General features: G+C 44.4%; 1 long non-coding RNA gene across 1 annotated transcript; it reads right to left on the reverse strand.

Moving 5' to 3' along the window:
* Positions 1 to 1689: 1689 nt before the first annotated feature.
* On the reverse strand, positions 1690 to 60185 carry LOC137164094 (uncharacterized). Its single transcript, XR_010922936.1, has 3 exons — positions 59693 to 60185; positions 22272 to 22473; positions 1690 to 1786 (listed from the first exon to the last, which is right to left on the reverse strand). It is a non-coding gene; the product is annotated as an uncharacterized lncRNA (long non-coding RNA).
* Positions 60186 to 72089: the final 11904 nt, after the last annotated feature.

The following is a 72089-nucleotide window of genomic DNA, read 5'->3' on the forward strand; positions in this document are numbered from 1 at the left end:
GGACTCGTGGAGAGTCCTTTCATTTAAGCAGCTCTGTCTGTGAGAGAGCGAATTTATGAGAGGAGATGTTGATTTTTCTAGCTCTTAAAACAAATTGTGCTGCGAACACTTGCTGGGGCAGCAGAGTGTTTTTCTAACTGAGCATGTAAAAACATCTGAAATAATATCTATCCAGCTGAACTTTCACCTATGGATTGATCAGATCGGGAAGGTCACTGAATCCAAAGTCACTCTGATTTAAAGCCTTTGTGTTAACTTTCTCTTTCCAAAGCCTTGTGCCAAATCACAGCTTAACCCCCTCATGTTGGCTTGGTTCTAGAGAGGTACCACCCGTTGGCTGACTTTGCATATCCTGGTTCAGGCTGGGTTTTTCAAAGGTTAGGAGATAAAGAAAGGGTTTGTGGTATAAAAGGATGAGTTTGAACTGATACTGGACCTTCTTTCTGATCCACAAATGGACAGAACCTTCTGTTTGGGTGGGGTGGGGGAAGGAGGTTGGAAAAACTTTGGCTGCGTAGGGTCCCATAAAACTGAGGGGTGACTCCTGGTATGTTTAGTGTGTGTTAAAGTTGTTCGTTGTCTTTTATATCTTCTCTGTAATGCCGTGACCTTAAGAATAAATGTGCTTGCTTAGAAAGAGCTGTGAGGTAACTTGTAGTTGTTGGAAAGACCCTGTTCATCGCCCTTGGAGAGAAAGCAAAGCACAGGGGTTAGCCAGGAGGCAGACTGGCTTGCTTGGGATGTCACAGTGTAAATCAGGGAGCTGTGAAGCCTCAAAACCCCCTGCTCAGAAGGGTGCGGACAAAGTTCCCTGCCCTGAGACCTGACTGGAAACTCCTGGAGTGGGCCACAGAAAGGGGAATACAGGTGCAGTGATGCTGAAACTGAGACAGAGATAAAGCGAAGAAAGATGCTTCTAAGTTTCAGATACCTTCTCCTCTAGTAAATGGTGCTACAGCAGGTGTCACCAGGGTGATGACATTGTTACACATAGTCTTCCAAGTTCTCTTTTTTGGCAGGCAAGCCAGTTTAGTTTTGGGTTGTGTAGAGGCAGCTTTGGGTGGGGAACGGAGCTGTGCAAGCTATAGGAGAGCATGCTCCCTGTCCTGGGCTCTGATTAGAGTCCATTCGTGAGGTCAGGGTGACTCCCTGGAAACCGGACATTGGATCTTGGTTGGTATTCCTGGAAGGAGGATTGCTCTGCCCTTTGTGCTGTGTGACCAGCTTATTCCAGGAATGGTGTATACATGGAAATAAAACAAATTGCACTTAAAATATGCCCAGACACTCTCACTAACTCCTCTACTGTAGGAGCTGATCTGCAAGGCCCTGACACCCCTGGTGTCAGAATAGGACGATGGTGTCAGAATAGGACGATGGTGTCAGAAGAACAGGCAACAATACATTGCCCACCTGCCAAATTTTCCAAAAAGCACCTCTGTCCTGTCTCCCATGCTGTCCCTTATGCATGGGAAGAGCTCATGATAGAAATCCACACTCCATCACTTTAGCCTCCTTTCACTCTTTCCTTCAAACTCACCTCTGCCATGATGTCTACAAAACATGGCAATGACCAGGCAGTTGGTGTGCTGCAACTGCTGTTTATTATGCCACTCTAACTGTCTCGCTGTTACCTTGTGGTCCCCATATCTGCTATCTCTCATCTTAGACTTGGGCTCTATGCTTTTATTTTATTTCATTTTATTTGAGCAGATGCTGTGTTTTCATCATATATAGCACCGTGTACAGTGGGGCCTTCATTCTTGATTTAGATCTCCAGGTGCTTCTGCAGTACAGACAATAAATAACATTAACTAGCAATTTTAAGCTACATTCATATTCCGAAAGCAAAATAAACAATTCCTTTGTCAGAATTTTAATATTACATTAGTGACTGCCATTATAAAGCCAACATCTGCCCAATGTCATCACAAAGTTATAATTGAGACAGCAATTTTCTCCTGCACTTGAAATCAGAAATAACTGATATGTATCTTACCACTGTCTGGCACTTAACCTGTTTGGGAAGGATGGAGCAGGTGAAAGAGGCTGAGGGCCGGAAGGGTCGTGACACTGTAATCTAAAGACACCATTACCTGGTTCTGTGTTATTGATAACTCAGGATCTTAAATGCATGTGGATCAATGTACTAACAAAGCCCAGGCGGTGCTGTCAGATACTGACCAGTGAATCAAACTGGAGTACAGAATGAATATCTTAAGTACCTTTCTACAATACAGTATATGGAAATCTCATGCAGCCGGTAATAAATTTAATGGCCCCAACGGTCCCTTATGACCTCAAAATCTATAAATTGTGGGCAAAATGTTGACACTTTTAAGGGCAGGAAGATAAAGCCTTTACTAGTATAGTGCCAACTTTTTGTCCATGTGTCCCATCGTGGAACTGGAGCTCAATGATGGGACAGCATAACACATTATCTTGGAACTGAGAGATAAGGGCATCTCATGGAATGATTTAGATATGTTGCCTTCGTTGTAAACCATGGGCCAGACCCTCAGTTGGTATTAATCAGTGCTGTTGTGTGTTCTTCAACTGAGAATCTGGCCCTATCTTTCCATATTACTTAGCATTTCTTAACGGCTGATGACATGCTCTCTGCTACAGAGGGAGAAGGTGCAGAGCTCTTGAAGAGCTGATTATCTAAAAAAGAAATAAAAAGCCAAGATACACTGGGAGATTCCGGGGGTGTTCAGTGATGTTTGTTAAGGCTTCCTGCTTTGACACTGGTGTCAAGTAAAAAGTGGGTCGTTAGTCTTTTTAATGAGGAAAGGGTGAGAATGGCACTTCATTCTAAGCATATGGGCAGCAACAGGCATGAAGGTGGGAGTTGGAAAGGATGGGGACTTGGAAGCTGTTTCCATCACCCAGTTTTGAGATGCAGCCAAAATCTTTCCTGTGCAAAAGGAGTGTGTGGCTGTTTCCCACAACTGAGCTAATCGGCTTGTGAACTTTCCATTGCTAGGCCACTCTAGGAGGAAATCCCCTTTGAGACTCGTCAGTAAATGAGATTTGAGGTGTAGGTCAGGAATTCTGCCGTGCCCCCGATAGGCAAGGATGAAAAGTTGAAATGGGCTGAGATGGGCCCGAGTAATCCAGGAAGTGAGTTAAATGATTTGATCAACAGGCAAGGAAGATAATTCTAGCAGCTGCATTTTGGATGGCATGATGGAGACGAATATGGATATCGGTGGGAATTCATGACAAATGCTGGGTAGGAACCAGAGTAACTCTAGAGAGGGATTGCCTGCCAGTGGCCTTGGCCAAACCATTTCTTCCAGGGACCACGAAGGCCAGAAGCCTGAGAAGCCAAAAGGCATTAGATACCAAACATGGATTGAAATCAAAGTGCAGATTACTGTAGATGCTGTAAATTTATAAAAAATGTAGGTGGAGGAGAAAAGAATGGGTCTGAAGAGCAGACCATCAGGCATCAGCATTGCCCACTCTAATTAATAATGTAAGCCCTCTGATAATTGGTGGGTTTTCTTCAAGCCCCAGCTCCTGGACTCCTGTGACTCCATGAGCATGTCAGCTTTCATATTTTTTAAAAAAAGTCTCTAGCCCTCATGGTCACAGAGAAAAGCTTACAAATGCAACCCTGGTGCACCCTAAAGGCTCCAAAAGCAGAAGGCAAATAAAAAGAAACCAAAATGGGGGTGGTGGTGATCTCATTTTTAAGCCACTCATTTTGGAGGTGCGGAGAAGAATCTGGTTGGTATTGGCAAAATCGAGACAGATTTTTACCTCAACCAAGGAAGATGCCAAACCACACTTAAACTCGGGAGACTTTTTAAGAATCTGGCTCAAAAGTTTGTTTTGCAAAGGGACTGCTGGGTTCGATTCGTACAGCCATTACATTTCAACAGAAATAAAGGTGTGTTTGATTTCCAGTTCCTCTCTCTCGCTTTCAGTTTAAATCAAACCTCGTTAGCGTCTGAATTATTTTTGTCCTATCTTCTATCATGCAGTCTAACTCTTTATTACCCCAAAGGACTGAAACATGAATTCACTCATGTTACCAATACAGTATTTGTGTTTAAACATTATGCTGCCCTTTAATAAGACAGACAGAGCTGAGTTTCACAATGGCAAGCTTTCAGAAGATATGGGACGGATAGGTACGCTAATGCCAAAGGAGGAAAGTGAGAATTCAGATTCCTCTTAAAGGAGTTAAAGCACTTGCTTTAAAACTCATCCAGAGAATGTGGCCTTTCACTAATATAAGCAGTTTCAAAGAATGGCTGTTGCACAGAGGCAGTGACTGGAAAATCTGTACAAGAATTGTTGTTATAGTGGATTTCCCATGGGGATTTATTTTAATCTAGGGAAGCCATTAAAGACATTGGTCTGACTAGAGGATCTTAACCTTTTTTTTTTTTTCCTTTCTTTCTCCAGACACATACATCAAACTCTATTGGCTGTCACGTTATCTCCAGAGCTTGCTAAAAGTCTGTGGCAGCATTAAAAAGAAAACATTTGATATAGTCTTGTGAACTGTTAAGCATTATCAGTAGCAAGGCATTAATAACTCCATAATCCAGAGCAGATAATTATTCCCCGACTAGTAATGCAACCAGCTGCTTCATATATATAGCAAGTCTGATGTGTGTGCATTTGGGGAGGGTAAGCTCTTAAGAAACGCAAATATAGAATTTCAAAGCCAATAAAAGGTACATGTGGTGGTTGTAGTTAAATTTACATAAGATGTTATGAGATATTTTTGTTAATGTATTGCACCTTGAAAGAGACAGATTCCCAGCCTATCTGCTGAGAGAGGGAATGGGAAACATTGTTAGCAGTCAATTTGAGTGGTCACATTGTATATTCTGTCTCACATGGACACCTACATTTGTTCATTCGGTGTTTCTTGGGCTGTTTTTTAATTGTTTGAAATGAATTAATTACTTGTGCAAAGAAACTTCTGCCCTTGGGATAGATTCCTCCTCACATCACAAGCCAGGAGCTGGTCATCTCATGCAGGACTCCCTTCCCTCACTTACCCTGCTGACCGCTTTGCCAATGCCCCTTTAAAATGTACATGGGAAAAGAGCTCAATCCAATTCTATTGAAGCCAAGGGACTCTTTCCAGTGACAGCAGCGGGTGCTGGATCAGCTCACAAGAGAAGTGTATCTGTAGGTACTGTGTTTGCATTCATTTTAAGCTGGGATAACACATCACCTAGGCCATCAGTAGGAAAGGAATAGATAATAAGACAGAAAATATCGTATTGCCTCTTTCTAAATCCATGTTAAATCCACGTTTTGAATACTGCATGCAGATCTGATCGCCCCTTCTCAAAAAAGATACACTGCAATTGGAAAAGGTATAGAGAAGAGCAACAAAAATGATTACAGGTATGGAATACCTTCCATATGAGGAGAGATTAATAAAACTGGACTTTTCAGCTTGGAAAAGAGACAACTAAGGGGGGATATGATAGAGGTATATAAAATCATGACTGGTGTGGAGAAAGTAAATAAGGAAGTGTGATTTACTCCTTCTCATAACACAAGAACTAGGGTCACCAAATGAAATGACTAGGCAGCAGGTTTAAAATGAAGAAAAGGAAGTATTTCTTCATACAATGCACAGTTAACCTGTGGAACTCTTTGCCAAAGGATGTTGTGAAGGCCAAGACTATACCAGGATTTTAAAGAGACCTAGATAAGTAAGTGGAGGATAGGTCCATCAATGGCTATTAACCAGGATGGGCAGGAATGCAAAATCATGATCTGAAGTGTCCCTAGCCTCTGTTTTCAGAAGCTGGGAATGGGCAACAGGGGATGACTCACTTGACGATTGCCTGTTCTGTACATTCCCTCTGAAGCACATGGCAATGGCCACTGTCAGAAGACAAGATATTGGGTTAAATGGACCATTGGTATAACCCAGTATGGCCATTCTTATGTTCTTATCATAGTTTAACCTGCTCCCAGCAAGTGATGTGAAGCTGCTGCTAGTTATGTTTGCACATTAGAGAGAAAATAAAAAAACCAAAAGGGGGCTGGAGAGTACGCCAGACATTCCTGAAGGTGGAAGAGCAACCGCAAGCTCTGATTACTCCCCGTTATTCCCAGAAGAATTCTTCATGCTTACACTGGCTTCACAGACTGAGGTCTGGGGACAGATCTGCATATGTTACAATCTGTCACTACATTCAGACTGAAAACCCAAGCATCCAAAAGTGCAAAACTTCCAGAAATGAACCTTCCAGCCACAGCTGGACTCAGCCCTCTTGCACATCCTGTGCACGGTAAAACCTGGATTAAATAATGCAGTATGTTTAACAAAGAAAACTAGACTGAAAAATGCCTCCCCTCCCTCCCTGCACACACACGCCAAAGCGGAGCTAGCCTAGTGAAACAAACCACATCTTTTGGAACCTCCTTGCAGCTGAGTGTTTGAATGTTCCGCTTTACCATTTATTAGTGCTACTTTTTTGCATTTGCTTTCTCTAGGAGTTTTTTCAGAGAATAAGCAAAGCTTTGCTAAATTTCGACGTAGCCGTTAATTCACCGGGCTTTTGAAAAGAGCCGAAGCAAGTTAGGGTCCCCAATCCCTTGGAAATGAAATGGGATTTGTCAGCCTAACTGCCCAAAGAGCCTCTGCAATTCCCAGCCTAAGGCAGCTTTCACTGAAGCCCCATTGAATGAAACATGCTTAATTCTGGAGATCTTCACTGGGGTATCCTTAAACTGATGGCCTGGTGGGGATATTTTTTTGTCCCTTCCCATAGGTACTTAGCAGCCCCATCTCTTCAGTGGGAGAAACAGATGGTCAGCATAGCTAAAAAATAGACCACGAGTCTTCTCCAGTGAGGGAGAACAGACTAATTAAAGAGGGTGCCAAGCCAGGCTGTTAATTCCACCTCCCTGCATGACTTCACTCGGGTTTTCCACTGAGACGGGGAAGAGATTCACACCAAATTCCACTGAGATCCGCAGGAGATCCAAGGGAGCACCTGAATTGGTACACTCCGGTTGGCCATAGTCCATTGCTGGCCACTCAAGGTATGTCTATACTGCAATTAAAAACTTGTGGCTGGCCCATGCCAGATGACTCAGGCTTGGGCTAAAGGGCTGTTTAGTTGAAGTGTAGAATTCCGGGTTGGGGCTGGAGCCCAGGTTCTAGGACCCTGTGAGGTGGGAACATTCCAGAGCTCAGGCTGAGGCTGCAGCCCACCCCTAGATGTCTACATTGCAATTAAACAGCCCCACAAGTCCGCGTCAGCTGGCATGGGCCAGCCTGGGTATCTGATTGCTTTGACAACTGGACTGGACTGGGGCTCAGAAAAGCAGGGTTCAATTCCTCCCTCTGTCACAGCCTCCCTTGTGTGGATGTGGACAATTCATTTAATCTCTTTCTCATTTCCCCTTGTCTGTAACTGGATAATCACACACCCTTTGTCCATCCTGTCTATGTAGCTATAAGCTCTTTGGAGCAGGCACTATCTCTTGTGCATTTATATGGTGCCTATCACCTGGTGACCAGTCTCTGTGGGTACGTCTACACTGTATGGTAAACTCCGGTTCAACTTCAGGTTTGAGCCCAAACTTTCCTACCCTCCACACACTCAGCTATCTGACTCAGGTCAGGTCCACCTGGGAGAGAAGGGGGAGTCTGAGCCAGAGTCCTGCTGAGCCTCGGGACCACACCCCATCCTTTTGCAGCGAGGCTGCAGCAAACCCAAGCCAGAAGGTCGGTGGAGTGTGAGACCTGGGGCCGGCAATTGTAAACCTTGGCTTACAATGCAGTGTGCTGTAACTAACTGCATCCTAGCCTAATGGGGTGGGAGTGATGGAGTCAGGTGTCAGTCAAACAAAAAGCTGGGCCTCACAAAGGCTTAAAAGAACGTGGTCAGGGCTGTGCATGGAGGAGAGCACTTAAGTTGGGTTGCAGCTGGGAAGCCAAGCCACAGGAGTGGACCCACCAGGGCTGGTCCCTATTTCCCCTTACAGGATATGTCTACATTGCATTGTAAACCCAGCTCGGTGCTGGTGGACTCGTGTTTCCAAGCCTGCTTGCTCAAGTGTCCACACTGCATGGTAAGCCAAGGTTTACAATTGCCGGGCCCAGGTCTCACAGGCTCGGGGGACTGAAGAAGATCCCAAAAGGGGTGAGAAGTTCAAGCCTGGAGAAGGGGAAAAGATGCTTCAGGAGTGCGTAGTTCTAAGTTACACTGGGAGGCTGTGGGGAGAAGAACCAGGACCTGCTACTCTGCAAAAGAAGCGTGTGATTCTTTTAAGCGCTTTTTGATTTGGAAGAATGTTGCTGCTGGCCAAGAGAGAATCGTGGCAAGGGGATTTTGAAAAGGCCAGCCTGGAGAAGCCAACTTGGAGCCTGACCCACTACACCTGGATGTGGATACCCCAGAAGGGGACTGGACTTTACCTGTGACCTGCCCAGAGGGCTGGGTCGGCCAGAAAAGGATCACTGCAGAGCCAGGTTGCCTGACAAAAGTGAGGCACTAGTGGAAAGAGTCCCTGCAATGCTTTGCTCTGACCTGCTGGGGTGTTCTGATGGTGAGTGCACCCCATGAACAAGCTCCAGTCCAGGTAGTAGCCTGAAGATGCTACCGTAATACAAGTAATAACTAATAACATTAGGGCTTGTCTACACAGTCAATTAGTGTGTGGCAAGCCGGGGTGTGAATGTACAGCACAATAACTGCGTGTGTGGACCCTGCTGCCACACACTAAAAATTCCCTGGTGCACTTGGAGCACTACTGTTTGAAACAGGCACTCAGGCTCCTAAATCTCCTAGAAAGTCAATGAGACAAATTCCCAGGTGCCTGGCACTCTTGAAAATGAAAATGAGGCTCCTAAGTCACCTAGACACTTGTAAATTTTACTCTAGGCCTTCAAAACTGCTGTAACGACACACACAGTCACCCCAAACTCTCAGTTCCATACACCATGATATTCTGCAAACACCAATGTTTTTTCACACTTGCGGGGTATAAAACAAATCAATTTGGAGTTTAGTCTTAGATGCTTCTGAGAGTACAAAAGTTCCTTTCAAATCTTGGTGAGAAAAGCCTTTTTTTTTTTTTTTAATCCTGCTCCCATAATTCATAATCTGCTCAGGGCTAAAACCAAGCTTGGAAAATTTCAGGCCAAAAAATTTCTTCAGAGAAAGTTACGAGAATAGACTGGGGATTAGGATTCAACCTTAACAACATTTGCTATTGCAACCACTAAAATCTTTGCAGATGGGCCACATCCCAAATTAACTTTCCCCAGACATCAGTCAAGCTTAGCAGAACTGTGTGTGTACCAGCTAACATCTTGCCACATTATCCCATCTAGCGCAGCAGCATTTTGGCACCCAGTGCAAATAAATAACTTCTAAATGGGCTGCCACCCATCCGATTTAGCTCTTTGTTCTCATTCCCAACCATGTGTGAAATTAATAACTTAGCTGTTAGGCGGTTTACAGAGCTTTTCTACTTCTAATAGATGGTCTCTGTCTTGCTGCATAACCATAAATTGAGTTGCCTAATGACATGGTAAATTGTCTGCTATGGTGGCAATGCTGCTGGGTTGGGGCCCTTGATTCAAGAGCGAAATAGGAATGCTGCAATTCTATTGGATTAAACCAGAGATCTATCTAGGGCCTGAAACAAAGCCCACTGATATCAATGGAAAGGTTCCCGTTGACGTCAGAGGCTTCGTAACAGAGCTCTGGTCTTCTATCCTTTCTCTAAGAGTTGTTTCAGAGGATGGGGCAATAAATGGGGGAAGGATGGACCAGGGGTTAGGGTGCTCCCCTGGGACTTAGAGCAGGTTTTAATTCCCTACTCTGCCTGGTATTTCCTGTGTGAGTGTGGGCAAGTCAGTTAGCCTCTCCGTGCCTCAGTTCCCCACCTATAAAATGGCGATAAACTATCGAGGTTGCTCAGTACACCAAAACCCAGGGGTGCTAGTAGCATGCCTGGCCCAGAGGCAAGCACTTTAGATGCTTCAGCAGGTAGGCCTTGCAGTCACTAGCCTTTGTGGATCCCCCTAACCCCTCAGACACAGGGCTAGGCAGGAAAGGTTGGTACAGAGGCTTCAACAGTTACCATGCAAAGGGAGCAATAGCAGTTCTTGTCTAGGCCACTGGGCCAGTCCAATGGAGAGTCAAGGCTCTTCAGACCTGGTACCTGCCGCGTCCTCTCCAGTCCAGTCTCCATTCAAACAAATAGAAGCTTGTGGGTTTCTAGGCCAGGCTGAGTTAATGACTCTCATTGGGTCCCCTCTACCCATAAGTCCTGCACCCAGCTATAGTGACCGGCACTTGCAGTCTGTTGCACACACAGTTCTGTGTCCAGTTCCTGGGATTCCACCCTGCATCTGGGTTCTCCACAGATGGGGTCACCATCAGAAGACAGGATCCTGAGCCAGGTAGACCATTGGTCTGATCCAGTACAGTTGTTCTTATGTTCTAACTAAATGCCTATTCATCAAAGTCAGAATACCCACTACTCTCTCGCCAGGCAATGGTTGACTTCAGCATCTATTTGTTTTGTGTTTTTTGCCTGTTTTCCTGCCTTGTTTTTGGACCATTGTTGTAAAAGTGTAAATCCTACATGAAAAATTCCCTTTTACAAATTAGAAAGCTCTAACGATTACTAAACTGGTGTGAAAGATTGACTTAACTGAGAAGTATATTTTTGATTTACTAAAAAACCTCTGATTAAACTGATGTATAGATTTTTCCAAGATTAGTGACTCTACAGTGTATTGCATTCCAAGGCACGAAAACCATTTTGATTGTATTGACAACATACATAAGTGTAAAACGAAGTGAAATGCCATTAGTGTGACCTCTGACTAATATACAAGCCTCTTCTTTGGTTATTTAGAAGCATAAGTGAATGGTCACCATTCGACATGGAAATATAGATACAGCATTTCCTTTATCATAACTATTTATATTACATTAGTATCTACAGGCCCCAACAGTTATCAGAGACCCATTGTGCTAGGCACTGTACAAATACTAACACTGTGTGTACACTGTAATCAGAGGTGTGACCTCAGCATTATAGACATACCAAGTTCACTTCGATCTAGTTCACTCCAACAGCAGCAGCGGTGAAGCTAGAGCAGTAGAGATGGCCGCACAGGCTAGCTGCTCAAATACACACCCAGGATTCCAGAAGGGCTCGTACAGCTTCGTGGCTATTGTTATTTGAGCTAGCCTAGATCAAAGTCTACACATGCGGCAGTCACACCTCCAACTGCAGTGTAAGATGCTAAGAGACTTTTTCTGCCCTGGAGACCTTACATCTAAGGAGACAAAAGGTGTCGGAGGCACCGGTCAGGGGGCCTGGAGCTGGCAAGCACTGCCCAGAAAAACGGAGAGGGGCAGTTTGGTGAGGGGCTGCGTTAGCCAAGCTGACTAAGCTGAGTGAAGTGCTGACTCTGCCCACGTCAGAGGTTGATGCCAGCAGAGCTTCTTGGGAGTCTTGGTCAGAACATCAAGCTATGCTCACTAGAGGAGGGGGTGTAAGGATGAATCTCCCCTGGTGCACCTGTAGTTAAAGCTGCACACCCAAGCTGCTGAATTAGTGTTTGGGAGGCAGTAGTGGATAAAGCACAGGAGTGAGACTGAGAAGCCAGGAGTTCTATTCCAGGCTCTGCTATTGACCTTGTCAGAGTCATTTCACTTCTGTCTTCTCTCTCCCATCCTTGGTCCCTATAAACTGCCTGCTCTTTCAGGCAAGAGCTGTCTCTCAGAATGAGTATGTGCAGCAGCTAGCACCATGGAATCGTGACCCCAGTGGGAGTCTCTAGGCGCTACTGCAATATAAATCATAACCATCACTTCTCACTGAACCTCTGCCAGTGAAATAAAGCACTTGCACACCCCGCTGACTGGAGCACGTGACAATGGACCCGTTTGTCTTAGAACTTCCTGCATCCGTATCATCGCCTTATTTATTTTATCTTTTCACCAAAGCCTATGCTGAAACATAGAAGAACAAAAAACAGTATCAAGGAGAAAGGAATAACACACAAGGAGAATAAAACATGGATACAAATAAAAAGGTGGAAAATAAGCCGTTCTCCAGAGGCAGGGAAAGGCATTGTATAGTGAAGGGTCACAGGAATAGCTGCAGTAATTACATTTTTACATTGCTTTAGGTTGTATTTATGCTGTCAAAACTGTTTTGTCACACTGGATTTTTTTTAATGCATTTCAGATTTTGCTAATCTCTGGAAAAACTATATATCAGTCTAATCAGAGAATCGGGGGGCTCTTTGCTGAATCAAAAATATACTGCTCCATTAAGTCAATCTTTCATGCTGGCTTACGAGTCTTCGGAGATTTTCAATTTGTTAAAGGACTTTCTATTTTTTGTGTAATAGTTAAGCTTTTCCTAACGATAGGTCTTAAAACAATAAAAGAAAATAGGCAGACTCTAAATGCAATGGTTCCTATTAAAAAGTCAGTGTTTGCCGAGCATTCCCACACACTGATATCTACAATCCCAAACTTGTTGGTTTTCCCTCCCCCGCATATTGAGAATAGGAACTAACATAGAAATTGCCATACTGGATTAGCATCTTGACTATGGCAACCTCTGTCCCTCCATTGTCTCCCTCTTTGCCACATTCAACACAGGTTCCTTGTCCTCACTTATAAGATTCTTCATGGCCTATTCTCAACCCTAGCTAGCATCTCTCATAGGCAATGGACATCAACTTCCATCTTCAATCGGCCACTGATATCATACCAGCCTCCATCACCCACTTGGGAAATGTTCAAACAAGCCCTTTTGTGCATTTTCCCATGCTGCCCCTCACACTTAAGCGGCGCTCCCCATCAACTTCTGTGAAACTCCATTAGCCTCCTTCAAATCCCTCCTTAAAACTCTCCTTTGCCATGAGGCCTACAGAAAACTTGACAACTGCACCCTGGCTTCCAAACTGTTGTAGCCCCTCTGAACTGTAAGGAAAGGGAAACATAGCCAGCTCACACTAGAGCGAGGAGGCTTCGTGGAGTCAAGATCCCATGAAAGCTGGATGCAGGGAGTGACTATCAGTCTAGGGAAGCCAGAGACTTGTACCTGGCTTGGCTCAGCCCTAGCTCCACTGAAGCTACTCTTGCTCCTACTATTTATACTCATGCCAGCTCAATGAGAGCTAGTGTGAGAACATGCACGTGAGCAGGGCAGTCACAGCCCTAGCTCACAGAGTAGACAGTTTTAGCCTGTCAGTTCTCTGGGGCAGGGTCGGTTGTGTTATGTGTTTAAATAGTGCCTGGCATGATAGACAGCCCTAGATCAGGCCCTAACACAAGAATTTAAAAAATACAATACCTAGAGCTTGCATAGCACTTGGCATGTGTGCATCTCAAAGCACTGCACAAAGGCAGTTGGTATCATTAGCTCCACTTTACAGATGTGGAAACTGAGGCAGGGAGAAGAAAAGGAACTTGCCCAAGGCCTCCCAGCAGACCAGTCGTAGAACCAGGCATATAACCCGTGTTCGAAATCCCTGTTCAGAGAATTATCCACTAAGCAGCACTGCCTGTTCATATGCAGAAACTGGAAAACCCTCTGGCCAACCTGAGTGTGAATATTGTTAAACTTATAATACAGGTGCCAAAATAACTGAGTAACAGACTCTGAAAGGACTATTACTATATGATTTTGGAGTGGTATAACTTGTGTGCTTAATAACTAATTTAGAACCTGTCTTTCTCCAAGATACTTTTGATTGTAGTGCTCATGTACAGAAGTCTGCAGGGTATAATTATTGTAGTGATGCTGGTACAATATTTTCTGTGTTTGCACTTACAAGGAACAAATCTCTGTAATTTGTGTTTTCCTTAGAGCACATTACTCAAACTACAAACTGCCTGGTAATTTACATAGAGTTACAAGATTATTAGCCCCACCACACAAAAAAAAAAAAAAAAAGGGGGGGGGGGAGGGGGGAAGGCCACTTCATAAATGTCTGGGGCAGCTGCACTTAGGGGGGCAGACCCTTAGTTAATATAAATTGTCATGTACCCTAGCTGAGACGCTGCCCTATGGAGAAGCCTTAACTTGGCTAGTATGGAAGCCGAATTCTGTAAAGAGCTACAGACCAGCTCTGCCTGTTAACATGGAAGGCATTGGGTCTCTTTAGTGGGCTCTCTCTAATAGAGAGATCCTAGATGCCGTCCTCGGCAGAGCACTGTATGTTACTCAGGCCTTGCTGAGGCAAACTCCAACTTAGTTTACCGGAGACCTGAGAGCCTGATTGCTGCTCAGGGTGTGTAATGAGTGCAGATTTACTTCACAGAAGTGTAGTGCTCAACTACCATAACATTAGCCACTTAACATTGGATTTAGGAGCCTGGCCAGGTTGTTGTCTTTGAAATTCTTGGCCCAAAGTTTGAAAATTCTTCCCTTGGGTTCTTCCAAACAAAAATGACAACCAGCGAAGGACCTAGTAACCATGGAAAAGTAGCTTACAGCCCAACCCAGAGCCCAGTAAAGTCTATGGAAAGACTCCCACTAATCACAGGGGATTTTGGATCAAGCGTTAAAGCATAAATGAAACAAGAATTGCTGCTACTAAGGATACAGCCCATGTGCTAAAGCAGTAAGGAGAGAGGGCAATTCACAAGCGCTCTCACAACGGATGGAATATTTGTAGCCTCTGGCTCCCTTCTTGGGAACCAAAAGCAATTGAAAGCAAGATGATTAAAGTCCACCTAGTGGATTTACAGGGCTTTGTGCTGATATGAGACTATTTAGTCACGAGAGGCAGACTTTTGACATGATTCAGTTGACTGCCCATGGCATTTGACATACACGTAAGGAGTCTAAGTGGTTACTGCTATTAGCAAAGACTTGAAAAAAAGACACTTGTCACATTAGGTCGGTTATCTCTTAACTTCATCCTGTGAAATGTCACCAGTACCTCTAGGCCTTCTCATTTCTTATCAGTCTGTCAGATACATGGAGTTATTGTTCTAAAGTGCCATGGGTAAAAGGGAAAAAGAGAGAGAAGCCATTTTGTAGATAACAGTGAAGGAGGATTAGTCTTAGTAAAGAATAAATATATGGAATACATGGCTCTAGATCTCCCATTGTTTCCTCTCTGCATCACAAAATCAGAGGCTGAGACATTAAAAATAATACAGCTCATAGATGATGTTCAATGTATATAGCTGGAATTTTTCATTTACCACAGTTCTCCGCTGTGGCAAAGTACTTGTCTGGTGACTGTGCAAACTGGCAGCTGAAGATTTCTGCAGCATCTGGGGCAGTCTCTGTGCCAGCCCTAGTGCAGGAGGTCTGCTAGGGGTTTACTATGCTGCAGTGATCTTTATGTATGCAATGGCCTTTAGAGGGGAATTATAATTTAGCATAAGTTAGAGCAGTCCAAAAGCTTCTCTGATTTGTACCAGGATGCAAAGTGGCCACTGACAGTTCCCGAAAGTTAGGGGAGCACAAAAGTTGGCCTTTGTCCTGCCTTCCCTCTGGTGAGTTGAATGTAGCTCTGGCATGCCTGAGGATCTGGGCCAGTGAGTGTATTGTGGATATAAAATGCTACCAGGCCAGAATGGTGGCATTCTGCATTTAATTGCACAGATGTAAATGACTGCACAAGGGAATGGAGAATCAAACCCAAAGGCTACAGTGGAGTTACTCCTGCTATACACCAGGCTCAATTCTTTAAGCCTGTAAGAAATCTCCCTCAGCTCAATGAGACTTCATATGCTTTATGGCTGGATCAGGGCCGGAGCGCTCACCACCTTGCAGATCTGAACCTCACATGAGGAAAGAATCAGACCCTACCTGTGTCCCCCTTAACCATCATTATTTACTATGACATTGCTGCTGCTTTTTATTCAGTGGGTTTAACTCTTCCCTGTTTAAATAGTTACAGGCAGGTTCTGGCCAGAACTATGCCTCTGAAGGGGCCTTCGGAAAGGGGGGAAAAAAACTTGAATGAAAAAATAACAGTCCCTGGCTCTCCTGCCTCATTTAAGTCAAAGTGGAAAATCAGCCCCCCCTGAATTCCTGACGGCACCATGGAACGGCAGCATCTCTGAAACCCAAGGGCAGGAGGTGAATTTTGAAAAAAAGCGACAAGCACAGAAAAAGGAGAGCAAATTTCTTGGTCGGACAAGTTAATGTTTGACAGCTTGAATTTATGTGAACATTAACAAGGCTGATAATTCAGGGTCTTGCTGCTTTTGGTAACATTCCAGGAGTAATATTTTCACAAAGACTAACTATTTTTGGACAATTTCTCCAAAGTATTCAAAACAAACATGCTTTCCCCTTAAGCTCCGGCAGGCATGCCTGCTTGTTTCAGTTCTCTTTTTAATAGTAACAATGTATGTCCATTAGAGCCAAGGTAAACTGAAACCCTACCCTCTCCTGGACAGCCTCCCTTCCCTGAGAGTATCCCAAGCTACCAAAGGCGTAACTAAGAGATAATGGGCCTCACTCTCTTCTCGCTAGCACTGGTTTTACACTGGCGTATCTCCATGGATACTAATGGAATTACTCCCAGTTGCCAACAGTTTGAGGCTAGGTCTACTGAAAAAGTAGGTAGCCAACAATGTAAAATCCAAGTGAAGACAAGGCACAGGTAGTTTTTGACCTAAATGAGGTCAATCCTAAGACCCCCACCTGACGTTTAAAGAAATTCAAACATGTTCAAGTACGAAAATTCCCAGTTAGGGCCGCCAAATACCCTCATGCCATTCAGTAACTGTTCCATTTAATCTGGGACCACAAATGCAAATTGTGCGTTTCCATCCCTTAATGTCTTTGGATGTCTTTTTCAATTTAATCTGAATTTCCTGGCCCTGTAGTGTTTGTTAAGGGTATAAAGCATTATCCCCCAAAGTTACTGATGTACTCTCAGCAATAATGCCACCCTAATGTACCTTTTTAGCTGGGAAAGAATCAAAGATGTTGGCAGTAACCCAGATAAGGAACGTATTTTAGAGGGATGAAGCAACTTGCTCAAGCAGGTCTATCTCAAAACCAGGACTGGAATGCAGATCTCCTGAATCCTAGGACAATGCTCTACTCACTAGAACACAGAGCCTCCCCGAAACATAAAGAGCAAAATAAGTGTTATTCCTTATCACAGCGTCTTGCATCTTAAAACATAAAGCACTTAAATCCCCTCCGGGAACTTGGTTGTAACACATAGCCTTCATGTTTTTAGACACTGAGGGAACAGACTGTTGGCCTGAAAACACATGGTGATCTGTTTAATCATCTGAACCTACACATGCAGGTTGAGTAAACGATTTATGCTGAAAAAAATTATCTGATTATGCTGTAGATCTAAAAATTTATAAATGCCAATTAAAAAGCTGCTATTGAAGCTTTAAGGAGACTTATCAGTAATTACCGGCAATACTCTGAATAGTTTATGGCCCACAAATGTACCCCCACTGCAATCATACTTAGAATTTCATCTTCAAAGTGTGTTACAGCCATTAACTAATAAATCCTCCAGCTCTTCTATCACATATGTTTGCTGACACATTATATAAAAATTGAATACACTGTTCCTACATGGAAAATGTTTTAAAAATTACATTTGCTAAAACATCTAGTGTTTAGACCTTATTATAATTAGTAATCTACTGAAAGTCTATATTTAGCGCTCCTTACTAAGGAAAATCTCCTGACCTATAGTCAAGTCCTGGATGACACTCCTAAGGGTAAGTTTTGAAAAGTCTAGCTTTATAGTAGTCGCTATCAACTGTTTTGGTCCCAGTCCAGCAAAGCCCTTAAGTCAATGGAGCTACTCACGTACTTAAAATTAAGCATGTGCTCAAGTGCTTTGCTGGATCAGGGCCTCATGGCCCACTGAGAGCCACGGCAGTTTCATCAGTGACTCCAACCATGAAAGGATCAGGCCTTTAATGATACATGGAGCAGTAGAAACACCTGTTTGAAAGTTGCCTACTAGTGCCTATGATGACCCTCTATTTTCAGTCGCTGATCACTTTAGTCGTTGGAGCTGAAAATTTCCATGCTTTGTAGTTATCTCAGGTGGACGTTTTCTGGAAAGTTGAAGGGAAAACTGAGCAACCATTCCTGAAAATGAGGCTAGGTAATGCTGACAATGATCTGAATAGCCCTCGCTCCTTTTTGGTTAGGAGTAGGAGTCTGGAATGGGGCAGAGTTTTGGTACTGAGGTCAGGCAGGGGCCTTTTGCTGTCCCTGTGAGAATCTGGTTTGATTGGGCTGAGTTAGAAGACGTGACAGACTACCATTTGCCACATTTGCTTTTTTTAAAAAAAACTAGGAAATTCTTTGTGCCTTCCCCGATCGAGCATTATTTAGGTTACAAAGTCAAGCACTCAAAAGTTAGGAATGGTAAACTAAGGTTCTCTGTGCAAGCCTACTTTGCCTCCTCCCTGACAGATATGCTTTATGATGCAGTCTTTAATTACATGATCACAGAGGTTTTTTCCCCGTGTGAGATGAGGATAAAGGAGATTTCTCCTCTTGTTTCTTGGCACAGAGGCTAGACACAATTGGATTCTAGGGTCTTCATGAAGCACTAATCTCAACAAAGGGGGAAGGGACCTCTGATCTCAACCACACACCGGGACAAACAACGTTGGCTCTTCCAGAGCTCAGTGCAGAACACACCCTTCCAAAAGGCAACCAGCATTTTGTCTGCTCAAAAGCCTCCATCCTCACCAACCCACCTGCTTTGCACCTCCCTTTGAAATGATGCCACGTGCACTCAACTCGATGGGAACAGCCAGTTCTTTTTTCCAGCAGAGAGCCAAGGCACCTTCTTTGGGCATTTTACAGGCATTATTTAGCTCTGGGTTAGGAAAGCAAGAATATTTTCCAAATCAAATCAAAGGAGCAGGCTGATGTGACAAGAATATTCTGAATTCCCAGGAGGTGCAGAAGATCTTGATTTCTACCAATAATCAGATGATTAATTCAAATTCACGAGATTGTACACAGCGGCTGGTGTACTTAACATATATTATATAAGCTACGCCAAGCAGCCTCCTGGACTATTCCATTGTGATCATGTGCTGCAAAAGCTGATGACGTGCCAGTATGAACCAACTCATCAGATGGGTACCGGCTCTCTCTGTTACTCCCCTATGAAGGTGGCAGATAAAAGACAAGGCATTCAAGTAGCTGACAGAGTAACCTGTAAGTGCCTGTGCTGAGCAATCTACTTGTCAGCTTTCCTGGCTAAGAGAGGAGACGTGTGCCACAGCTGTCAGCTTTGTATCATCTTTCCTCTCTGCCTTTCATCATCCTTAGTCCCATGAATGGAGGTTTTATTTGACTTTCTTTTTTTGGCCCAGCTAGTAGCAGGACCTCATTCGTCACGTTGCACTAATGCATCGTGTGGGTATGAAAATCCAGAAAGTTCCAGCCAACAGCTGATTTAAAGAGAGAACGGAGACACAGAAAGAAGACCTAATTGTTCATTGAGGACACTAAGGACTAGAAGGCATGTTTCACATGCAGCCCCATGCCAACGAAAAGTTTAAATGTGCCCAGTTTTTTTGTCTTGAGACAAGAGTGAAGAGGGGATCTCATGCAGAGACAGTTCCTCAGGACCATGTGCATCATGAGGGGTTGAGGGAGGGACAGGGCCATTTCCCGGTGGGAAAATTAAAGCAGGAAAATTCCTGGTTTTATAGCGAGTTCTACACATATCCAGCGACAGTTAGGATTGTTTCAGTGCTGGTCATAGAAACTTTTCCTATTTAAAGGTCGATGCATGAATTGGCTGAATTTGCAACCACAGCTTGTGAGTTTAATACTTTTTATCGTTTAGGGTGGCGGTTCCCAAACGCTACCACGCTGCGTACCACCAACATAAAACGCCAACACCTGTAGTACCACCACCAATTCTGGTCACATGGCCAGAAGTTTGGGAAGTGACTGACCGAGGAACTAAGCTGCCCGATGCTCCAGTTGCCAAAATAGCTTAAGCGGAGCATCAGCAGCAGCTTAACCCGAAGTTCTGTTGCCAACACTCCGCTTAAGCTACCTTGGCAACTGAAGTTGGGCAGCTTAGATGCGTACCATTGGGAGGTGGCCTGCGTACCACCAGTGGTACGCATTCCACAGTTTGGGAACCCCTGGTGTAGGGTGTTCTAAGGATGTGTTCATTAACCTGTCTTCCCTTAAGTTGCATTTAGCTATCTTAACTCTAACTCAAAAAGCGTTTGGTTTAGTTGCATAACAATAAGTCTTGAGGAGAACATTAGAACCCTATGATATTACAATATGTCATTTATTTTCAAGCATATAGTGGCACCTTTGTATTGAAAGTGTATACTAAGGAACTCTCCTGTATGATAACTAATAGTTTGAAACCTTTCCCAAAATTATGATCCTATTTAATATCTTCATTACTTGGTGCCAAAAAAAAAAAAAAGCGTGTTTTTATTATAGCAGTTGGATTAGGTCATGTGCACAGTGAGCATCTTTAAATCAACACTGTAGCTGTAAAGTAATTGCTGTGTAATCAGACATCAAATAACCAATATCACTTAGGGTGGCTTTTCCCAAAGAACTCAGTGTTGGCCTAACTCTATTTCCACCGAAGTTAAAGGACCAGTGTTAGGCCAGTGTTGAGTGTTGTTGAAAGACCCACCCCTAGTTTTTTCAATGAAAGAACAGGTGAACATGGCAAGATATTATAGCCCCTGCCTCAATAAGTCAATAAAGTTCTAGAGGTAATGTGCAGTTAAATCTATGCCAATGGTCACTCAGTATCCATGGTCATCTCTCCTAACAGCCAGTAAAATCTCAATTTGGAAGCATATCCCTCCATGCCACCAGGACTGCATTATAAAACCTGTTATGCTCTGAAAATCAGCAGCTACTTGAGTGGCCATTATTAACTGTTTTCACTCGAGTCAGATTGTTCTATGCTGGAATGGATAGTTCTATGCGTACCTTCTTTTGTACTACTCATCAAATAGCACTAGAATAATAATAATATCTTCTTTGTGAAGCGCCTCAAAGCAAACCATTTCAAAGGCAGGAAGAAGGGAATACCTGAAGCTGTCTAATTACAGAGCTTGAGATATGCATGGAAGAGTATTAAAATAAATGGTATAGATGAATTATCAGAGGAGAGAGCTGGGCTGATAAACCGTATTTAGTACACTAATCTTGAATGTTTGTTTTGCATTCTTTGAGCCTTTTAAGATGACAGGTTGTGATCAACTGCTTCCCTTAGAGGTTGGCAGCTTTCCTGCACTAGCATTTAATTTCTGTTTGATGTTCACAACTTTGTGTCAGCGTACAAACTACTGTTAAGATATATAGCAGTGATTAAAATAATTCATCCATCTGGTTATAATTAAAGACCACGTTAAATGTAATGACAACTTTATCTAGGAAAGCCAGCTCTCATCTTTTAAAATGAACCATGTACCTTCAACAATTTTTTCCCTTGTAAATGGGCAATGGACTCTTGCAGCATGGCCTTTCAATTAGAACGAATTAAAACTCATGTCATAGAAAGGAGCTTAATTCATGACATCTATTGATGGGACGTAGAAATACGACAGGAGTTGTGTCTAACTTTTTCCCACATTCCAAAGTCCTCAATGGATCACTAGGGGCAGAACGAGAAACATGTGAATTCAGACCTAGTGGTTTAAAAAGGAACAGCCCCAAGTGCAGTGGTTCCCAGCACTTTTGGCTCGAGGGCCATAGATATGATTTTTATAACCCTGAAGTGCCAGTCTGTGCCAGCATCTCCCCTTCCCCCACCTTTCCCCACTGCAGCCAGCAGGAAGTTCAGGGACGGAGGGGATGGGAGATCAGTGCTCTCCTCCCTCTGGCTCCAGCAGGGACCCAGCGCCTAGGGACCCAGGTGAAGCGCTTTGCTGTGCTCCCTGCTACAGCCCAGGGGAGGGGTGTGCTGATCTCCTATCCCCTTGGCTGCAGCAAGGAGCCTGCACCGTCTTTTGGGCAACGCGCTGAACCTGGATCCTCAGGCGGCAGCAGCTCCCTTCTACAGCCAGCGGGAGGGGAGCACGGGCCATTTTGAAAGCACCCGCAGGCCACGGATTGGGAACCACTGCCCTAGGAAACAAACATGTAAATGGGAATCAGGCAGTATTTTCTACAGGAAATGGCACTGCTGAAGCTGTATGTGAGTCAAGAGCCCTCCTGAGCCTGCTGAAATCAATGGCAAACCTCCAATTTGCTTCAAATGGGTGGGAATAGGCTCTCAATAAAGAGGAAGAATACAGAAACAAGCCAACATTTCTTACCCTGCAGATTCTCCCACATCTCATGAACATTCATCTTCTTGGGCGAGAAATAATTGGGAGCATCAGGAAAGGGAAGCCACTTGAAACTGCAGATGGAGGTAAAAGACGTCCCTTCTGGGCTACAAGACCATTTTGCCATGGGTAAAGCAGGCTGCTTCTAAACATTTCCGTGGTCTCTGAAGCTCTTTTTCCGCCTTTTCTCCTGTTTCAGAAACAAATATCAACTTTCTCTCTGTAATTTGTCTGAATCTACCGTCCGCAGATCAGCCCGTTGTTGACTGAGTCTGACTCTGAAATCGGATTTTTTGAATCAGCAAAATAATTAATTAAAGATCATTTAAAAGTTAAATTTGTAGGAGGAAGGGGGATTCCTTTACGTAATGGCAAACTGTAATATTTTAGTTCTACCCTTAATCTGCTTAAATATGTATTGTCATTTAACAGAGTGTGTGTGGCTATGATAAACAGTCTGATTTTTCTTCTTCACCAGAATGAAAACAAACCTTGAAATCTTCATTTTAATTTTTGCCTTGTACTTTTCCAGCGAGCCCTAATTAAAAGCATCTTCCATAAAAGAAAGTTACCCATAAGAGGCTAGATTGACACTAGCAAAATGGTTTCACGTAAGTCAATGGCACTGTGCCAGCGGACACCGGCTGAGGACCTAACAGTGTACTGCTAGCAGGTAGAGCTTTTTTAAATCAGGAAAGTATTTGTCTTAATGAGATTAGAACCTTAGAGGACTTCTGCTGTGTGTATACCCAAAGTTTACCTTCAAGTTAGAGCTCTGATTGCTTACAAAGGGCCTTATCTCTTTTTTTAGAGTGGGGGAAAGGGTTGCAGACTCATGCTTCTTGAGCACAGTGGAGTTGGCGATACGGAGGATGTGGTCATGTAATGTACTGACTGTCTGCTCACAGGTTGATGAATGTCCTTCACTCCCCATTTTTTTTTTTTTTTTGGCCTGAGTAATGCATGAATGGAAATAGAGCAATCACATGTGAGCCCAGATCCTCTAAGGTATTTAGTTACCAAGCTCCCATTGAAATCAGTGGGAGTTAGGCCCCTAAATAACTTTTGAGAATCATGTGCCGTTATAATGAGGGCTGGAGGAGCCAGTTATGAAATAAGAATTGACCCAATCCAAACTTTTTTTCCAAATTCACTTTACTTTGCCCAGTTTTCCGCAAGACAAGGAGGAGAAGGAAGGAATTGTGTAAAGACAGTATTAGTATTTCACACTAATGGTTGATGAGGGACTTGAAGAACTAGTGGTTTTCACTACATTTTCTCTACTAATATAGTTACTTTGAAAATATAGTTCCTTAAAGTCCTGGCTTTGCCTCGAGTACATTCATGTTCAGGATGACTAGGACTCTAGTTCCTCTCGTTACAATGAATAAGTTTAATATATATAGGAAGCACGGCCTTGTAAAGGCCAGAGTGTGACCTGCCTAACACAACCTATACGAGGGCAATAAGGTGCATGGTGAATCAAGAGAAGAAGCGCATGAGGGATAGCCACTGCTCCCTCCCACGGGTGATTTGTGGGTCCAACCTTGGCTCCTCCCCTCTTTCCCAACATGTTGTCTGGTGCAACAGAAAAAACAACCTACCTCAGGTATAGGGCTGGTGCAAGTTACCCCCCCCCCCATCTCCTCTCAGAAATGGAGCAAGGCAGGGCCTGGAAATAAGACTGTGACACTGAGTGACAATCTGTCTTGGTCCTAGGGCAGCTCAACTGCACACCACTCCTCACTCACGGCTTGTGGCCATGAGTTGATCCTAAATCATTATCATTCAAACCTTACTTGGGTGGATCCCCCACCTCTGTATCTGGAACCATGTCTACAGCACAGAGCACAATGAGCTCACAGTCCTGTCCAGGGCCTCTGGGAACCACTGTCATATAAATATTAAATTACATATTAATCCAATGTTATGATCACAAAGCCAAACACTCTGAAGTCAGGAAAAACCAGAACTTAAGGTTGCCCAGGCAACCTGAATTCAGTCCCTTGGTGCATATGCATTAGGATAAAGTCTTGTAATTACATGATCACATAATTTTGCCAAACCCACTTGATCAAAAATCATGAGTCAGACCCCAGAAAATCATGACTTTAAAAAAAACAAAACATCTTGTGACTTTTTCTGTAAAGCTATAATACATTTTGTACTCTTTTGCCTTCTGTTGTTTGATTCTTTTGCATTCACTAGGGTCACATTTCCAAGCCTCTCTCTGCAACCAGGATGGCTATGAATTTATTTTTTTTTTAAATGGATGCTGAGATTCTTACATAACCACTCATCTCCAGGAACTGGGGCTTTAAATAAAGCACCAAATATTTCCAGACTCATGATAGAGTCATGAGAGTTGGCAATATTGCTTGATACTATTTTTTTTCTAAAGGCCCCATAAGTCATTCCGTGTGCAGGACCCTATACTATGAAGAGTTTAAAAATCACATATCTCTATTTCTTTGTGTTGGATCCAGAAGTATCAGATCTCAGAGATGCTGTGGTTTCCAAATGGCTTGGCAAAACCAGGAAGTATAGAAAAACATCTCGTGGTCTCATGAGATTTTCAGCAAAATATCCAAGCCAACTTTAGATGACCTTTCCATGAGTATTAAAAACGTTTGACTTCTTATCCAAACTGAACATCTGATCCTATTGCTGCATGAAACCCATACTAAAAGATAGCCAAAGCAATGTCACAAAAGCATGAAATTCACAAGATAGAAACAAAGCGCTTGTTTGGGAAATAACCTTTCTATATGGCATGTTCCATATTTGCTTATAATTACATGAAGATACACTAGTTCCTTTTCCACACTAACAGTGGTATCACAGTGTTGCTGCCTTGCAAGGAGGGCCTCAGAATCTCCTGTAGGAAATCTTTTAAAGGGAACAAATATGAACTAAGCTGTCAAAACACTGTGGGAAAGACTGACAAAAGAACTGTGAGGAGGGCAAAAGAATGACCTGTTAAGAAGCAAGTGTGAAGAAAGCTGCAGTATTACAATCAGTCTCCATTCAGGCTTCCACTCTCTATCTTAGAGCAAAGATCTGATACTCGTACTCTTCATATAGTAACACCTTACTCCATGAGCCGTTGACTTCAGTGGGACTTCTACTTTGAGTAAATACAATTGAATGTAAGTAAGAGGATCAGTCTGGCTCCTAGGGTTTTCTGTAGTGTCCATTTTGCTTCTACCTCTCTGTCAAAGGGTAATCTGTAGCACTCAGCTCCATAATACCTGAACACTCCTTACTCAAGACTCCTGTTCACACGATAAACAAAGACTGATGTCAGGGAGAAATAGATACATACACCCCCAAATGCTCACAGTTTTTTCCAAGTTGACACATTTCAAAAGTTGAATTGATTTTTAACTTGCGTTTTGGCACCCCCTCATGCTCATATCACTTATTTTCATTGCAGAGCATTTTTAAGGTCAAAGGGGACCATTAAATCATCTAGTCTGACCACCTGTATCTCATAGGCCATCACATTTCACCCAGGTCCCTATACTGAACCCAATGGCTTTTAGTTACACCAAAGTGACTCAGTTCTCAGGAGCCTCAACTGTTGTGGGTCATGGGCAGAGAACAGGAAAGACCATGAATGCTCAAGGGTCCTGTAAGAACAGGGATTTGAGGAGTTGAGATAATCCAGCTGACCCCAGCAGGCGATCCGTGCCCCATGCTGCAGCAAGAAGTTAAAAACTCCCAAGCTCCCTGCCAATTTAGCCAGGGAGAAAATTTCTTTCCAGCCCCAAATCTGGCAATCAGTTTGACCCTGAGCATGTGTGCAAAACGCACCAGCCAGGCATTTTAAGGGATTGTGCCTACTTATGTACAGCACCTAGCCCAATAAGACTCCAACACTAACGGCCTCTGACACTACCATCAGATCTCTTCAATGTTCTTTTGTAATTGCCACTGTTTATAATTTGGATATGCATTAGTCACAGGTCTATCCGTGAATGGCAGCAGTCATGTGAATGACAACTGATAAACACAGATCCAGTAAGCTCACTCCCATAGCCTGAGACCCATCTATTCTGCAGCACAATAGAACTGAATTCAATGGCAGGGCCCCCAGCCTGCCTTAAACCAGCAATAAATTTTTTAACAGTATACAAACACTGCAGCAGTTTGAGTCTCTGGAGCTTATTTGAGGTACGGATGTTTTTAAGTTAACCAAATATTTAAATGAATCATTTGATCCTAGAATTTTTAATCCAGCAAAACCCTCAACATATGAATTTTTTTTCTGGTTCATTTCCAGCTGCTGTAGAATTGACTGTTTGCAGCAGAAAACCTCCCTCACAGAACTTAGGGCCCAACATCCCACATACTTAGCTGCGGTATCCCTGCTTCCTCTTGGCTGTTGGGAGTCACAGCAGGGTGTCTTAGTCCCATCTGGAGATGAAGGTGCATTTGGATCTGATTTATCCTCTCTCCTTCCAGAACATCCCAAAACATTCCCAATCCCACTCACGCGGGGCTGCTGTTTCTTGTTTGATTGGAACCCAGGCATGCTTTTGACGTTGTCGACTCTAGAGTGAGCAGAACTTTCTGGAAATAGAGTCTTTGAGAAACTGAGCAAAAGGTACCCAGCACAAACACACGGTGATTGGGCAGAACATGCCTCGCTGAGCTAGCTCCCACAAGTATCAGAGACGAAAAGATGCTCGCCATAGAATCAACAGCCCGTTCCACGAGCCCAAATCTACTTCTCCATGGACACGGGTCACAAAAAACCACCAACACAGCAGTAACGGGCACCCTTATTGGCCGGCTCAGCAAAGCCTTAGGAATGAGCTATCCTCTGGAAGTGGTCTCTCTGGATCTGGGTTTAGACTCATTGGCATGGTAGCGTGGGGAAGGTTGCATATTAAACCTCTTCAGAAGACAGAGACGCTTACCTAACCCTGATTGCAGAGAGAGGACCACAGTCTCCAGTGCTGTCAGTTTGGCTCTGTGGCAGACCTCGGCACAACCAATCTGCAGCCCCACTTCCGGCTCCTCTAGAACCTCCTGCTGAGGTTGTAGTTTTACGTCTCTCCACATTTCTTCCTTTTTGTGCTCCCTGTTTATGCCTCCTCAAAGGCCAGAGGCCTGTCAGTCTCCTGCTGGCACTGGCCAAAATGCCATGCTTCAGACCAAGAAGAGGATGTTGAATGGGGGTGGGACAGGGGTCCCTCTATGGCTGTGGGGTCTATTTCCTTGCACTTCTGTGTTCATGTATCCAAGAACTCCTCTGGGTAGCATCCATGGGCACCTTAGATTCTTCCTTGGCTGGAGTTTCTCTGCTTGGTGTCCTCCTCCAGATCCCTTTGTTTGGTCCAATAATGTGCACTCCTGTCCCTGTTTTCTCATTAGCAGTCCCCCAGAATTAGTTGATACCATGTTTCCTTTGATCCCTTTCCCCGTCAGGGGTAGGGTCTCTTGTTATATTGGCAAGAGCCCCCTTCTCGCGGTGGCCAGGGCTTTCTGCTCAGTGTCTCCCTTGGGAGCCTTTATTTTGAACCTTTAACCTCACCCCTGTTCCAGCTTTGATTTTGCTGTTGTCCCACCCTATTCATTTGACCTTCACCTCTCTCTTCAGCAAATAAGCTGACTTCATGGCCCCTCCTTTCCTGGAGAGGGGGCAGGCTTTTCACTCTTTGCTGGAGTCCAGGACTCATGTTGGCTCCATTCACCACCACAAAATTCACACCCAAAGTGTTTTTAAGGGATTATAAAAAGAAAGGGTGACATCCTGGCCCCACTGATTCACCATAGTCATCAATAGGGCCAGGATTTTACCCCAGCTCTGAGCGTTCCGCTCTCTCTCATTCACTTTCAGTTTGATCCCTTTTGAAATTAATTTATGGATTCCCAGTCCCGACCCAACTGAGACTTTTTCCAGTCGGAAGACATTGACATTGATGAGCCCTTTAACAAAAATGAAAGAAAAACGCCATGTGCCTCCATTCCCATACAGAGTACTGTAAATTTGCAACCACTTAACTCCACCCAAGACCAAAACCAAATTATATGCAAAGACAGACGCATGTAAGAGGATGAGTATGTTGGAAATTGTACCAACTTCAAATGGCTCAAGAAATTAGCTAAGTATGGTTGGTTGTCCAGAAGTTGTCACAAGATTTTCCCGGAATAAATTTAATACTCAAATAATGTTAAAAACCAGATTCCTTCAAGATGGACAGCTTGAACAATTTATAAGGAACTCTCTTTTTTACAGGGGATTAGCTGGTTAAAAATAGATCTGACAAATAAATGCCTCTAAGTATTCCCAGATCCCCTTTAGGAGAAATCTTTTCTGTATTTCATGTGGGGAGAAAATATGTCCCCATGAAAGGTAATGATATTTGGCCATTCTACTGCTTAAGAACACTAACTGTTAAAGGTGACCTGCAAGTAATTTTTTACGCAATCCAGAAACTTTATAGTTATGTGCTGGAGCCATAAAGAAATATTGGACGGAGGATGTTGGGCACATAGTACATTTTAAACATGCCTTTATTTGTTTTCTTTTGCAGATCCCCCAAAGTCCAGCCTCAAAGGCTGTCGATCCACGTCATGCCACAACACGGACTATGCTGGCGATCTGTGCCACAGAGCCCGGCTGGAAGCAATCTGTCAAGGCTAGGTAAGTGCCGGGTTTAAGAGTGCTACTCAGTTAATATCCTGATTTCAGATGTTGTCCAGAATGAGGCGTCCTCTCTTTTGAAACAGAAAGACCACCTCTGTTGTGCACCTTCTTACCAGCAGCAAGCTGCCCTATGCTGCCCAAACCAGGCCAGAAAGAAAGACAAGAACTTCCTAAAGGAGGTCCTCACATGGCTGCCATTGAGGAACCTTCCCCAAGCAGCGAGAAGGGGGGAAACAAATCACAAGCAGCCAGGCTGTCAGTAGAATAGGCGAGACTAGCCAAGCTACTGCTTGCTTACATGGATGGCACTCCTCCAGAAAAGGTGGTAGCCCAAGGCAGAGGAATGAACCTCCTCATATGGAAGACCAGGGCTGGGAAGAGGCAAAGGTTGTTGCCAAGCAGGCTAATGGCATAATCGGGGCTGCATTAGTTGGAGCACTGGCAGCAGATCAAGGGAAGTGATTTTTCCCCTCTATTCAGCACTGGTGAGGCCATATTTGGAGTATTGTGCTCAGCTTTGGGTCCCCCACTTCAGAAAAGATGTGGACAAACTGGGGAGAGAGTCCAGTGGAGGGCAATGAAAATGATGAGGGGGCTGGGGCACATGACTTATGAGGCGAGGCTGAGGGAACTGGGCTTGTTTAGTCTGCAGAAGAGAAGAATAAGGGAGATTTGATAGCAGCCTTCAACTACCTAAAATGGGGGTTCCAGGGAGGATGGAGGTAGGCTGTTCTCAATGGTAATAGATGACAGAACTAGGAGCAATGGTCTCAAGTTGCAGTGGGGGAGATCTAAGTTGGATATTAGGAAAAACTTCTTCACTAGGGGGGTGGTGAAGCACTGGAATGGGTTACCTAGGAGGTGGTGGAATCTCCATCCTTAGAGGTTTTTAAGGCCTGACTTGATAGAGCCCTGGCTGGGATGGTTTAGTTGGGGTTGGTCCCACTTTGAGCAGGGGATTGGACTAGCTGACCTCCTGAGGTCCCTTCCAACCCTCATCTTCTATGATTTTGAAAAATCCACATGATAAACTATCAACCCTAACACTAAATTGATGTTTTCAAACCTATCTTTACAGTGAAGAGAGCCAGAAACATAGGGCTGAGATTAGCCTTGATGTTTACACTAAGAATGTGCCTAGACTCTGCTTCTGTGATTTCCCCTCAGCGGCAAGCCAACCTGCAAAGCTCCAAATATCCACTACCACTTTGTTGTGGGATGACAATATTAAGCCCCAGCCTGTCACCCATTTATTTATGTGTGGGTGATGAAGGAGGAAGGGAGAAGGGATCAGTCCACATGTAAAGCCTTTTCAAGTACAGCTACAGGGGGGAAAGTGTTATTAAAAGTACAAGAACAAAAGATTCAGTTGTGCCAATACGGGGCAGCTCTGAGAGCGGTTTGGTGAGGCAGGGTCTTTCCCAGACCTGCTTCAGGGAGTGCAGGGGATTAATGTTCACTGTTACACCTCTGCAAAAGGCCCAGTGTATCCTTCCTAGGTCACTGTACAAGTTGGAGGAGGGGCTGTTGCCCATTCCTTTTGGGCCGGTGTGTGCCTCTACAGTCATTCAGTGGGAACAGCAACTCTGGTCACTTTTGTGCAGAGACAACCACTGAGACAGAATCATGCACACAAGGGCTTTAAAATCATGAGATTTTAAAAGTAACAAATGGCTCTTCTTTCTGAACCTCTCGGGGGCACTTGGATCATGATTTCAAGCTTTTTCTCCCCAAACACGAGGGCTGCAAAAGTACACATTTATTTATTTAGATGAAACCTGAGATTCACATATAATCACTTGACTCCAGGAGCTGGGGCTTTGAGAAACATCGCCAAATATCATGAAAGTTAGCAACGTGGGGAGCCAAAAGGCTCCTTGCAGGTTCTCCTCCTCTGCTCACCCATATAAAGAGCGGTAAATAAATTTTGCTTTAAAAAGGACACTGTAGTTTAGCCCTATTATGCAGAGTTATCTCTGTTTTTCGTAACCTAAGGGTATTAGACATGTTTCTGAAGACGCTTTCTCTTTTTAAATTAAAAGAAGACACTTTTATTTGAATTTACACATTGTGGTGTTGCCAGCTCTTGCAATTTTATCACAAATCTCCTGATATTTGATTGTTTTTTTCTTCCTTAAAGTCTCAGTTCTTGGAGTTACGGGGAAATCTCAACTTTTGTTTTTAAAAAGGTGTTTTTAGCCTTTATGAATGCTGGGAAAAGCTGGAAGATATGAACCCTAAGGACTCAAAAACCAGATGACAAATAAAAAGAACCCTAATTAATTGTTTTTTTAAACAAACAAACATGATTTTATAGCCAATCTGAAGTTAATTCAGGAGGCCCAGCTTTTGGTTTTTGAATGTTTGGCATAGACTGGCAATGCTGCCGTTGCTCTGCAGCAGTCAGCTAGAGCAGGGGGTTTTCAATCTTTTGTCATTTGCAGACCCCTAAAATATTTCAGATGCAGGTGCAGACCCCTTTGGAAATCTTAATCTGTGGCCCCACAGGGCTCCCCAGACCACAGGCTGAAAACCACTAAGCTACAGCATGACAGCCAAAAAGTGAAACTGACAAATCCACTTTCACTGTCCAATGTACATGAAAAAGGTTTGCCAATTTACATGTACCAGTATAAATTAAAGCAGCAACCACCACCTTAGTGTGGATTCAGTTAAACCCATATGAGAATGTTTATGCTGCTATAAGTAGTTCTAGGTCAAAAAGTGAAATAAGCTATCCCAGTATAAGACACCTTTATACCAGCAGAACTGTAGCTACACTATGGCTTTTATCAGTATAACTGTTAGCCAAAAAAACCCACACCCCCTACCTGACTTAGATAAACCAGTAAAACCTTTAAATGCAGGCCAGGCCTGTGTCAAATGCAGAAGCAAAGAAAGACACAATTTTAAAATCAAATCTTTTTATCTGTTCAGACTGTTTGTGTGAAAGTGTCATGAACATAACTGAGGGAATTTGTGTTTTTTAATATCTGATTTGTGTCCAGCATTATATTAACTTTTGACAAAACCGGATTTTTTTTATTTTATTTTTTTGTGAAACCCTATCTATTTCCCATATAAGATAAATATTTTGGAATTTGGGAAATGTCTAAACTATTTATTCTTCTTCCAAGTCAGACCCAAAACAAAAACTTCCAAAATGTCAAAAGTTCCCACCAAAGGGAATTTCCAAGTTTTGACCAGCTCTACTCACAAGACCAGACACAAAAAGAGATGGAAGGAAACAAAGAAAAATTAATTGAATGCCTAAATCCATCTTCATTACTTGATAGGAGAGGCGGTGTGGCCTGTCAGATCAAGTACTAGAACCGAGTCCCATTGCACTAAGATGGAGTTAGGGTTGCATCTGAAAAAAGATACAACTGAGTGACAAATCTGTCTAAACCATACTCAGAGTTGATCTAAGGCAATGGGAACCTCAAAAAGGCTAAATCCTGCTCTTATTCACACACCTAGTCCCATTGTATGTCCATGGGAGTGGGATCTGGCCCAATGCGAGTAAATCCTCTGCCCCTATGCCAGAAAACATATTAAAGCAGACCTTCAAAGTGAGTATCCTCAGTGAGCCTCTTCATTAGCAATGGAACACCTAGTTTTGTGTAGCGGGGAGGCAAGTATCATTGCTCCCATTTTACAGATGGGAAAACAGAGACTTGCCGCCCAGCATCATACTGCAGGTCAGCAGCAGAATTCCAGGCCCCTTGACTCCCAGTCAAGGGTCCTCTCTGCAAAGATATTCAGTTAAGTTGCAATCTTAGCATTGCCTCTCCTTCCCTGCCCCATGCCCATGCCCAGACCCTGGCATAGGACAGTTGCAGCAACACCAAGACACCCTAGAACACGTCCCTGCCAACATGCGCACCCCACACAGACAGACAGAAGGAGAGCCAAAAAGGGAGCTCTAGTTGATGAATGCACACCAGATGATAACCTTGCTGCTTCAAAAGTTGTATCAGAATGTGGGAGAACCAGAGAAAGCATAGGGGCTCAGGCGGTGTCCATACATCAGTTAAATGAACAAGGAGAAGTAATTAATAGGCCAGGCAACAGTAGAGAAGATGCAATAATGAAAATCTAATGCACTCAATGGCTATCCCAAAGGTGAAAACCTCAGCTAGATATTAAGTCAGACATTATAAGGAAGTTTCAGCAAAAGAGCTAGTCAGCACAGAAGGGTTCAGATCTCAAGTCAGTTGTTTCCCATTTCTTTCATCTCCATCAGCCCTGGGAGGCTTGCTCTTCCAGGAATCTGTCAGCGTCTTCCGACAATGAAAAAACAGACCCGCAGCTTCCAAAGTTAAGACACTGTCTAGCAGAGAATGCCAGAGAAAAAAAAAATCAACTCTCAACCTAGAAAGCTTCTGTTTGACTCCATAAAAGGCCATCCTGTGCTTGAGAAGAGATTAGGTAATTATACAGATGAGTCTGAAAGGGAATTTCTTTGTTGTCTCTGGCTACTTTAATGACTAAGGGACAAATACAGAGGAGACATACAAGTTAGATCCTTTACACCATTTCAGGGGCCAGATCCTCTGTCACTGTCAGTGAAGCTATTCCCATTTACACCAGCTGAGAATCTAATCCAGAATCCCTTAGGTTTCTACAGTCTCCCTCAAAGTAAAATATACTCAACTTTACTGATGTCTTGGAGTCTACTGTGGGATAACTTAAATACCAAGATGCTGACAGTGGTATAAGTTAAGGTATGGTTGATGTACACCTTCTTCAGATTGGTATCTTGTGTTAAGACGTGATTACACTTAAAGTCTCTAGAGCTCGGAGTTGCTGGGGCCACTAGAAAGGAAAATGAAGTCCACAGGAATCAGCTTGCTCCAAACTAAATTGCTATTCATCATGGCTCAAATAAGCCTGCATTCGACCCCAAAGATGGGACTAGGTCATGTCTATGATTCCATGAATGGATAAAACTTAGGAATGTTTTAATGCCCTTATTAAAGCAGCAAGAGAAAGAAAATTATTTTAAATAAAGAGAGGGTAAAAGGGTAAGAAGATCTCCCCTAGATAACTATTTATCCTCTAAGTCCTGATTGAAAGGGTAACACTAAGAAAGCTCTACTCAGTGCAGCTGGTTCACAAAAGAAGAAATCATGATAGGAGAACATTTGAAATTGAAATGGAACAATTTTTAGTTTAAACAAGTTTTTTTAAAGTTTTGAATAGAAAAATTTCAAATATTTGAGACCTCATAATTTTGAAAATTTAATTTGTTTTTCCTACTTCCCACCCTTTTTTTAAAAACAAACAAAAAAAAACATTTCCTTTTTGTCACTGAATGCAATAGAAAAGAACTGACAGTATGTTTACCTTTTCATTTTTCTTTTGCCCCCACCCCCTCAGACTTCTGGCATCTTGTAACTTTTGAAAGCTTCCTTTTCTTTTGAAACTTCTGAACTTCATTGTTTTACTGCATTCCTGTCAGAAAGTGGGGTGAGGAAAGAGGGCAAAGAGGAAGAATTGTTTTTTTTCACCAAATACCAACATTTCAAAAGATCAGAACTTCTGTTTTCAATTTAAAAAAAAAAAATTGCGCTACAGTTTCCACTTTTTTAAAAAGGCCAGTTTTCATCCAAAAGTTTTGAACAAATAACACTGACTGGTTGTAATAGACAAAAGGTCAACAGCATTTAGACCACTGCTCTAACCCTGCTCTATAGGCCTCGTCGATACCATAGTTAGAACTCCAGCAGATGCTGGTCTGTATCAGAGTTCTTACCATTGTTACTGCTGGTGGAGCTGAATTGCTGCTAGCAAAAGTGGGGTGTAAATAAGGCCCTGGAGAACACAGATAACTTTCCAAAGAACCAGTTTCCTTGCCAGTTAAACATCCCAAATGTTACATAGGCCTAAAAAAGTGAATAGTTCAATTATACTCTAACTTCTTGATGACACTCATGGCTGTCAAAAAACCATCTAAACTGAACTAAGAAATTGAAGAAGAAAGCCATAATAGCGCATTGGCTTCTTATGTTTTGCTTCTGCATTTTCACAAAGAACATATTTATTCTGCATCAGTTTCTTGTCAACACTGTTTATTATTGAGCAATAAACACTCTTGGATTATAGAGATGTATTGCTAGAAGGTGTATTAGGGATCAGGTTCTGTAAATCTTCTGAGTGTTATGGACATTTGGATTTAGACAGAGATCCACGTTACATGCATTTGATCATTTAACATTTGAGTCCAAAATATTTCTGGCCACAGATGTGGAGTTAGTATCTGATGCTTCCTCTTAGCCTAGCCAATAAGCTGAGATTCAGTCTGATTTTAACTAAACACATCCCAAGTTATTTTTGTGTCTCTCTCTTGGGTCTCATTTTTGCTGAAGCAAGTTACTCTTGTGATGGGCCGTAAGTATTTTTTCCTTTCTTTTCCCCTCATTTATTCTTCTTTGTGACATTATCTGATATAAACACTGTGGATACCCTCAGTCCTCTGTGGAAAACAAACGAAACGGCATTGATAGGAGAAAATCACCGCATGCTCAATGTCCCAGCAGTACTACGACAATTGGCTTGGGTCATCATGCTGGTGGTTGATAGCACTAAGCTCTTGAGGGCCTTGTCTAGATGAACAGTTAGTGCGTGACAAGCTGGGTGTAGAACTAGGGAGCTGTGCCGGCTGGCCACATGGACTCTGCTACGGCACACTAAAAGTTCTCTAGTGTGCTTTGATCTGCTCTGCTTTGGAATGAGAGTAGATCAACGGTGACATTGCTTCCTCAGCAATGAAACCTCACCCGTTAGCACTCAACCGATCCCAGGCTCAGAGTGTGATCTAAAGATTATATTTGAAGGCTGGGATTTTCAGAGGTTATTAAGGTGTGTCCCATTCCTGTTGAATTTCAATGGGATTTGGGTGCCTAAATCCCATAGACTTCTTTGATGATCCTGGCTGAATTTTATTTTTAGGTTTAGGCAATTTGATTCAGGCAATGTCTCTGGCCACAGCAATGTACATACAGAACAGGACCCTGATCCTGACTGGAGCCTATGTGCACCGTTGTAATAAATAACAGTGGAAACCTTAATTATTTTCTTTTGTTTAATTTTATAAATCTATGGCCAGACCCTCAACTGGTGTTAATCAGCCTTGCGCTATATCAGAGCACCCAGTGTGTACATGTAACCAACTCAGCCCCCTCCCGCTCCTCAGGAAGTCACTACACAGAGCAGCCCTTTCCCCTCTGACTTGTCAACAGCTGCAGACCTGCCACTTGCCCCTTTTGAGATTCCAGCCCTGATGGAAGGTGACGGGAATTGAACGCTGGTTCTCAAGAGCACCTGGCTTCTTTTTTTTTTTTTTTTTTTTTTTTTTATCTCTAAGGACGGGGGGAGGTTTCAGGCAGTATCGCTCCATGCCATGTCCTGACACTTGACTCACAAAGTGGTACTGGTGTTGGCTCACCTCCAGGCTGCTGCTAGTGACTGTCAGCGGGGAGGTGAAGAGGAATGGGAACAGAACAGAGACAGGCATGTTGCCACTTCTTTTAGGTGAGTGCACTATCGGCGGTCGCCTGGCGGTCCTTTTTCCTGCTTGCTCCCTTTGCCCATCAAGATTTCATCCACAGGCTTCTACAGTGGTGTCAGAACCATGCTAGAGCTGAGGAGCTGCAGTTGTTCTCATGATGGAAGACAGAGAGCCTGATTTAAATCCCACTAGAATCAATCGAAGTTTGATTCCATGAAATCCCACTGAAATCGCAAAATGCATCAACTCCAGTGAGCTGTAAATGAATAAACTCCCAGTAATTCTAAAAGCAGCTTTCACGGTGGAAGGCCATGCCAAACAAAACTGGGCAGCTTTCTTCTTGCTGCTTCATTACAACATGGAGTCAAAGCAACAGCAAAGCCACCACGGGGACACAAACCGTTGTCCCCAAGTATTGGCCACTTCGCTTTTTGCCAATGTGGCATTTGTTCTCCACCCAGGAAGGCAGCATCGCAGCGTCCCTGCTGGTACCATTCCAGCATCCAGCTGTAAGTGGAGTGAGAGTCCTCAGATAAGATCAGACTTACATTAGTACCTGCCACGCACACAGTCTCTGTGATGTGCCCTGATCCTTTCTACTTTAAAGGACTGAATTCCTGACCCATTCTGTACTTGGGTCCCCTCACATTACACAACAACACAGCGGCTAGGCTGACCAGATCCTTTGTTTGGTTACAAAAAAAAAATTACAGCTCACCAGCTCCGTCCCTTTTGGAAGTGACCTTTTGGATCAACTCATTTCTAAGAGGTAGTGGATTCAGTCAGTAGCAGATACTGAGTTAGATACCCAAAGGTCTGGAAGAGTAAGCAGGGTAGAGACACGGTAAATTCCAAAGAACAGCGAAGGCAGGGAAACTACAAGTTTTCATGTGTGTTTGATCTCTTTTTAGAAAGGGTTACTAGTCTTAGTAGGCACCGTTTTGCTCTCTCTTTATGATTTAAAACAAAGAGTTCCACCCAACAGTCCCCAGTCCTAGAATTTATATTTAAATTAAGATTGATTACTTGATTTCTTTTGCGTGCATGTAAGCCACAGGCTATAAACTAATGATGACAGCAAGACATCTCTCTCAAAACAGATACCAGATAACTAAGATGATCTCTTCTCCATTGTTGATACTGCCTGTGTTACGTGCATTAGACAGAGTTAGGAATGCCCTAGGAAGAGGAGGAAGATACTGGCTTCACTGAGAAACCAGATAACAGTGGGGAAAGCAGCTGCTTTAGAGCAACTTCACTGCCTCTAAAAGTACAAGAACTGTAGAGGCATTTGGGGCTTGCTCTTTTATCAGTGCAGCTGCATGTGACAATTCAACCTCCAAGTGGGTCTGTGCTTTTGTTACTTTGGATTTGAATAATGCCCTAAAAAAATACCCAAAAATGTTGCTTTGTATTGGGGTTATGTGCTTGAAAAAAACAGAATAAATTGCATTTAGGGTGATCAGAATTTCCCTTATCGTCTTGTCAAATAGAAAGAATGGCAATTAGGAATCAGAGCACAGTGTACAACCATCAATCTCATTGCAAGGTGTGAGTACAGGGACACACGTTTAGCTAGCAGATGCCACGACTGGAACATATTTATCCAAAAGGCAATTAATTTTATTATCCCAACCTCAGAAAATAGCAGCTCCTGGTGTAATGCATTCACAGCTTTCAAATAGACATCCCAAGCACCTTTATCATCTCAGCATCCTGAGATAAAATATTTTCCCAGATTTCTTTTATCTGGATGTCTTTCGAAGACTACAGCATTTGCAAACTCAGTATAATTTATGGTCTCTCAGTGCATCAGAAATTACACTTTCTAAGTTAGGTATTTATCTGGCCCTACATTAGTTAGGGAAAAGGTCTATTAAGTCATCTACTCCATTTTCCTTCCAGCGCACTTTGTTAATATCATATAGCCTTAGACATTTGCCTCCAGAGCAGTTTTTAAGTGACTCCAACAAGGGGACTTCTGCCATTTCCTTGGTCTGGAAAGGAGTTTGAAATGTACACAGTCAGCCAATAAGACCTGAGAATGGTTATAGTAGTCTAATGGATTGGGAGCACACAGATGAGACTGTGGAAACCCACTACTTTTTGGAGTATGTGGGAAAATGTATTTCATTGGGGTGGGGCATCTGAGGGGTGGGGCGTGTGAGGGGTGGGGCTATTTCTAAAGAAAAGTGGCTAAGCTGGGACCCAGGTTCAATTCTGTCTAAGATAGTTATATGGGCCCCAACACAACAATGTCTGAGCACCTCATAGTCTTTAATGCATTTATCTTCACAACACCTCTCTGAGGTAGGACAAGCTATTATACCCATTGCACAGATGCAGAACTGATGCACAGAAAGGCTAAGTGACTTGCCCAAGGTCATGCTAGAAGCATATGGTAATGCAAATAATTCCGAAGAAGGCTGGTCGAGGGGCTAGAGCAGTAGTCTGGGGTTTGAGAGAGCAGGATTCAAATCTGCACGTCACTATAGATTTCCTGTGTGATGTTGGGCACGTTACTTACTTCCTCGTTTCCCCACCAGTCAAATAGGGGTAAATAGCACTCCCCTTTTTCACAAGGGTGTTGAGGGTAAATACACTGAAAGATTGGGAAGTGCTCAGACAGACACTGTAGAGATGGGGCTGAAGGTGGTGTTCTGGAGGTGGGGGCCAAAGCAGTTCGAGGTGCCATGGCCGGGCCCGGTGCAGAGCGGGGCTGGGTGGTGTTCCCTCCCTGCCCCCTGTGGGGGTAGGCCCAGGGCCAGCCGTGCCCCCTGAACGTTCCTCTGCGCACCCCTAGATTGAAGATCTCTGCTGTAAAATGATTCTCAGCCAAATGAAAAGGAGAGCAAAGGAAATCCTGTGAGTCACAAGCTGGATATTCCACCATGGATCAGTTATTTGTTTTTTGTCAAATCTTGGAGACACAGAGATCAAATGAATCCCTGTTTTGCACATTTGTTGGCTTTAAGAAAGCACTTAACTCAATTGACAGAGAGGGTCTGTGCAAAGTACTCAAGTGGTATGGTTTTAGCAGCAAGTTGATTCAAAGTCTGCAGTCTGTATAGTATAGCTTGACAATACAATACAAGACAGTGGTGAGCTGACAGAGTAATTTGAAGTGGAAGCTGCAGTCAGCCAGGGATGGATACTCATGCCAATACTTTTTGCTCTATACTTAGGCAGCATCTTATTCAACTCCTTTAGTAATATGGGTGGAGGTGGCAGGATATCGGGGTAAATTCTCAATCTCCTTGACTTTGCAAACAATATTATAATAGTGCCTACGGATAATACAATCAAGAAGCAGCAGCTAACTTGTACACAACAACCAGAGGATGGGGATTTAAAATGAATGAATGAAAAAAAAGAGATCAGACTAATGGGAACATCAAAAATCAAGAACCAGGCTAAACTAGTCATTAATGATGTAGACATTGAACAAGTAGACAGTTTCTGCTAGTTGGGCTCCATCACAACATTTTACAACTGCTAGGAAGAGGACATCAACAAGCAGATAGCTACTGCCAGCAGAATGTTTGGTGTGCTTGGGTAAAAATGTTTGGAACCTTCAATTAGCATCCAGGACAGCGAAAACCAAATGATACACAACACTTACCATTCCCCTATTACTTGACGGTTGTGAAGCATGGGTAAAGACAAAAAGCCTGGAGCAAAAGCTGCAAACATTTGGAATGTGGTGCCTGCACCATATCCTTGAGCGTGACATGGCTAGATAGATTAAAAAAATCATGACATCCTTAGAAGACAAAGCGCAGTGTGTGGCTACAATCAAAAGGCACCAACTGCAATGGTTTGGCCACGTTGCTAAAATTACCCCAGACTGACTGCCTAAAATTGTTCTGTATGGAAGAGCGTTTGCAGAGAGACTGTGAATGTCCAAAGAGACAGTAGCATAGCAAGCTATATACAACCATCCAGGCAACACCTCAGGAGGTTAAAATAGTGGCTCAAAACAGATGTGGATGGAATCTGCTCATAACTTCAACCCTACCCAAACTTGGCTTTGAAAAAAGGAGATGAGGATGATAGGGTAAATGGTGCAAAAGGCGGCATTGTCAAAGTCTATGTTTGCACTGTGATCACTGGGTGTGATTGCCCCTCAGGGAGACATATCTGAGCTAGCAGAGCAGCAAAGTCCCAGCAGCACACATTTCAGTGCAGGCTAGTCCCATGAGTAATTGCTCAGGATTTTAGGCAGGCTGGTGCATCCTGATCACATTAAAGCTAGCTTTAACGTAGCTAGTTTGGGTATGTCTACACAAGCTGCCATCGCACCCAACAGCTGCAGTATAGACATAACCTAAATCAATTTGAAGTCAGACCTTTAGTTAAACTGATACAACACCTTGTCTGCGCACATATCTCTCTTCTGCTCAAAAAAAAAAATTGCAGTGACAACATTTGGTTGCTACTGTAGCTTATGATGTAGTGAATTGAACTCAATGCCCGCGCTGATAAGACAACATGGCTAGTGTTAGGGTGCTGTATTTACACAGGTATTTGAGTCCAGGAAGAGAGAGAGAGAGAGATTTAGCAAGGGAAAAAAAATACCACACCATACACACACCCACTGGATGCTCCCAATTTCCCAAACAACACTTTCCCAAAATAGAAATGTTGATTTAAATTATTTGTGCTAACACGAGTGCAGGGTAAGGTTATGTGATTCTTGGAGCCACTCCAGCCTGTCGTGAATGATGTGGTAACGAAAAGAAAAAAATTCCTTGCCTGTTGCCCAGCAAATCAAGACAGGCCGATGAAATCGCTGCCATGCCGGGTGGAGCTCGAATTTGCTTTCTGTCGTGTGCACGCAGGTTTTTGCAAGCGCTCATCCACATGAGCAAGTCGCCTCATTTTCAAAAGAGCTCCAGAGCGCTTCTGAAAATCCAATCGTAAATTTTACAGTGGGAGCTGAGCCCACATGGCTTTTGGGTCTGTGCAGCACGATTCATTTCCTCCTGCTCAGGACGGGAGCTGCCAACTCCCAGGAGCCAGTGGAACCAACCCCTTCCTCCAGCATGGGTCACCGATTGCAACAGAGCTCCTGGGAATCTCTGTGGGGGTGGACAAGTGCCGCCCCATGGGCTAGCAAGCTCTTCCTCCACGGACTGACCTCCAAGCAGACAGGGAAGAACTTTAAAGCTGTTGCAGCCTCATGATCTCAGCCTCTCCTTAGCTGGCTGCTGGACCGGAGTGTCAAAACACAGGGGCTTGTTGGACTCTAGATTTGCACATGCACCCCAGTTCCCTAGAAGGGATGGTGATCCTGGGGGGGGGTGGGCGCGCAGGAGGAAAGGAGTAGCTCTTCCCCCCCACCCAAGAACTCGCTGATTTTTTTCCTGGTTCTATAGCACATGGTTTAGGGCTGACTACAACCCCCTGTAATGTCCTTTCACCAGTGGCTCTGGTGCGACTCCCAGCTCGTGTGGTGGTTCTCGTCACGCTGGCGAGCTAAAAGTAGTGGCGAAGAGCCGGTAGCGCAGGCAGCGGGCGTGGCAACATGGGCTCGCAGCCCGGAGTATGCACGCACAGGGCCTAGGCGGGTTTGTGCTCCGGGCAGTTAGACCCGGCCCTCAGCTCGCCATTCCCCATGCCACGGCGGCTACACCACTGTCGTTAGCATGCCAGCTCGATGACATGTGCACAGCCTTGTTTCTTTATTTATTTAAAGACGAGCATTGGGGAGCTCTGAGGAGGTCTGATTTCTTTTCTGAACCAAATGACCCCCCACTCCAGCCCTCGCCAGGAACTAGAGAAAACAAACTGACAACATCTGTGTCAGATACTTGTTCCCCCTTGTATCTTCTGACCATGGGCCCAGGGCGTCTCTTGCCCCTGCCTCCTAAAAAACATGATTTAAAGCAAAGCCGCTATGACCTGTATTCGCCTCCCATTTCTGGACATCAGTTTGCTACTTTACCACACGGCTGTTTACAGCTTTCACCTCCTTTACCAAACAAACATGCCGAAGCTACACGTCCAGAAATAAATCATGCTTTTCAAAAAGCTCCTGAAACCACAGGGTTTTTTTTGTTTTGTTTTTTTAAAGCCCCTGTAAGGTCTGGGTGGGGCAGGGAGGCTGTGAAGACACAGCGGTAGATTACAAAGCATTCCTAGTTCCTCTGACTCTCAGCCCTTAGAATCAGATGAATCTAGGCTTTAGACCACCCAAATTACATTTTTTGAGAGCTGCCCCCAGGTTGCACAAGTGCAATTTTACAGTAACAAAGATCTGACAGGCAGCGTCAGCTTGTGACAACAGCTGTATTTACATTACAGTCTAAGAAGGAAATCACGCTACAGAGGATGGCGTATGCACTCCGGGATAAAGTAGCCTGAGAGAGATCCTAGAACTCTTGCAAGGGGAGATCTCTAGTGCAGAAATCTAAGCTCTTTCAAAATCATGCATGGCAGGTGACTTACTTGGCAATCCTGCTCGGCAACTATGGGTCTGATTTTGTACTCTCCTCTCCTTTCTGCTTCCAGGGGAGTTGAGGCATCCAGCCCCCATCGTCCCATGACTGGGGCCCAGATTGTTTTTCCAGTGGGAGTTAGGCACCTAACCTGCTTTTTGAAAATCCCATTAGCGGCGTCGTTAGGCACCTTTGTCAACACGGCCCTTGGTCCCTTGCTTGGAAGCAGTGGCTAGTAGATGGAGTATCCCCAGCAGGTGCTCTAACTTTAAGACAAGCCTTCTCCCCCCAGAACAGTGGCAGCAGTCGAGAAGTCAGCAAGAGTATGAATACAACTCATCAAAATAGAATGCGCAGCCAATATTACATTTCAGCTTCCCAAGCCAACCACGGGGGAGATGCACAAGCAGCCGTCATCATTTGGATCACTACTTACTGGTGCCAGAATTGCAAGAATTACATAACAATGACCAGTGGGAGGCAGCACGGTCTACTGGATAAGACACAGGGAGTAAGGATCACAGGCAAGTCACATCATCCTTCACTTGCCCCTGTCTTGTCTATTTAGGCTGCAAGCTTTCAGGGTGGGGACTGTCTCTTACCTTGTGTTTGTCCAGCATCTAGGGGACTTGATCTTGGTTGGAGCTTCTAGGAGCTATTATATATAAGTAATAATTATATTCCATTCTCTGTAGGCTCTTATCCCACCCTCCTCACTGTAGTATCTGAGCATCTTCCTGATGTGCAGTAAGCAACATGACTGACATCTGCCATGTGTGATTTGTTCTCTCTCAGATCCTCTCCCCAGGAGAGAGACGTAGGGGTGCTCTGGAGTGTTTTGTTTTGGCTGGATCTTGGTTTTGGGGTTGCTGTTTGGTTATATGCCTGTGTTGCTGCATGTTGATGTCAGAGACTGCAGGTTGGAGACGTGGGCCTTGCTCTTGGAGCGGAAGGTGGGGGCAGGCTGGAAAGTCCATTCTACAGTCTCCGAGCAGCCCCTGAAAAAGCTGTCTCCTGCCCAAACGAGCTTTACCCTAAAGGTAGAACAAGTTAGTATTGAAATGGGTGGATTGACTGCATGTGTGCTGAAACAGGAGAATTCTCAAAAAGAGACTTGATGGTCAAGATGCAAAGAGAGGGGACCCCGTTCCTGGGCCCCCCCCCCACATCACGGCAGTGCCAATCTGCAGTAGCGCCTTTGGCTTAGTCGCCCTGCCAGTGTGCACACCACGATTTAGAGCCTTGACACCGTGGCCACGGATTAAAGGGGCCTGGAAACCCAGCTGCCCTCCTTCTGCTAGGGATGGTCTCTGCCCTCCTGCAGCAAGAGGTCTGTCTGGGGAAGCCTGAGCTGTCATTGCCAAAGTCAGAGCTCTCCCAAGGAAAGGAATTCATTCCTCTGTCCATGCCGGAGCCATGGAGGGACTGAGGAGAAATAGCTTGCACCTGTGGGTGCTGGTTTGATTCCTTCTTTAGGGCAGTTTAGTGAAGGCTGCCCTAACTTGCATCCTGGCTACAGGAATGACGACAGGGCTTGTGGCCGTCAGGCTGTGGGCCTGGCCCAGTCCCCAGAATGCCCCAGCACTGGGAGCTGCTTGGGTGAGGATGAGGCAGCAGCTGCTGGATTCCTGGCCTCCGCATGCCGCAGGATGTCACCAGTGTCCATCCCACTGTTCCTGGAGCGCCAGGATTTGACCAATGAAAAAGAACCTCAAAATCCAGCAGAACATCGCCCTGAATGCCCAGCTCATTTAGAGAGAATTGAGCCTCGACGCCTTTTTCAAAGGCGAGCGGCTCTGGCAATGGGATGCGTGCCTTCAAACCTGGTCTCAGTTTAGTCTCCTTCCACTCTACCAGAACTCTTTGGAACCAGGACGGAACAAGAGGCAGGACAGAAGCAGTGGGATACATAAACAGCAGGATCAGAGACTCTGGCTTGGATGGCAAGTTAAAAACAATTAAAAAAAAGGGCTCACAAACTGGGACTCACTTAAATCTGACCCAGCATAGCCTCCTCTAGAGTGCGTCTGATCTCTCAGGGTTGCAGTCTGAAAGCAGCTGCATAGTACTGGGACCCGTCCAGGCCTAAATTTGTTCTCCATCTCCCTGGCACTGATTTTTTAATTGATTCAGGCTTTCCAAGACTGTGGTCCTGGTGCGGATTCCAGACAAAGGGAATCTTAATCAACAGCTTGTTTATCCAGTGGCACAAAACAGCAACTGTGCAGCTCCTGTCTTTATTTATTGTTCTCTCCTTTGTGCTGGGAGCTCTTGGAGCAGAGATAGCAAAGAGAGGCAACCGCTCTCCTCAAGAACGAAGGGTGACGGGGGAGTCAAATTAAAAACAGCACCCAAGTTTGTGGCAATGCAGTTGTCTAGAATCACAATCAATATCATTATTTATATCGCAGCTTCATCCAGGGGCCTCAACCAGGTCAGAGGCCCTGTCGTGCTAGGCACTGTACAAATGTGATGGCCAGCCTCTGGCTGATATACCAGGTATTGAACTGGGAACCCCCAGAGCGAAAAGCATGAATATCTATAGTGTGGGCTAAAGAACCAACAGGCTGTAGCCCTCCCTAAGGACTAGGAATCAACTCAGAGGGGGAAGCCGCCACACACACTCACCAGTGGGTTACATGAACATCTGGTAAATGGACACTGCAACGCAGAGCCTCACATGGGGGGTGGTGGGAGGAGGAGGAAAGGTAGACTTTACCGGGGCCCAGAGGCCTGGGAGGTCCAGCCCAGGCTGCAACCCCCATTACTAAGAGGAAAAAAATGTTCATGGTTCATGAGATTATATGTCTGGGAGATGGGATTGTGGTACGTGTGTGGGAGGGGGCCCGTGTTACAAGCTTGTACTGGGCCTGAAAAAATTAGGCTTGGGCCCTGCTGCAACCCATACTCTAAGCTCCCAATTTAGGAAAACGTCCCTGTTCAAGAAAAGCTCTGAAGAGCAAGCCAAACTTTAAGCATATGCTGAAGTGCCCCTGTCTCAGTTACAGCCAAAGGGTCTTAAGCATGTGCTTAAAATGCTTTCCCGAATGGCGGTGGGTGAGACATTGTCCTGAATTAGGGTGTAAAACAGAAAACATAAGGGGTGGGTGAGACAAACAAGCAGCATCGGGGGGGAGGGGGGGCGTGTTTGAGGACAGAGTTATGAGTGTAACAAGCTGCTTTGACACACACTAGTTCTGCGCAGGCCACTGATGAATAGTTAATAGAAGTGACCATAGAAGATGAGGGTTGGAAGGGACCTCAGGAGGTCATCTAGTCCAGAGGTTCTCAAACTGGGGCGCATGAGAAGCTTGGGGGGGCGGAACTTACTGTGCACATTTTACCCACCGCCATGAATAACTAGCCAAACTGATCTCTCCAGACACATCAGGTCCTCCGCTGGCGCTGTGCATTGGACTCGAGATGGCGCTATGCATTTGTACGGATTTCTGTTAAGCTTACATAGCATTACACAGAGACGTTGCCATCTCTACTTTCATCCATTTGCTATGACGTGGCGTGCACATTTAATTGCAAGCATCGGTCACCAGGGTAGTTTTGCTTTTGTTCTTATTACAATGGATCGTGGGCTTTGTTTCAATCAATGCCTTGCTCCTTTTCATATTTAGTGAGGTGCATGTTGGTTTTTCTTTATCAATATATGTAATTGTGTGGCAGGGGAGAGGGGCGTAAACTACTCCAGACACAAAGAAGGGGGGACGCGATCAAATAAATTTGAGGAGCACTGATTCTAGTCCAACCCCCTGCTCAAAGCAGAACCAACTTGCCACCTACCTAGACAGAAAATATTCAGTAAAATTCCAGTGTGACATGCTAATTTGTGGGAGCAAAGGAAGGCTGGTCAGTGGTGGGCATTAACCTAGGACTTGGGAGATGAATGCGAGTCCATGCAATGCCACAGGCTTCCTCGGTGACCTTAGGCCGGTCACTTTCTCTCTGTGTGTTTCAGTTCCCCAGTCATAAAGTGGAGATAATAGCCCTGCCCTATCTCACAGGAGTGTTGTGAGGATAACATAGTAAAGATTGCAAGGCAGTTGGATGCTAGGTGGTGCCCTATAAACACCGTATGCGGTGTTGTAGCCATATTGGTCTCAGGATGTTAGAGAGGCAAGGTGGATGAGCTAATGTCTTTTATTGGACCAACTTCTGTTGGTGAGAGACGTTTTTGAGCTACACGGAGCTCTTTTTCAGGGCTGGGAAATGTACTCAGCGGGTCACAGTTAAATACAAGGTGGAACAGATTATTTAGCGTAAGAGTTAACACATATTTCCAAGGACCATTTAAGGTGAAGCAGCCCATTAAACACCTCTTCAGTCAAGAAGGAGGAAAAGAACTGGGGCTATAGATTGTTGTAATAAGCCATAAATTGAGTGTGTCTATTCAGTCCATGAGTTTTAATATCTAGTAGTTAGATTTTAAGCTCACAGGCTCATCTTTTGAAGGTGTTGGGCAGGTTTCCTTTGAGGATGAGGACAGAGAAGTCAGATATGGAGTGATCGTTCTGTGAAAAGTGGTCACCTACAGCTGATGTGGTGTTTGTCTTATTTTTCTGTGAGAGTTCCTGCAAGAGCCTAGCAATTGTCTCGTTACACCCACGCAGTTGAATTGGGACATTTAGTGTACTGGATGAGGTGCACTACATGTTGTGTTAGGCATGTGTAGAACCCATGGATATTGAAAAGTGTGGTTTTTTTGGGGGGGAGAGGGGGAAAGAGGGTGTCGATCATCATAGCAGTGGAGAGATGTCTGCAGGTTTTGCAACTGTTCTTCTGTCAGCTGATTCTTTTTTCTTATGACTGGCGGTGGAGACGTGGCAATGATGGGTGGTGGAGTCACTGTTGTGAAAGACTTCTTTGAGGCACAGTTGGTGGAAGAATTCTTATAGTTCTCCACATGTTCACATGGTATTAGGTTCTGTGGTGGGGCAACAATTCAGTCCCTGGGAGGGTACGGATAATTCAGCTCCAGTTGGGGGTAGTCTTGATAAATTGAAGAGAAGGTATGGGGAAGAACATTGCCATAACGAATCTGTGCAAACACACTCAGACTCATGCTTTCAAACATATGCTCACATTCTCATCTGCCTAGTCACTTATGAGACCATGCTCCACCTGCGGGGAAGAAGAAAAGTGTACCTCTGTATAGGGTGGCCAGACAGCAAGCGTAAAAAATCAGGCTAGGAGGGTGAGGGGTAATAAGTGCCTGTACAAGAGAAAGCCCCAAATATCAGGACTGTCCCTATAAAATCAGGACATCTGGCCACCCTACCTCTGTCTCTAGAGAATGTCTGAGCCACATAATAGGTTTTATGAGTTTCATACTGCTGCTGCATGCCAAATGCTTGTGGTCTTAATACGGAAGGTCCTAGGTTCAACCAATGTACCTGCCCCCATGGGATAAGTTACTAGGTGACCAGACGTCCTGATTTTATAGGGACAGTCCTGAGATTCGGGGCTTTGTCTTACATAGGCACCTATTACCCCCCACACCCCACCCCCTGACCTGATTTTTCACACTTGCTGTCTGGTCACCCGATAAATTACACATCACAGTTCACTTCTCGCAAAATGATGTTGAAGGGACCGTGGGTCAGATTCTGACCGCAGTTACACCTGTGTAAACCAGTTCTGGTCTCACTCATTTTGCACCAGCTGGGTAGTGCTATGGGAGAAGGAGAGCTTTAGAGAACACCAGAAGCCCTCCAGCTGACTGAAGCGTGGTGTTCTTGTGTTCCAATGAGAGTCTGCCCAGTTTTAAACTCAGAGGACATGAGCTGCAGCCTCCAAAGGGGTGTAAAGTGAATGAGTGGGGAAATCCTTGTGGTTCCAGCCCTGATGTAATTACCCCACCAGCACCATTGCCACAGTGAACTACAGCTTCTTTCAGAGTCTCCTCTCTGTGACATGGGGAATCCTGCAGCAAGGCACTTCCTTTCTCACGTCCCGCTCTTCTGTGGAATATCCAGAGCGTTTGCAAAGATGTGATGATGAATGAGTAAACAGTGGTGTATACATTTGAGGAATACTTGGAAACGCTTCTGTTATTTTTGGACATGTGTACATTGGTTCAGGTTAAATTGGCCAGGAATTACTGCTGTGGAAAGTTACCTAACGAGTCTGCAGTGCCACCTACTGCTTCAGTCAGGATTTGACCTGTGTAATTTAAAAAGCATCAGAATGCAAGAATTGCCGGACTGGATCAGACCCGACATCTGTCTCATCCTGTGGCCTGTTTCTGACACAGCAACAGATGCTTCACAGGAAAGTGTAAGAACCCCACCATAGTGTATGTGGGATAATCTGCCACGCACATTGAGTCTCATTCTGATCTTTATTAGCTAGAGATTGGCACACTTTGAAACGTGAAGTTTAATATCCTTTCCAAAACTGTTGTTAGCATCGATTATAACTATGTTGGCTATTCTTGTTATCCAGGTAACAATTCAATCCCTTTTTAAATCTTGCTAAATTCTTAGTCTCAGTTTCCAGTCTGCATTGTGTGAACAAGTATTTCCCACTATTGATTTTGCATTTGCCACCTTTTAATTTAATTGAAATTGTTCTTGGGTTATGAGATAGAGAGAAGAGAAGATGCTAATCTACCTTCTCTAGACCATTCATTATTTTATATACTTTGATCATGTCCCCTCTTATTCATCTCCCTAAAGTAAATGTGCAGACATCCAAAAGCAAAGGCCTTATGTTTTTACTCTGAACTAGAAAGCTAAAGATATAATTATTAGTTGAGTGCATTTAATTTCCCTAACTAAAAATCCACTAAATAAATATTCTTTTGGATGTATATTTGTGTTACTTCTACTTTGGATGACCAGTTACGGACTGAAAAATAAAAATATTCAGGAAGAAAGGGGCTCGATTGCTTATGATTTCCCAAGACTCCTCTTCTCCTTTTGGCTGAATAACTCACTATAATCCATTGCCAAGATCACCCATGGGAACATATCAGTTTGCTCAGAAAAGTGTATGGATTACATGACTGAGAATCTATAATGAATGTATCCATTTTGTGTTTGGTTTGGAATATATTGATTTCATTCCTAATTTTCCATTGAGAAACTGGTATGACATTTGTGCACTGAGTATTCAAACAGGGGTGGCCAAGTGCCAACAGAGCTGATCAACTGCAAGTGCTATTGCAGTGAAGCTTAACAAGTGATTTCTATTCCCCCACCAAGGAGAATACAAGCACAGGCAAATATTATGGGTGTGTACTTATTTGTGATCAAGACAGACGATGTTTTCATGTGTAATACCCTGGGGTTATCCCCTCCAATTCCTGACTACAACTTTAGAACAATCAAAAAAAAACCAGACTGCTTGAGATACCTTCCCAAGTTCCACACTGAGCCCAGTTCATATTTGAAACATCTTTGGGAACGGAGGGCTAGATCCAGAAAGTGGAATTTAAGCTCAGTGCTGCAACACTTATCTTCACTTTTATGTGCATCCGTATTATACACTCTTCATCTCTTGCTGATGTGTAGGAACATGGATCCATTTAAGTTAATAGCAAAACCTCTGTTGACTTCCAGAGGACCAGGATTTGGCCAACTACCTTCGGTTTGGGGGATATAACTAAGTCCATAGAATATAGGCAACAGCCTGTAGAAGACAGCGCGTGCCACATAAAGCACAGCATCAATTTGCAGTAGTGAGCGAGCACTCATGGTTTCCGTGGTGGTTGTGAGGAATTTGTCTTTGAATCTATATTAGTTAGCCAAGTTTTCCATATCCTGTTTCACGCAGTTTCGAAAACATCTGTTTGGATTAAGTTGAAATCAGTGCAGTGCTTTTCATCCCAGAGAAAATGAGGTTGATTTAACATGGATGTTTAAGGCTACCTTCCCCCGACGCGGAACATAAAGCTCTCACTGATGTCAGTGGAAGTTATGCGGCTGTGTGTTCCTGAATGGCAGCGGTTGGGTGCCCTGAGCATAGATTCAGATATGTTGGGGCAAGGTCTGCCATGGCATATCTCATTAGGGTTGCACAGGTAGTAATTTGATATAGAAATTAGCCCCAGGGCTGTGCATGATGGGTGGACCAGACCATTTAGGATCCAGATGGGGATCCTAAGAGTCTGGTTTCCCCATGTCCTGGTTTTCCTTACAAAGATAGTGAAGACAATACCAAAGTAGTAGTTCCCTCAGGTGCTTAAAGAGATAGGATACGGTGGCTCAACTGGGCCTGGTTACTAGGAGCAAACTGAAGAAGAGGACTGCTGCACTAGAGAAACAATTCCACTCCCTGAGTGGGGTCAAAATGTACTTTGTAGAGCTGGTTGGAAAATTGGCTAAGTTGTCTCTGGAAAAAAAAAAAGCTTTTTTCAGAAAAAATTTTTTTGGCCAAAACCAGAAAGATTTCAGTTTGGAAATGCTGCCACAGTGCCTTATGGGAGCTGTAGTTCATGTGCTTCATGTGCCCATTATCCTTCAGAGTCCAGGATCTCTGTTCAGATTACATCCCTCTTGACGCACCATGATGTCACCACATGGTGAGGGAAGGTGTTGCATCACGCAACTCTGTGACCATGGTGCATCATGGGAGATGTAGTTCAGCTAGGAAACCTGGCCCACAAAGGAGAATGGGGCCAGGAGGAAACTCCCAAGGGGCACTGCAGCAGGATATTCAAATCAAAATATTTCAGCTTTTGGCTCAAATGTTTTGGTTTCTGGGTGTGTGTTTTGCAGCAAAAAACTGGGGTTTTGATTAAAACAGTGGTTCCCAACCTTTTTGGCTCAAGGGCCACAAATTTAATTTTTACAACCCTGAAGGGCTACAGCAGCTGCCCTCCACCCTCCCCACTGCAGCCAGATGGAAGGAGTTCAGCAAGGAGGCTGTGTCCTTGCTGGTCTCCCTGGCTGCAGCAGGGAACCTGCACGTGTCCTGTAGCCCCGTGTGCTCCACCTCGGTCCCTAGGCAGTGGCTCCCTTCTGCAGCTGGGGGACAGAAGATCAGTGCTCCCCTCCCTCTGGCTCCAGCAGAGACCCCAGCACATAGGGACCCAGGTAGAGTGCTTTGCTCTCTGCTAGAGCTGGGGGAGGAGAGCGCTGATTTGCCATGGATCTCCTGTCCCCCTGACTGCAGCAAGGAGCCTGCACTGGTCTTTTAGCCCCATGGAAATGCACTCCGCCTGGGTCCTTAGGCAGCAGCTCCCTTCTGCAGCCAGCAGGAGGGGAGCTGCAGGCCACTTTGAAAGCTCCCACGAGCCATAGGCTGGGAACTACTGGATTTAAATGTTTGTATTGCATGGAACATTTTTTCATTAAAAAGAATCTAGGTTAAGTGGAAAAATTTGTCCAGCTCAAATATTTTGTCTGTGGTTTTGTTTTCAATTGTGAGCATTGTCTTTTGAATAGCAGCCCAAAGGCTACTGTTAAGGAGAGATTTTGTTGGATGCTCACTCTCTTACAACACTCCTAAAAGAAGTTTTGAATCCAAATAGATTTTCTCCTGATTTGGGAGAGAGGTTCCAGGGCCAGCCCCTCTCACAATCTACTTTATGAAAGAAAAGCTTCTAAGCCACTATACAGCCCTAGCATCTTAGCAGCTATTCTGAAATGCCACCATACCATTGCATTCTAAGCAAACCGATGGTAACACCCTAAAATGACTTTTTTCACACCAGAACAAAGGGGAGTTTCATTCCAAGTTCACTTTTTTTTTTAAATCTTTCAATTAAGAGTGTCATTGCTTGAAAAAAATTGACGTGAAAAAGTTGGGGTTGGGATTTCCTGTAACTTCAGTAGTTTTGAAATTTATCATGTAGAAATTGTGGGAAAATGCCCACCTTCTGTCCGTTATTTTCCCTTCCACCATTCTTCTCTCTCCCCCTCCCCCCAAAAAATCCCCCCACTAGAAAATTTGGGCATGGGGATGGGTTTTCTTTTTAAATAAAAGGTAAAGAGAATTTAATGCTTTCACTTTCTGAAAAAGTAACACCTTTTTGGCACTCTCTTGGTTTTTATTCATAGGCTTTCAGTCCAGAAGGGACTATTAGTTCATCAGGTCTGACTTCCTGTGTATCATATGCCATTAAATCTCATCCAGTTACCCCTGTTTTGAGCCTAGTAACTTATGGTTTAGTCAAACAAAAACATCCTTCAGAAAGGCACTCAGCCTTGATTTAAAGACGTCAAGAGATAGAAAAATCTACCACTTCCCTGGGTAGTTCATTCCAGTCATTAATCACCCTCACTGTTAAAAATTGGTACTAATTTCTCATTTGAATTTGTCTGGCTTCAGCTTCTAGCTATTATTTCTTGTTTTGCCTTTCATCACCAAACTGAAGACCCCTTTAGTACTGGAGTGTTCTCTCCATGTAAAATTTCTGTCTCCTTAAGTGAGAAAAAGTAACACTGACTTTTCTTCCCCCACCTCCTCCAAGGGAGAGGCGGGAGAAGAGAAGTATTTTTCACACCTTAGGTCACTTTATTTCTCCCATCCCCCTTTCCAATAGAATAAAACATTAAACAGTTAGCAAATGGGATTTCCCCCCCATCAAAATTAAAATATTAATTTCAAAGGTTAGCTGATAAGTGAAAATGTTGTGAGTCAAGATTTCTCAGAAACAATTTGACCAGCTCTAGCTACTAGACTAAATGCAAACACATAACTGGGAACTGGTGGCTTCTTCACAGTATGCTTGGTCAGGGGAGCAGTAGCTCTATGTCTTGCTCCCCTGCATACTCTGGTTGAGGGGGGACAGAGGGAAAGAAGGCCCTTTCCACGCTCTGCTGGCCGTCTTGCCAGCCATTACCAATGCATTACCAATGCACACCACCATCACCTGCTGCTGCTACCTGCTTCTCTACTGTGACCTCTGCTGATCCGTGCCATGCCTTGAGGCTCCACCCAGCTCAGAGCGATTTTCAGCTCTTAGTGGTAACTTAACTGCTGAAGCAGACTGGGCAGAAAATGCTGTCCCACATGACCCTTTGATCTTCACACCCTCTCCTGCTTTCTCATTAGTTGTCCCCCAAAATCAATTGAATCCCAGGTCCAGTGGCTCCTCCCCTTAGACTGTGGGAGGGACCTTTAGCAGTGCAGGGGGCTTGCACCCACCCACTTCCCCGATCTCAAATAGTAACAAGTTATTTCAGCTCTCGGGAAAGACTCCTAATAGACCCTTAATTAGCTCTATCTTTGAAGAGTGGGGAAGGGCCAGTTAAACCATGCCCAGGTCTCCTAGGCAGAGCCACACCTCCCAGCAAAGAGCAAGACAAGAGGAGACCTGCCTCCAACCCTCTCTCTGTTTCACAGAGGTCTGCATCCAATCTCCCTTTCTTACCAAGTTCAGTTCAGCTAAGGGGGACCCTCCATCAGGATAGGCTAAGCACTATTCTGCTGCCCTTTGCTCATACAATAAGGGGAACAGCATTTCGTTACCCTTGCATTCGACACTGAAGCGATTTGTAACCCAACACCAGCCAAAGTGATCATTTGGGCAAAGCAGTCATGCTGAGCTCCTAGGCAGCAGGGAAGAGTTCCTTCAGACCCTGCTTACACTAGCACTAAACAAGGCATAATCAGTGGAGGCTTTAATGACACCATGTCATTTCAACTTGCTCTGAGCAGGGTTGGACGACAGGATGGTTAAAATCATCAGCATCTGTAGAATCTTATGTAGGCTGGTGTTCCCACCAGTGGAGCCACACCTATGCTAGCAGCCATGGGACATTTGTGCATAAGAGTGAGCACCTATGATTGAAATTTGGGGGAAAAAATGAAGTATAACAATGGTATTTTAGACACAGCCATAAGGCTCTAGTACAAATGACTTTGATCTTCTGTTTTCTGCTAAACTCTTTTTTGTTACCTTCCCTTCACAACCCACCCTTTGCCCAGTTTGTCTATTGTGTCCTGCCTGACACTGGTGGCTGAGATTTTCAAAGGAAGCCAAGTGAGTTAGGCACCTATTATAGGTGGGCAATTCTGCAAGGTTTAGTTTTATCGGGTATTTCATCTTCCGTTTAAAAAAAAAAAAAACACAAAAAAAAAACCTGCTCAGTTTTCAACACAGCTCCAACTATAGCATCACAGAACTCCATGATTTTGCTTTGCAGGAGTTTGTATAAGTTTTTTGCTTCATGCACACCATACAGTTTGCATCTCTTAAGTTTCACTGTGTCAGGTCCAAGTGAAACCCCCCCCAATTCCCCAAAAAAGTCTTGAAGCAAAACTCAAATGGAACTGCTAAGGTCCTCCTGAATTCTCATTGGAATCACAAATTTTGCCTGATGAACATCATTCAAGAGGGTTCATTAAGTTAAGCAAATCTTTCAGTAAACCCGGTGGGAGTTAAGTTTGTAATGAACCATGAAACCAAGCGAGTTCCAGTGAATCTGGCAAAGTGCTTTGCTTAGTGCTATCTCTAAGCCATCCAGCGCCTTTGCCACTACTGCCTCTACCAAAGACAATACACTCCAAGCACAAGCTGCATGGAGCAGCTGCACTAGGTATGCAAGAACGTAGCAAGAGCCGGTCAGGAATTTTTCAACAGAACGTTTTCTTCGCTGGAAAATGCTGATTCACCAAAATCTGAACTGTTTGCGGGAAAGGCTCGGTTTCAACAAATCTCCTGAATTAAAAAAATTGGGGGGAGGGGAAATGTTTTCAAATGGTCAAGGTCCTGTTTCAACATTTTCTAAATGAAAAGTTTCATTTTCCAGCTCCAACTGGCTTTTCCATTTCAAGTTTTACCTAATTTACAGTTAAACATTTTAACTCCCCTTCTTTTAAAAAGAGAGTCCATGTTGAAACACAGCATTTCAGAATCAAGTCAAAACGGTTTCCATTGACCGGATCTTAAAACCTGACACACTTTCTGGGTTACTGTTTTGAACGTTTTTTAGATCAACTTTTCATCCCGATTCAGGATGGGATAAAAATTCAAAGTCTCAAGAACATTCCTGGGATGGGAAAATCATTTCCTAATCAGCTCTAGCCGTAGAGCAAGGCTAGAGACCGAAGGCCATTATCCTTGTGGAAGGCAGATCAGACAGGCGAGGTCTAGATTGCAATGAGACACCCACGGCTGGCCTGTACCAGCTGACTTGGGCTCATGGGGCTCAGGCGAAATGGCTGTTGAATTGTGCTGTAGGCATTTGGTCCTTGGCTGGAGACTGAGCTCTGGGGCCCTCCCACCTTGCACCACCCTAGAGCCACAGTTCCAGGCTGAGCACCAATGTCCACACTGCTATGAAACAGCCCTTGACCCTGAGTGTGGCAAACCCAAATCAGTCGGCACAGGCCAGGGGCGGGTATCTAATTGCAGTGTCAACACACTGACATTGACAGGCTGCGAATTACAGCAGGCTGTCATTGCATGGGTTACAATTACATAGCACAGCAATTTCCGTATGGTGCATTGTCTTCCTCTAGTGGTGGCTGGGCCACATACAGAGATGGAGAAGTTTACTGCAAGGCAGACTATCAGAGTGAGGGGGTCTTTTATCTCACGTAGTCAAGGCTTAGATCCAGAGGTCCTAGGTCCAATCCCTAATGCAGATGACCCACCCCAAGGATGTGGCATTACATAACACTTGAATAAAACTAATGAAGTTGTTAAATACAAACTCCCCTTGCCTCATTAAAAGAAGTTCACAAGCCTCACATTGGTTGTACTGAGGTTTTTGATAGTATGAGAAGCAAAGGGACTTCACTTCATGTTAACCGGCCTAATCCCGCTCCCACTGAAGTCAACAGCAAAGCTCCAGTGAAAACAGGACCTGAACCAAAGGTCATTAAGGGCTTGGGAGTCACCTCACTGTCTTCGGCCCTGCTCAGACTGACTGCTGCTGCAATGGGGAAAGCAGGGATTGATGTTCACCCATCAAGGAGATGGTGGAGGAGACAGGAAATGGGAGAAACTTGGACTTCAGCCTCCTCCCCCTTCACTTGCCTGCTGGAATAGGAGCCCACGCACACGGGGGAGAGAACTGAGCCACAAAAGGGGCGATCTGATTTACTGAACCCCCAGCCAAACGAGGAGCTGCAACCCACCGTTTGTTCTCTGAGGCGGTACTGCTCTGGGCTACTCCTTTCTCAGAGCAGGATACAAATGCCAGAGGAAGGATGCTAGCCTGGGACTTGGAAGCCCCTACCGCCATCAGTTCCCTGCACTGCCACAGACTTCCTGTGTGGCCTCAGGCAAGTCTCTTAGCACAAGATCTCTCAAAGCATTTAGGCGTTGCTGTACTCAGCATTGCAACAAACTGGCTGAGGAACCTAAGTCTCATTTTCAAAAGGGATTTAGGCACTTAAAAGCCAAGATTTCGACTCGTTAGTGTCTCAATCCCTTTTGAAAATGAAATTTAGGGATTGCAGTGCTGAGCGCAGCAACACCCAAGTACCTTTAAAAATCTGGGCTTTAACCTCTGTGCCCCATCTGTAAAATGTATCCGCACAGGGTACTTGCATTAAAGACTGTGTGGTGCTCAGACACTGCAATAAAAGGTGCTATGTAAATACTTAAAATACATTACAATCTGGGCATAAAACTAGAGTCGGTTACAACGGACTGCTGACCATTTAAACCATCTTGGGCACTTTGAGTGGGGTGGGGAGCTTTTCAACATGAAGCTGGTTCTCAGTTTATTTGCATTTCATCCCATCAAGGAGATGAGTGAGTTTCCATTAACTTTAGTCTCATGTTCACTGGAGCAGACACTCTGGTCTCTACCCTGGTAATGATTGCACAGGTGTTCTGTTCACCTCTGAGTTTCGGAATAGTGGGTGCACATAGCCTTCCACATACAGTGGTGGAGGGAGTCTTTGCTCAATGGCTAGAGTCTAGGGTGGGACACAGCCCTGGAAAGGAATTGCCATTCAGTCAGAATCCTCCCACTTGTTACCGGGGACAAGATAAAATTTGCTACAGCTCTTCCACAGCTGTAACAGATGCCCCTGTTATGCTGGCTCAGCTCTGCTGGTTGGCAAGGGGGGTGCCATTCCCCCTTTCCTCCACCCACTCAGAGTGGGGAATATCAGATGCATGGTCTGTGCTTTCCACCGCCATGACTAGAGAAGAGATATTGCTAGGATACTTTGGTTCTATTCCCCCTTATGCCCCTGCATGGTCATATTCAGGCCAGCCACAATCTGGTCCATATTCCTTTATTAGAAGGTTGAGAGCCAGGTATCCATCCTGAAAAATGCCTATGAATGAGAGACCTCTCCCTGCCAAGAGAAGCTTCCCAGTTCTCTTTAACGGATAATCTTGGGAGACAAAGATCAGAAGTTTTTAATGCATAGACGGAAGTCAATTTGGATATAAGATATTCAGCATGCATCCTGCCTCCTAGCAATATTTGCTGCTAATATATAACACAAGCCATGTCAACCAGCGATGACCCAGGCATATATCACACTGATTTCCATCCAACCAGCAAGATTCTACCTGTATTTCATAAGATAGAAACATGCCATTTTTTGCCAGAGAGCACTCAGGGAAGTCGCTTCCTGATGCCATTAAAGGTAGAATGCTGCGATGTAAACTCTGTCATCTGCTCTCACAGGGACCAATCCACAAAGAGCTGAGCCTTCTGGCTGTGTAAAGACCCCCCAACAGTAGCAAGGCTTTTTCTGCAAACATTTGAGACATTCCCACATTTCCCTTTTTGCATCTTCCTAACTTACTTCTTTTAGATTGTTTAAGAGGGGGGAGATATTTTCAACACTTGTAACTGCCACAAATGCTCCTCTTATTCTTGACAAATATTAATCTGGGATTTTCAAAGGAGGCAGAGGGAGCTCGGTACCCTAATCACATTGGATTTCAATGGGATGAGGGTGCCTAAATCCCTGAGGCCTCACAGCAAATCCCTGCCTTGCCTGTTGAGGATGCAAGAGAAAGGCCTGAGCAGAGATAGACAAACCTCAGTACCAGAGCTGACCAAATACTTTAAAAGCTTTTTCCAAATAGCCTCAAAAAAAAAAAAATTAGATGAGTTTGCTTTGCCTGTGCTCCTGGTTGAGTCAGGAGGTTCTGCGCCTGCACAGGCTGATCCTGGCAGGTGAGTGGGTGTTGTAAGAGCACAAGCACATTCTAGAATATTTAAGAGGTGCAAAGACAACAGACAGCCTTGCGTCTAGGTGCTAGGGCCCTTGAGACCTGGGTTCAGTCTCTGGCTCTGCCACTTACTCCCTGGGTGACCTTGGGCCTGACCAACGGAAAATCTTCCATTTGCTTTGGACTTCGATAGGCTTTGGATCAGGCCCTTAATTGCTCCATTCCTCAGGTTTTCTATCCTTTGTCGGTCTTGTCTGTTCAAATTTTAAACCCTTCAGGTAGGGACTGACTCACTATACAGCACACAGCACAGAGTGAGAACAAGCTTCTGTCTCGGCCAAACAAACAAATTCTCTCCAGGCTGATACAGCCCTTTGCCAACTCATCCTTCCACAACTGGATCCAGTCTCTGCCTAAGCCAAGCTAAACTAAGTCTTTCAAAGCTGGTGCAAATCTTTCAAGCTGAAGCAGGCCTGTGTCTACATCAGGCTTCCAGGCTAGACTGACTCTTTCCATCTGCCACAATCTTTTGACAGCTCCATTTTCAGCTACTGAGCGCACACAGTGGACTGCTCCCAGACAGCTTTCAAACCCAGAATCAGTAAACTGCCCAGGGACAAGTCACCAACTGAAAGAGAGAGCAGATCTGTAGACAAAGTTATTTACTCAGCAGCTTCAATGACCACATTCACTTTCCCTTCTGTGTCAATCCATGAACTCCCCATGGTAACAGAGTCCACTCACCGCTAGGCACCCCCTTCATCACCAGACGTGGCGTAGCAGCTCTCGCTGGGCAAGCAGTCCCTTGCTCCAGCAGTCCCTCTTTCAGTTACTCAGCCCTCCTGTTGGGTCATGTCTTAAGTCCATCCCCTTCCAGGGTCACAACTGTCCAGACTGAAAGTCCCAAAAAAAATCCTTCCCCCTCCCTGGGGCTCTTCCTCAGCCTGTCTTCAGTTCAGCCTGTCTTCTTGCTGGGCTCAATAATCCTTATGATGGGCTTGTGTGACCTCTTCCTTGGGACCAGCAAGAGAGCCCAGTCCCCCCTTCTACTCCATCCCAGGGCCCTGTAATGAACAGCTGGGTCTGCTTCTTTTCCTGCACTGTAGTTTTCCCTAGGCCATTTACTACCCAGCCTCCTAAATTCTCCTTGGGGTTTCTCCACTTCTTCCCTGTTTAATCCTCCCTGCTTGGAAAGCTTTCCTTACTCCCTGAGCTTTGTGACTGACTGACTGACTGACACACTCAGACTCTCCCCACCTCTTTCCCAGCTGGGTTTCACCACCTGGGCTTAAACCATTACTGCAGCCACCTTTTGCTTTTTATAGGGAATTTGCTTGATTTCCTTCAGGTGGCCATGCAAGCCACCCTACTACAGCCACCCACCCTCACCCGCGCTGAGTTCTGTGCCTAAGTCTCAATGTGAAATGCCATCAAAACTATAGGTGGACCCCACATGGGAAAGTCTGGATCTGGACTTTGAATCTCCCCCACCCCTCCAGTTTAACCGGTGTTTGGATCTGGGGTTTTGGTTCAGCCCATTAGAATGAAAGAGACCATTTGCAATGTTTGGATCTAACCCCACACAAGTCAGTCCATACTCAACCACTGACTAGTTATAATGTGAATTCTGCATACTCACTGAAGAAGATGGGGGCTCCAGTATTTGTCCACTTCAAGCTTGATGAATGCACTGTCTTCTAATTAAGTCACATTGCTAAAGTCCTAATATTTTCCCCCACACTAATTATACAAGATTGGCTGCGGGGTTTTTTTTTGTTTTTTTTTTTTTAAGACAGCACCCCCACAGTTCATCTTGTTAATAAGAAGGAGTGAGGCAGGCAGAAAAGAAAGGCATCTCCATGGAGAATGAAGTTATAACCAGTTTATTCACAAAGTTGCATTAATTTCATTTAGCTAGTTAATCTACTACACATATAAGACTTAATCCAAAACCCAGTGGAGTTATTGGAGTTACTTGTGTTACAGTAGCACTGAGTCCATCTGATGTCAGGGCTTTTGTGCAAATACATAGTAAGAGAAAGCATCTATCCGTAAAGAACCTACAATCTAAGAAGACAAGGCAGACAAAAGAAAGTGTTGTCATCCACATTTTATAGATGGGGAGCTTAGATGCCTTACTTAAAGTCACATAGGGAGTCTGTGGTAGAGCTGGGAATAGATGCCAGACCTCCCGAGTCCCAATCCAGTATCAATCACAAAACCACCTTTTTTTCTTTTCTCCCCTCCCTACCTCCAATTTTCTTTGCTTTTTAAGTGTGAGGTAAAATTGATAGGGACACCCCTGGATAGGGGGAGGGCTCCTGCATCCCTTGAAAGTTGTGATGGTGCAGAAGTTGTATCCAAAGTTGGAAAAAATAATTAATCATTGGAGAAAGCATTTGTGATCGTGTAATTAAAAGGCTGTATCATAATAATTCATATGCATAATGGGACAGAATTAAGACTGTAACCTTGGCTTTCACTCTTCCTAACTCTTGAGTGCTTATCTATGTAATTCCAGCGCACTGTTACAATAGGTTTTTGCTCCACCATGTATTGTACAGTGAACACACAAATGACATATGTAAAAGGTGATATCTATTCCACTTAATTATGCAACTTTTTCTATATATTGACATTTAAGATGTAACCAGGGATTTCGCATAGAGTAAGTCTGGCAGACGTGGTGTGTTCTGATTCATGTCCTTTCAGTTCTGATATGAAACACATGGGTTGTATTAGCAAGGTGATGAATGAAATGATTTGTTGTAAAGTTACCTACCTATGCAATAAACATGACTTACCAAAGTCAGAAATGTTCTAGTGATTAAATCTTACCTATATCTGAGAAGCAAACCATTTTTTTTCTGGGAGAAAGACAATGTCAGAAGACAGGATACTGGGCTAGACAGACCATTGATCTGACCCAGTATAGCCATTCTTATGTTCTTATGATCTACCGCTAGATTTTATGGGGTCAATCCAGTACTGTTAATGGTAAGACTTCTTCATGGACTTCAGTTGACACTGGATAGGGTCCTAGGAAACCCTGGTAGATTAGCAAAAATAAATATTGAGATATCTTGTAATTTACAAACAAAGAAGTAAAATTAATATCCTCCTTTTTCAACTTTGGTTATTTTAATTTAGATTTCACTTCAGATTTAGAGCTTGATTCAGGACAACATCCTTGTTTAAGTCCTTACGCATGTGCTTAACTTTCAACATGTACATAAGCCCCATTAAAATCAATGCCCCATTGAAGTCGTTAAAATTATGCATGTGCTTAAGAGCTTTCCTGAATTGGAGCCATACAGATCATGCCAATAGTACTTCCTTGCCCGAGTTTTCTTTTCTTTATTGATATAATATTGACTCCCAACTGTTGTGGACACAATAATAGACAAGATTATTAGCTTTCTCTGGATTTTGGGGGCATTTTTTTAATTTAGTCTGGTTAAAATATTGTCTTATCGTTAAACCAACATATTAAATTTCCCTGACAGTAAAGTCTATCTATAGACGTACAGTAACAACAAATTAACCTCAATCTGACATGAATGAAAACAGTTTCTAAGTGGGTATAGTTCCTATAACAGAATCTATGCAATAAATGTAATTATTTCACCAAAATTGTTAGCACATGTTTTTCTTCTACAACGGACATGTTTCCCGTATCATCATTGTTGCATTGATGTGCTCCTCAACAGCCCATTCTGTGCCTTTATGCTTGATTTAAATGTATCGTGACACATTTTTAAACAATAGCAGGAAACCTCACTTATGACTTTAATTATAAAATGGTGTTATAAAATTATATCCACATTTTACTTTTGGCAGTTGGCAATCCTCATTTAACATAAATAACCCTTCTTGGCCTTCGCAGTTCTCTTTGGTTGATTTCAATGCTTACTGTATGTAATTAATATAAAAACACAAGGTTTAGGAAGCCGTTATTGGAACTTGTTAAAAGAAGTAGTCAAGTTCATAAATGCATTAATTTTGCTATGTTACATGCCAAGAGAATTAATAATGTACTTTTGGGAATAAGGGAGAAAATCTGGATTTTAAAAGAAAGACTGATGTAACTACAGTATTCCACTCCTATGTTAATTGTTTGGCTCTCAAATCTATGGCTTTCTTGCTCTTCCACTCACAGCTGCTTCCAATATTCTGTTAAAAACCAACATCAACATACATTTTAACTATAAATATCCACTAATACCTAAATAATTCTGTTGTTCTGTATTAAAGAAAAGTGAGCTCAAACGTCAGTCTTGACAGATAAACAAAAAGAAATGGTATAATAAAAGTGGGAAAAGCCATCCTTGGAAGAATAAAGTTTATAGTGTTGGAGATTAAGCTACAAAAAGTCATTTCTAAAGGGGAATTTACAAGTAGTAAACATGAAGGGCCAGATTTTTCAAACTTGGGCACATACAAATGTATACACCCATACATGCATACCTAATTTTTGCACTCTGGCAGCAGAACAGTATAAACTGTGCGTTTGTGACTGCACATGGTTTTCTGGGTGCCAAAGTGAGTGTGCACATATTCCTATTCCAGATTTGCTGATGCTATGTATTTGTGTGTTTCAGTTGTGCCCAGCCATATGTGGACCTAGATTTTAAGACATGCATGCCTACAGTTAGGCTCCTTAATCTAGCTTCACACACCTACATAAGGCTGTACTACAATGGGACAACTCACATAGAATCATAGGACTGGAAGAGACCTCAAGAGGTCATTTAGTCCAGTCCCCTGCACTCAATCCAGCATTATCTAGACCATCCCTGACAGGTGTTTGTTCAACCTGCTCTTAAAAATCTCCAGTGATGGAGATTCCACAACCTCCCTGGGCAATTTATTCCAGTGCTTAACTACCCTGACAGTTAGGAATTTTTTCCTAATGTCCAACCTGAACTGACCTTGCTGCAGTTTAAGCCCATTGCCTCTTGTCCTTATCTTCAGAGGTTAAGGAGAACAATTTTTCTCCCTCCTCCTTGTAACAACCTTTTATGTACTGTGACAAGGCCAGACCTGATGGCTACAGGAGAGTAGCGGAGGGTATCTATATTAGCCCCAGGATCAACAAATCCTTGTTCCCTGGGTAATAAAGGTAGTAGCTCACGGACTAAGCAGTTTTGAGGCTACTCCTCACAGGGTCCCTGGGTCGGGGCCTGGGGTAGAGGGCGAGACTGGGACTGCCACCCCCCCACTCCCAGCCACACCACTGGTGTAGTCAAAGAGAGCGTGAGACCCATGGGGCCAAATAAGCTGCCCTCCCCACAGTACTTGAAAACTGTTATCACGTCCCCCCACCTCAGTCTTCTTTTCTTCAGACTAAACAAACCCAATTTTTTCAATCTTCCCTCATAGGTCATGTTTTCTAGAACTTTAATCATTTTTGTTGCTCTTCTCTGGACTTTCTCTAGTTTGTTCACCTCTTTCCTGAAATGTGGCACCCAGCACTAGACACAATCCTCCAGTTGAGGCCTAATCAGTGCAGAATAGAGCAAAAAAATTACTACTTGTGTCTTGCTTACAATACTCCTGCTAGTACCTACCAGAATGATGATTGCTTTTTTTGAAGCAGTGTTACACTGTTGCGATCCACTATGACCCTCAGATGATCCCTTTCTGCAGTACTCCTTCCTAGGCAGTCATTTCCGATTTTGTATTGAAGCCATTTTGAACTTAAGCACATATTTACATACCTTGCTTATTAGGAGGCCAAATGACCTGTTTTTCAAAAATGCTGAGCACCTGGTAGCTCTCACTGAAGTCAGTGGGAACTGCTGATTGCTTAACACTTTTGAAAATCAAGTCCTTATTTGGGGCCCAGACAATGCAATGGGAGTTGGGCACCTAAATTGCACTAAGGATCTGGGCTCAGATGCCTAAATCTGAAGCCTAGTGTAAGGCCCCCATTTTTGCAAAACTTGATCATGTGCACTTGCTTGTGCTTAACTTTGAAAAAAAATTAGCTCCATATATTCATTCCTGTTCATTCCAGCAGTTTTCAACACTCTAGGGAGTTCTCTTTAGTTTCAAGCTCCTTTAGCCTAACATCATAACAAAACCCTAACCCTAATGCACATTTCATCAGGACAATCTTAAGCAGCAAACTGTAGTTTTCAAATGATACCTTACAAGGCATAGTTAGTTCAAAGATTACTACAATAGCAAGCAAGGGGTGAATACAGGGGTACAGACCATCACAAGGCTACAAAGGTCCTCTGACCTCAGGGGGTGTCTTGATGCACCCTGGATCTCTCTGTTGTAAAGAGGGAGCACACTCACTGAGCCAGCCCATAAGCAAGTGCTCTCTGTATAGCTGGCCAGTTCTTCTGGCTGGTGCTGAAGGAGAATGGTTAAGGCCCCATCTTCTCTCTGCCCCTTTTGGGGTAGCTATCCGGGCATTGGCCCAGAGATCCATGGGATCACTGTAACTCCTTGTACCACCTCCACTTTCACATCCATGGTAGGGACAGACACAATCCAGCCCTCAATGACTTACCAAGGGTCACCCAACTGGGCAGTTCTGATTCCTAGTCCATTGTTGTAACCATTATACTTGTCACTCTCTCAGCTTCTCCCTAACTGGTTGATACCTATTGACATCAGTGAGGCTTTTGCCCAAGTAAAGTTTGCTGGACCAGGACTGGTGCCTGTGGAATGTGACTGTGGGAACGGTGTACTACACTGTAAAACTGGCACAAGAGCCAGCATCTGCGTCTTGGGGGTTGGATAATCCCTCCTTCTCCCTTTGGCATCAAACAAGCCTGAAAAAACTCCACAGCTCCCGAGCACCCATAGCTTCCTTCTGCCTGCCAGGCCGAGAGGTTTCGTTCAGGAGGCAACCCATGGTTGCGTGCCTTTCTTTCTCCCACAGAGGCTGCAGTGTTTCTGGATAAATGGGAGGCTGACGGTAGCTCACGGTGGGAGAAATGACTTCAGAGGACACTAACACCCAGGGAACGTTGACATTTCTGAACGTAAACTTTGATTTTGCACTTTTTATTGGGAAGGGGGCGTTCAGCAACTGGGGGAGTGCTTTCTCTTCACCGTTACCATTCCTAGCTACCTTAGCAGGCTGCACATGATATTATCACTTAGCCTTATCATTAGGGATGGGCAAATTTTGTGGAGGACAGGGCCTACCCCAGTTTTGTTTGATGAGGGGGCTGGTTTTGATTGATCTAAACTGAAGACGTGACTCGAACTTTGGCAGTTGTCTAAACTTTTACGCCAACCCAGAATTTGAGCTGGTCATTTTAAGGAGCCATCAGGCCAAAGAAATAGATCTGGACAAGGTATTTATAGCAAGGGGGGCAACTGGGTTTCTTTAAAAGCAAAGAAAACCAAAGCAAATTCTGTGCAAAGAATACCAGTATTAATACAATGGCAAGACTGAGGAATCAGCCAACTGAAACTCGGGAAGCACAGAATTACAGCAGCCATCTTAGCCCGGGACCACATCCCCATCTGCTCGAAATGGATGTCACTCCACTGAACTCCATGGAACTGGGCCGGTGATGCCAGCTGACGAGCTAGCACCTCGGACTGCACAGCCCCTGATCCACACCAGACGCCTTGCTGAAGGAAGGGCACAGGTCACTGTCTGGTGGATTCTCTATACCTTAAAGTCTTTAAACCATGATTTGAGGACTTTGATAACTCGGTCACAGGCCAGGGGTCTATGACAGGAGTGGGTGGGTGAGGTTCTGTGGCCTGCGTTGTGCAGGAGGTCAGACTAGATGATCATATTGGTCCCTTCTGACCTTAGAGTCTATGAGACCTGAGGTGGGATTGGAAAGAGGAGAGGGGCGGTTGGAAGGCAACCTTGAGGAGGGTTGGAAAACAGATACGCTTTGGAAAATGTCAGGGAAGGATTCTCCTGCCTTCTGTGAGCCCTCATCTGGCTGGGGAAGAATTCCCATGGCGCAGGGACAGCCGTAGGCTGCCCTGCTCAAGCCCCAGCAGAGGGGGATGCTGGAGGTGAGAGGAGGCATGTCAAAACCCGTAGGGGAGCTAAAAACTGCAGCGACTCTGAGCCAAGCAGGCAGCTGGGGTGGAGCGCGAAGGAGGGATCCAGTGGGCGGCGCTGTAACTTGCCTGCTCTCCTTTATGTCAGGTGGCATACTGGCCTCAGATGGCTCCTGAGATCCCCAGAATCCTGGGCATTCCAGTCCTTCCAGCAACAGTGTGGACCCATCCCCGGCTGCACGACCCCACCCCACCAGCATGTCCTCGAACACACGGTGCGTGCAAGGTCGTGCCACGCTGAGGACGCCAGTCACACTGGGAGGGGAGGAGGGCTGAGCGGCACGCTCTTCAAAATGGCTCTTCACACTTGTCCATGTTACTGGACAAACCGCACCCCGTTTTGTCTCAGGACAGGACAGGGGACAAACCATTTCAAAACAGACCTGTTGGGTTTAAAAGCAGACAAATAGCCTGCCTGCGCTGGCCCCTTGAGCAGCCCAGAATCAGAAGGACACAGCCCTGCCTCACCTTAGCGTAGCTTGCGTAACTCCCATCGACTGCCGCTGAATTTTCCCGGTAGGTGTGTACTAAGCCTCGGGCATAAGATTAATGGTTCACTGCAAGAAACGCACACGGCGAAATGTACTAAATAATGCTGCCCTCTGCTGGAAGCAACAAGATTCTCAACCTGCAATTCAACACTCATAGGACTTTTCCCCAAGGTCTTGGGAAATGGTCATGAATAAACCATCAAATGGTCCAAAACAGGAGATGTAAATATGGGAGGAATTAGGAACTGCAAACAAATACTGCTTGAATAATTTCATTTTGTTTTATCTTGGATTAGGTTAGATCAGAGATTCTAAGGCCAGAAGAGATCACTGTGAGCATCTAGTCTGACTTCTATAGCACAGGCCCTAAAACTTCCTGGAATTAATTCTAAGAGGGGTTTCAGAGAAGGGAAGGTTTGATGATAGAAAATGAGTGTGAGAAAGACCCACCCTCCTTTATAACTTCCTGGGACCCAACACCCATGCCACAAACCTAGGATTCCATACTCCTGCGGCGAGCCCAGGCCCTGGGCATTGTTCCCAGCTGCCCCTGAAGGTAGGCAGGGGCCAGTGGAAAATATGATCTCAGACCCAGAGCCCAGAAGGGAACCCATTTCAATAGTGCACTGGCCAACAGAGCTCACTTACACTGCACTTTATTAAAGGGTGGCATAGGCTGTCCCTGCAGCATGGTACAGCCCTGCCTCACCACAGGCTCTCAGCCTGGGACTAAGGCTTTGGTGGGATTTCTCAGGCCTACCTCCAAAAATCTCAGGACACTCGGTGCAGCAGCTGTGACAGGGAGGTGGAACGGAAGAGAGGGGTCCTGGTTAGGCTGCAAAGATGACACTTTTTGTGCTTTCAAGACTGACTCTTGTCCAGAGCCACTTAACTCAACAGGGACTGTACATTTCCCTGACTGAAGCAGATACATTTATCTTATGTCACTAGGTTTTATCAGTCCTAGGACAAAGAGACAATAGCTGTGGCATGGACCAGTGAGCAGGGTGCTAGCGTAGGAGTGAGAAGATCTGGATTCTATTCCCAGCTCTGACGGTGTCCTGCTGTGTGACTGTGGGTACGTCACCATGCCTGTTTCCCTTCTCCACATTTCTTCTAGTTAGGATTGCCATCTCATCCCTCAGGTTTGGGGCCACCTCCTCCTGGCAGGGCGAATGGCCATAGATCTGGGCTCCAGTCCCCTGGGTGTGGGCAAAGCATGGAAATAGTCTCCCAGTCCATGGTTTAGGCCTTCTGGCCTATGGTGAGTTGGCAGCCAGGGATGGCAGCAGGTGGTAGGGGAATCCGGGCCCATCCTACTCCACCAGGTACCAGCCAAGGGCCCTAACAGTGGCGGGTGGTCCTTCCACTGCATCTGTGGGAAAACTGCTGAAGCACACTTCCTCACTTCCCAGCAGCACAACTAGAACAAGCTCTGGTTTCCCTGGACTACTTCCTACCACTCTCAGAAAGGGCGCTCCATCGCTGCTGGGATCAATTCTTCAGTTTGGTGGCCAGGCGACACCTCCCCTGGTTGCTCCCTGGGCTCCTCCATCTCCAGCCATTGGGGTATGCCTTTACGCCTGGCTGCCAGGTTCTGTAGAGGGCTTGGAGAGATGTCTGCCTTCTTCCCTGATCCAACCACAACTGAGCTCTAGGGCCCTGACCTTTTACTTCAAGCCTCGCCCTGCACTTCTGGTAGGTGGGTTTGGCTGCGCCCACCAGGAGGTGTTGACCCCTTCAATACTGGAAAACTTCAGAGCAGTGAGTGTCTCTTACTCTGTATCTGGCCAGTGCTAATCATAATAGGGAGCTGGGGTAAAATTTTCAAAAGCACCCAAGTGACTTAGGAGCCTAAGTCCCATTTTCAGAAGTGACAGACACTTAGGGCCAGATTTTTTAAGGAAGTTAGGCTGCTAGTGGGATTTTCAAGAGTGCTTAAGCCAGGTTTTGAGAGACAAGGTAGGTGAGGTAATATCTGATTGGACCAGCTTCTGCTGGGGAAAGAGACAAGCTCTTGAGCTCCACAAAGCTCTTCTTCCGGTCTGGGAAAGGTACTCAGAGTGTCAGGTGGAATAGATTGTTAATAAACTTTTAATCAGTGGGAGCCAGGCCCCTAACCTGCTGATCTCATTTGTGGCTTATAGTGCTACTGTATTAAAAATAAATAATAGAGAAACTTTGAGGACAGAAATACAGGGAGTGGCCAAAGTAGGATGACCAGGCATCTCACTATTAGGGCCTTTGTCTTATATAGGCAATTATTCTCTCCACCCCCTCCCGGAAAAAAATGTGTCCTGATTTTTCACTTTTGCTATCTGGTCACCCTAAACCAAAGTGAAAATCTCAGGCATTTTGATTTCCCACTATTGGAAGGAAGAGCTGGTTCTTGCACCCAGTACAGCAAGACTGCATGCCTTAAAGGCACGGTTGCCCCTATAATTTGTGAAACAAAGCTCACAAGTCCAAATGATCACTGAGAACAAATTCTGCCATTGTTCAGGTTGGCTCTAGGGTCTAACCATAATGCTATAAGACAACTATAACACGCCTTTCACCCAGGGCTCGCAAAGGTGCTTGACAAACATGTTTAAACTGAAGCAGGCTAACAAAGCTTTATCTGCTGGGTGTCAGCAGCCCGCAGAAGGATTCAGAAATCCCCAACACCTGCAAAATGAGGCCGTTGTTGCTTTAAGAATTAGAAGCCAGGCTCAGGATAAGAGGCTTGTGAATCAGAACAAATTGCTCAAACCTGACAGATTCAAAGTGTCACAATGACTCTAGTTTGGCAAAAAATGAAGAGAAATGCAATGAAGATCATAAAAGACATGGTGATCAAAATAAAGGGGGGAGATGTAGAAATGCAAACCCATTTCTAATGACACTTAGCTTTGTCACTAATTCCATTTATGGGCATAAAGGGACTGCAGATATTTCTAACGTCTTTGTTCGTTTTCCAGTTTCCATATAGAGAGGTTGTTTTGGAGAGATCAAACCAATAAAAAATGAAAACAGAACTCCTGGATGACATATGCCAGGATATTAACCACCATTAATGGCTTTCAAATACCATCCCCCACAGTAGCCCTTTCAAGTGGGAATTACAAATTGCTGACTTGGAGGGGAAATTTCAAACACCCCACTTATCAAAAGATGCCAAATAAACCTGTCATTGGGCTAGAAGTTACAAACCATTCCTAAACTCTGCAGATGTTTCCTGAGACTGTGAACTCTGATCTTGGCTTCTAATAAACATGACATCAGCTCCCCAATATTGTAGACACAAGTTGCATGACCTACCACTATGATATGGCCTCCCCTGCTGTTTCTAATAGGGTCTGCTCTAAAGCATGTTGATGTCAAAGGAAGTCTTTCTACATTCATTTCAAAAGGGCTTTGGATCAGGCCCATAATGAGATAAAACTAAACAAACTGGCATCATTTGTCCTGCTGTGATAGAATGCACCCCTGTAACCACACTCTACACACTATAGTAGTAATCTCTGTACAAAATATGCCTTGTAAGGTGCCATTTGAAAACTAGTAACTTGCTGGTCAATAATATCAGGGTGAAATGTATGTAAAGTTTTAAACAAGCTGAAATCATGACCAAAGTGTGTTTACCAGACAAGTCCTGGAAGTGGGTAAACCTGTTTCTCAAAGACAAAGGACAAGTTGATGTCCCAGCCAGATGTCAGCAAAGCTGATGGGACATTGCCTATCAAATGGCCATTCTTTGGCATGGAAGTGGGGGAAAAGCAAGAGACAAGGCAAATCTGCATTTCAGCATACACAGGTGGAAAGAAACAGCGTGGAATTTCCTCCCCAGATGCCATGTCTCCTTGCTCTCAGCTGGAAAGCACTTTATTTAGGAGTCACTCTCAGGGAAGTGGTTTTCAAAGGGTGACTGAACTATAAAAGTGTTTTTTCTTCTTGTCCATCTCTCTCTCTCTTTCACTTAAGGGGACAAAAGAAAACAGCTCTTGGACCTTGGGAGCAGTTCCTGACCTGAAACTTGGTCAGCAGTGCTACTGGAAATCAGTGGTAAGAACTTCACTTTGAACCAAGTCTAGCTTGTTAAGTTTAATACTAGGAAGTGATTTATCTTTATTTTTCTTGTAACCATTTCTGACTTTAATGCCTAGTTACTTGTTCTCACTTAAAATCTCTTTGTACTTCAATAAATGTATTTTATTCTTTAATTAAAAACTAATCCAGTGTTGTGAACTGCATGGGTAATGCCATTTAAAGTGGCAAACTGTTGTATCTTGAGCCCTTTAAAGGGGCAATGGACCTAATATATCTGGTCCATCCAGGAAAGGGCTGAACAGTGCAAAACACACATTTTGGGGGGGAAATCCAGGATTAGGAGTTCGTTGGGGTCACTCTGCCAGTGATAATCCAGGCTGGTGTGTGCAGACAGGCTGCTGGGGTCAGAGCTGCTGGACCAGAGCTGTAGCTACACACAGACATTCAGGGTGTGACCTGCATGCTGGGAGGCTATTTGTGAACAACCCAAGTTGGAAGTTACAGCAGTAAAGTATCGTGAGGCACCCCAGGTTGCAGGGCAGGATGACAGCCCTCACTGGTCTGGACTG

Source organism: Emydura macquarii, unplaced genomic scaffold (genome assembly GCF_026122565.2).
Source record: "Emydura macquarii macquarii isolate MOO-44397 ecotype Brisbane River unplaced genomic scaffold, CSIRO-AGI_Emac_v2 contig_2676, whole genome shotgun sequence".
NCBI classification, from domain to species: Eukaryota; Metazoa; Chordata; order Testudines; family Chelidae; genus Emydura; species Emydura macquarii.